This window comes from Myxocyprinus asiaticus, chromosome 8 (genome assembly GCF_019703515.2).
Source record: "Myxocyprinus asiaticus isolate MX2 ecotype Aquarium Trade chromosome 8, UBuf_Myxa_2, whole genome shotgun sequence".
In the NCBI taxonomy this organism is placed as follows: Eukaryota; Metazoa; Chordata; class Actinopteri; order Cypriniformes; family Catostomidae; genus Myxocyprinus; species Myxocyprinus asiaticus.
In genome coordinates, this window is record NC_059351.1 from 18,492,505 (window position 1) to 18,553,452 (window position 60,948).

At 37.7% G+C, this 60,948-nt stretch overlaps 3 protein-coding genes across 5 annotated transcripts; 2 read left to right on the top strand and 1 right to left on the bottom strand.

The window, feature by feature from the left end:
* The first annotated feature begins 1,967 nt into the window (after positions 1-1,967).
* On the top strand, positions 1,968-16,520 carry mrpl39 (mitochondrial ribosomal protein L39). Of its 2 annotated transcripts, none has more exons than XM_051705366.1 (10): positions 1,968-2,140; positions 2,773-2,979; positions 6,590-6,729; positions 6,907-7,006; positions 7,119-7,186; positions 12,391-12,503; positions 12,579-12,638; positions 12,729-12,882; positions 15,127-15,174; positions 16,248-16,520. In XM_051705366.1, the coding sequence occupies exons 1-10, from the start codon at positions 2,104-2,106 to the stop codon at positions 16,314-16,316; spliced, it is 996 nt and encodes a 331-aa protein (XP_051561326.1). In that variant the 5' UTR covers positions 1,968-2,103; the 3' UTR covers positions 16,317-16,520. The 2 variants fall into 2 exon arrangements, with proteins under 2 accessions (XP_051561326.1, XP_051561327.1); XM_051705367.1 differs by having other exon boundaries at positions 1,981-2,093.
* A 4,843-nt stretch (positions 16,521-21,363) lies between these two features.
* jam2a (junctional adhesion molecule 2a) lies at positions 21,364-55,299 on the top strand. 2 transcript variants are annotated; one of them, XM_051705371.1, is made up of 10 exons: positions 21,364-21,595; positions 43,608-43,673; positions 44,083-44,193; positions 44,524-44,673; positions 50,035-50,219; positions 51,835-51,937; positions 52,215-52,322; positions 52,646-52,658; positions 53,407-53,440; positions 54,808-55,299. In XM_051705371.1, the coding sequence occupies exons 1-10, from the start codon at positions 21,559-21,561 to the stop codon at positions 54,856-54,858; spliced, it is 858 nt and encodes a 285-aa protein (XP_051561331.1). In that variant the 5' UTR covers positions 21,364-21,558; the 3' UTR covers positions 54,859-55,299. The 2 variants fall into 2 exon arrangements, with proteins under 2 accessions (XP_051561331.1, XP_051561332.1); XM_051705372.1 differs by having other exon boundaries at positions 54,820-55,299.
* Positions 55,300-55,352: 53 nt separating this feature from the next.
* atp5pf (ATP synthase peripheral stalk subunit F6) lies at positions 55,353-59,896 on the bottom strand. The gene is made up of 4 exons (XM_051705391.1): positions 59,736-59,896; positions 57,959-58,132; positions 57,619-57,743; positions 55,353-55,462 (listed from the first exon to the last, which is right to left on the bottom strand). Exons 1-4 carry the CDS (start codon positions 59,849-59,851, stop codon positions 55,431-55,433), a joined length of 447 nt encoding a protein of 148 aa, XP_051561351.1. The 5' UTR covers positions 59,852-59,896; the 3' UTR covers positions 55,353-55,430.
* Positions 59,897-60,948: the final 1,052 nt, after the last annotated feature.

Consider the following 60,948-nt stretch of genomic DNA (forward strand, 5'->3'; position numbering starts at 1 on the left):
GAAGTGGTCTCTCAAGTAGGGATTTAAATTCTCAGTGGAGAAATCAAAGACAGTCCTCTTCACTAACAAGAGAGTGGATAATGAATTCAAATTGATATTATATAATAAGGTATTAGAAAGGGTCTTTACAATAAGATTCCTAGGAATGTGGTTGGATAGTAGCCTCACCTGGAGAGGACATATTACGAAGATGGAAGATAAATGTAAGAAGGTTTTAAATGTAATGAGATGTACAGTATGTAAGCACAGGAGTGGGGGGCAGACAGAATGACATTAAAAACCAAATATACAGCAATAATAAGATCCGTGCTGGACTACGGAAGTATAGCATACAGAGCAACGGCAAAAACCCATTTAGGTAGGTGAAATGCCTCTCCAAATTTGAAGACAACAGCAGATAGCAGTGTATTTTGCAAATCTTAAAAATCAGGATGTGTCACATCCCATGGGAACATGGGAAAAAGAGATGTAATAGTTTTGGATGGGTTGTAGGTGACATAGTAAGAGAAATGGGTTTATACAAATACATGTATGCACCAAGAGTGATTTTGCCACCAATTCCTCTGTGTGTTCTGCCTCAACCATTGGTGGATTTAACATTACTGGAGGCCAGACAAAAAGAGGGTCAGAATGAGCAAAGTGGCAAGAGTAAGGGAGTATTTAGGACTAAATTACTGTAATAATAATCATATATTTACAGACGCATCACAAAATCCAGATAGCGGATAGGTAGGGATTGCATTTACAATTCCAAAGTTAAAATTTTAAAAGAAGAAAAGGTTATCTAATCAGGTATCAGTATATACAGATGAAATTATGGCAATTCTATTGGCCGTACAATGGATTAATGAATCGAATTTACAACATGCAGTTACTGTATATGTTCAGAATCGATTTCAGCTCTCATAAGTCTGGATGCTCAGCAGTCAGAATCAAGGCAAGATATAGTTCTGGATGTTCTTCAAAATTTATATATATTACAAATGGTAAGATTGAAGGTACAGTTTATTTGGATTCCAGCCCATGTGGGAGTGCAAGAGAATGAGGAAGCTGATAGGTTGGCGAAACAAGCGATGGAAGGGGATACAGTGGAAATCAAGATATCACATAGTAGGTCAGAAATCAAATCAATAATAAAAAAGGAGATGTTTTGGAAATGGCAACAATATTGGGATAATGACAGTAAAGGAAGACATTTATACTCAATATAATCTATAGTGGGAAGGGGAAGGTATAGTGCAAGAGGCAGGAGAGAAGAGAACATCATATCAAGACTAAGACTGAGGCATACAGGACTTAATAAAACAATGCAGTTAATATCCAAACACCCAACAGGGCTGTGTGAATGGTGTGGAATCGGTGAAACAGTGGAGCATGTGATTATTAACTGTACGAAGCATACTGAGGAAAGAGAAATGTTAATGGAGGAGTTGAGGAGGAGAGGGGAGCAAGTAATAACATTAAAGAGTTTCTTAAATCCAGAAAGGACGGTCTCAATAGTGATTAGGTTCCTGGAGAACACAGGTCTAATTAGTAGATTTAAGTTATGAGAGTATAAGAGCATACTTAGCAATAAAGCTGATTCTGATTCTGATAATAGATAAACAGAGTGGTGTATATTTAGGAAATATAGTAAAGTTATATGGGTATATATGAAGGTATGTTTGTGTGTGTGTATAGATAGATAGATAGATAGATAGATATGGGGTATATACATATTATTATTATCGTTTCCACATCTCCCTCCTTCGGACTGATGAGCAAGATGGGGAGGCCAGAGGAGCTGAACACGCAGAGCTGGCTGAAGCCCTGGCTCCGATAGGTCTGGGAGAGTGGGAGGTGGTTGAGAAGAGATTAGAGTTTCTGGTCCATGCTAACAGCAGGTGGCGGTAATGCAATGTTAAGTTGCGATGGGCCAATAAAAAGAAGAAGAAACCCGTTCATTACACGGAATGCTATTACCGCTGCACGCGCTGTAACCGGAAACTGTGAAATCGTGGCGCTGACCTGTTAGCAGGTTCATGGTTTTTTCGGTTACTATTTCGTTCTCCGTAGTTCATATTTAACAGATAACATCACCGCGGGATCTGTGTGTAAGTCATCATGTCGTGTCGGATAGTGTGTCAGATGATTCAGCGGCGTAAGTTTATTTGACTGTCATAAATAATCAAACTACTGACCTTCAGACGCTCACAACACAATATTGTCTTCAGAATAAGACAATAGGCAATATAAAGTACATGCATAAATCAAATAAATACTTAGTACAGCTACATATTTAATTGAGTGTTGATTGTTTTTTTTATTTTATTTATTTATTTTGTTTATTCTAAGAGTCTTTAATACTGCCGTTGGACTGCCTTTGCTCAGTAACATCATAAAGTTGCGTTTTCTTCTAGTAAATTTACATGTATGTGTATGGAATTTAGACACAATTATAATTTATTTTTTTTAATTATTATTATTTTTTTTAACCAGATACATTTGCAAATTATTGTAAGAAATGTTAAGATATGCAGGTTAAAACACTAACCAATAAGTACCATGAAAATGCCACATTGCTTATTTTGTAAGTGAATGGAGAATGTTTATTGGCAAAGTTACACATGCAGCAAGGAATGCTTTTTCATTCATTCATTCATTTTTAAGCATATTGTTATTAATCGATAATATTTAAGGTGATGCACAGAATGCCCTGCTCACATATGGTTAAAGCTGTGAACTGTCATCATTTAATACACAGATGTTAACTGACTGTCTGTTGTGTTGCAGGTCTGATGTCCAGCGCAGCAGCTGCTCGTCTCTCGTCTGCAGAACTGCACAGTTATCGCAGTGCTCTGTTCTCTAAAGAGCAGTCACGTCAGCGATCACTGTATCCACGCACAGAAAAGATCGAGGTGTCACTGCAGGGGCCCGGACTACAGGGGACGCTCCTCGTCATGAACAGAGGCGTGTCTTCTCCCTACAGCTGTGCACGCCGTGAGTGACCATCAGTACACACTAATGGCACTTTTCCACTGCACGTTACGGTTCGCCTCGACTCTGCTCGCTTTACTTTTCTGAGCTTGCTTTTCCACTGCAGTTTAGTGCCACCTCAACATGGGTGGGATAATAGGCTGATCGTCATAGTTGTGCCGCCTCTACTGCCGTGACATAATCTTAAACGCGACACAAACATTACTGACCATAAACAATAACACGACCGCTAGCTTAACTACTAGCTCATTGTGCTGCATAAAGCAGTTGTTGTATGGTGATTTTACACAAATGTAACAGTTAAATTGGCTTGGTTGTTTTAGAAGCAAGCTTTCCAGTAACTGGTCAACTAAATAAAGTGAAGCTTTCAAGCAGAATATAGAGTTAACGTAACAAAATGTACCATCCTCCATCGTGGACTCCAACAATGCTGTGGCCGAGTCCAGGGCACTCTCCCTCCCATTGCTCGCCGGTCTATTGCCATAGATAGCGTCCATTTGATCGAACAACTTCCACTTTCTTCTGTTTGAACCACTCCTGCTGTTGTGGTCCTTGATGGTTCTGTAGTCACTTAAGTTTAAGTATACACTGTTGGTAGGTCTGGTGGTAGCTGTGTGCGGCCAACAGCTGTGACACTTCCTGAAAGACTTTTTCATTTTGCGTCATTTCGTTTGTCGCTAACGAGAGGAACGTCTGCACCTCGTTTATTGACCACGGCATGGTTTTGCGCACAACCATTTCTTTTTACAATTTGAAAGTCGTGTGAACAAATGATATTGCTATCGCTGTTGCTAACATTAAAACTAGTGGGTTGATGTCCCATGTCGCAAATCCAGTGATGCTGATAGTGGCGATTTCTCTCTGACCAATCAGTGATCTGCAGGGTTTTGACGAAGTACCAGGTACTATTCACAGTGGAAAACCCCCAAAAAGCGAGCAGAGTCGAGCTGTACTGTGCAGTGGAAAAGCCCCATAACATACATTACACATACAGAGCTGTGAAAAAGTATTTGCCCCCTTAATGATTTCTTGTATTTTTCATACTAAATTGTTTTAGATCTTCAAACGAGATATAATAAAACAAATGCAACCTGAGTAAACACAAAATACAGTTTTCAAATATATATACACTGGTGGCCAAAAGTTTGAAATAATGTACAGATTTTGCTCTTATGGAAAGAAATTGGTACTTTAATTCAGCAAAGTGGCATTCAACTGATCGCAAAGTATAGTCAGGACATTACTGATGTAAAAAATCACTATTTAAAAAAGTCATTTTTATTCAAATCTAGACAGGCTCCATTTCCAGCAGCCATCACTCCAACACCTTATCCTTGAGTAATCATGCTAAATGGCTAATTTGGTACTAGCAAATCACTTGCCATTATATCAAACACTGCCGAAAGCTATTTGGTTTGTTAAATGAAGCTTAACATTGTCTTTGTGTTTGGTTTTGATTTGCCACTGTATGCAATAGACTGGCATGTCTTAAGGTCAATATTAGGTCAAAAATGGCAAAAAAAGAAACTGCTTTCTCTAGAAACTTGTCAATCAATCATTGTTTTGAGGAATGAAGGCTATACAATGCTTGAAATTGCCAAAAAACTGAAGATTTCATACAAAGGTGTACACTACGGTCTTCAAGACAACGGACAACTGGCTCTAACAAGGACAGAAAGAGATGTGGAAGGCCAGATGTACAACTAAACAAGAGGATAAGTACATCAGAGTTTCTAGTTGGAGAAATAGACGCCTCACATGTCCTCAGCTGACAGCTTCATTGAATTCTACACACTCAACACCAGTTTCATGTACAACAGTAAAGAGAAGACTCAGGGGTGCAGGCCTTATGGGAAGAATTGCATGAAAAAGCCACTTTTGAAACAGAAAAACAAAAAGAAAAGGTTTGTGGGCAAAGAAACACAGACACTGGACAACAGATAATTGGAAAAGAGTGTTATGGATCTTGACCCCATTGAGCTGTTGTGGGATCAGCTAGACTGTAAGATGCGTGAGAAGTGCCCGATAAGATAGCCACATCTATGGCAAGTGCTACAGGAAGCGTGGGGTGAAATGTCACGAGTATCTGGACAAACTGACAGCTAGAATGCCAAGGATTTGCAAAGCTGTCATTGCTGCACGTGGAGGGTTTTTTGATAAGAACTCTTTGAAGTAGATTAATAATGTGAAAAATTACTATTACTATTTGAAAAAAATGTTCAGAACTTCTTAATGTCCTGACTATACATTGTGATCAGTTGAAGGCCCCTTTGGTGAATAAAAGTACCAGTTTCTTTCCATAAGATCAAAATCTGTACATCATTACAAACTTTTGGCCACCAGTGTGTATAATATATAATCTTTTTCTTTTTTTCAGCTTAGGCTGGTTTTAGTTGGTCTTTTCAGCAGGGTGTACAGCAGGGGTCTGCAACATTTTTGACATGAAGTGACATTTTTAATTTTCCTTGTTAATCCCTGTGCCAAACCTCCTCCAAAAAGAAGAGACATAGATGGACAGACAAACAAACAACAACTTTTTATAAGGTTAATAAAATGTCTATCTCATGTGAGTGATTGATTTTATACATGCAGTATATTTCAAAATTACTGTTCATTTCATTTAGTAAAATTTTGTAATGTGGAAAACAATGACTGAGTGCACCTTGAATTTTGTTGATTTGAGTGTCATCGTCTTGAGTGTGTGGAAAGTTAAGGACCGTGTATGCCATCTTGATAATATCAGCGGTAACTATTTATTTACACCAGGCCCTGGAAAAGATGGTGTCTAGATGGCAGCATATGTTGCTTAAAAAAATGTGTATGTATCTGTGAGGGCACAATTAATGCATAAAGATGTGCAAGACTGACACACCCCGAAACCATGACAGCCTTTGGCTTTTGGACCTGACGCTGATAAAGCTTGGATGGTCCCTTTCTTCTTTGGCCCTGATAACACAGCTGCCTTTTTTCTAAAAACTATATGAAATGTGGACTCGTCGAACCACAAACCTCAACGGCAGTTCTGGACAGTGTTGATATATGGCTTCTGCTTTGCATAGTAAAGCCTTAACTTGAATCTTTGGATGCAGTGGTGAATGGTGTTGACTGACAAAGGTTTACTGAAGTATTCCAGAGCGCATGTCATGATATTCATTACAGACAAATGATGGTTTCTAAGACAGTGACGTCTGAGGAATCAGATCACGCACTTTCAGAAGTGGTTTTCGGTCTTGTCCTTGACACACCAAGATCTGATCTGATTCATTGAATCTGCTATCTATATTGTTCATTGTAGAGGGTGAAATGCCCAAAATCCTTCCAGTTTGTCTTTTGGGAACATTGTTCTCGAAGTGCTGGATTATTTGCTGATACATCTGCTGGCAAATTGCAGAGCCTCAACCCATCCTTGCTCTTGAAGGTCTAGGCTTTTATTGGTGGCTCCTTATATACTGTAACACAATTGCCTCACCTGTTTCACATCACTTTATTTCAACTCATCGGATTGACAAAGAAACTTCTCAGGTAAAGAAGTGTTAGAAGTGAATGAAACACTCCTTTATTTGACAATGCATTTCAGCAGTTAATATGCTGTTTTCTTTTGTGTTTCTGTCAGATCTGTCAGAGTGGCACGTGAAGAGTTCTGCTATTGCTCTTGTTGATGGTGAGCTGTGGCACATGCACCGACCCTTGACCCGCTCCTGTGACCTCACATTCCTCACCTTCAAAGATAAAGACCCTCAGATAGCCAATCAGGTGATTGTGTGTGCTGATAGGTATTCATGTGTTTGTTTGTAATTTTGTAAATTTTTTTTTTTTTTTTTTTTTTTATCTGAAAAAGATACCACCTCAATTTAAACCATTCAGAATGCTTAATGTGTAATTTATAATTGGTGTAAAAATTAAAAAGGATCTTTTGTTTTTGTGTGTCAGGCATATTGGCGTTCCTGTGCGGCTCTTCTCGGTCAGGTGCTCGATGGAGCGTTTAAAGACGAGTACAGTGTAGAAATCCTGAAGATTCCAGAAATACCAGGTAACGTGCACCCATGAAAATTCCTGTTCACTAAGCAGAATCTGAACACAGGACAGTATTACATGTGTTCTCTAAGAGATGTTCAAATACAGTCTTTCCTGTGTGTTTTCAGTGACTGCTGGTGCGTTTTGTTGTGATTTGGTTCTGGACCCTCGATTAGACTCCTGGACTCCCACAGAGGTCAGAACTCAGCTGGTTAGATATTTAGAGTCTTTGTATAAAGTTAGTTAGATATCCATGAGCAGAACTGTATGTGCTACTTTGTTTTCTGAGTTGTGTCTGTGAAAACAAAAATCATATCGGCATATAGAGCTTTAATGGTTTTACGGTTTCATGATATACCTCGGTTTTAAAACAAATGGGTTTCATACCGTTGACATCTACAGTTGCAATCGAAATTATTCAACCCCCCCAAGACAGTAAGGATTTACAAAGGTAAGCTTTTCTAGTGACCCAGAATTTTTAAACTTTACATCTATTTCAGTTGAGTGACACATTCAAAGTCATAGTGTGAATATATAACCTAATATTTCTAAATAGCAGGATTTTTTTTAAATACAGCCATGTCATAATTATTCAACCCCTGTTGCATGTAGCCGTTTCTTAAATATGTAAGGCTACATAAGTAATTCTTTTAAAACAAAATGAAGTCATCAATCTGCAATGGCACTTGAGTTTTAAAATGTAAGTTTAGCGTTGTAAGCAAAAATGTATTTCTATTCAAAGAATGCAATTAAAAATACGCTGTTTCAAAAGCTAATAGAGGAGATTATTTCATTACACAAGAAAGGTCATAGCTAAAAGTACATTTCCAAGGCACTTCAATTTCCAGTAGACAAAGTTGGCAGCACTATTTATACATTTTTCAAATATGGTACAACAGCAACCTTCTTGGGGTGTGGAAGAAAGCAAAATTTCACCAAGGGAAATGTTGACTCCAGTTGACTGAATATTCAAGAAGTAATTATGAAAGACCTGTGGAGTCCTGGAAGAAGGTTTTATAGATGTATGACACTAAACTGAAAATGAGTTTTAGACCCATGGGTCAGCAGTATGTCTGGAGTAAGATGACAAGGTGATGAGAAGAACGACACTATCCCCACAGTCAAACATGGAGATCGGTCAGTCCTGTTATGGGGGTGTTTTGTGGCTGCAGGAAACGGCTATCCTGACTATGTGACTGACACCATGGATTCTTTCAGGTATCAGGCCATTTTGGCATGAAAAATGTGATGCCTTCGGTGTGTAAATTGAAGCTCGGTGATCACTGGACTTTCAAGACAATAACACCAAGGATACATCCAAGTTGTCCAAAATCTGGTTCAGGGATAGGTCGTGGAATGTCCTTAAATGGCCCTTTTTTTTTTTTTTTTTTTTTGGAATGCCCAATTCCCAATGTGCTTTTAAGTCCTCGTGGTCACGTAGTGATTCGCCTCAGTCCGGGTGGCGGAGGACGAATCCCAGTTGCCTCCACGTCTGAGACCGTCAACCCATGCATCTTATCACTTGGCTTGTTGAGTGCGTTGCCACGGAGACATAGCGTGTGTGGAGGCTTCACGGTATCCACAGCGGCAACCACGCTAAACTCACCACGCGCCCCACCTAGAACGCCCCACGTTATAGCAACCACGAGGAGGTTACCCCTTGTGACTCTACCCTCCCTAGCAACCGGCTCAATTTGGTTGCTTGGAGGACCTGGCTGGAGTCACTCAGCACGCCCTGGGATGCGAACTAGCGAGCTAGCGAACTGCAGGGGTGGTAGCCAGCACATTTTCCACTGAGCTACCCAGGCCCCCTTAAATGGCCCTTTCAGTCCATCATTAAAATCTCATTCCAGACCTTTGTTGGGATTTCAAGGAAGCAGTGGCAGCACAGAAACCAAAGAATGTCAATGAGCTGGAAGCTTTTGCTCAAGAGAAATGTGTAAACATTCTAATAGAGAGGTGTTCGAAGCCTGAAAACACTTACCTGAAACATTTATTTGCTGTTATTAAGGATAAAGGATGCGCCACAAATGATTGACTTTGGGGGTTGAATATTTTTGACATGACATTTGTGGAGAGAAGTAGTTATTTTTTATTTAAAAATTTGGGTAAACTGAAATCTTTGTTCTCAATCACTCAAATGTGTATTAAAAACTTACTTTGACTGTTTACTGAGGTTTTAGTTGATGTGTTTTAATTCACATCAATGTATTGCTGGTATGGGGGTTGAATAATTTTGATTGCGACTTTATTTCACGGTTTTGAGTGAATATAGAGTCAGAGGTTTTCTGCACTTTTCTAAATCTCAAGTCAGTTCAATTAAGAGAATCGGCTACATTTACACAGCATAATTTAAACTTAAATCTCTAAATTGTGACTTTTTACATTCAACCATCACAATATACGTGAAAAATTTTACAGTGCATTCAGAATGTATTCAGACCCCTTCATTTTTTTTCTTCACATTTTATGTTGCAGCCTTATGCTAAAATGCTTTAAATTATTATTTTTTTTTTCCACATCAATCTACACTCCATACCCCAAACTGACAAAGCGAAAACCAGATTTTTGATAACTTTGCAAATGTATTAAAAAGAAAAACTGAAATATCACATTGACATAAGTATTCAAACCCTTTGCTATGACACTTGAAATTTAGCTCAGGTGCGTCCCATTTCTCTGGATCATCTTTGAGATGTTTCTGCACTTTGATTAGAGTCCACCTGTGGCAAATTCAAGTGATTGGACATGATTTGGAAAGGCACACACTTTTCTATGTAAGGTCTCGCAGCTGAAAATGCCTATCAGAACAAAAACCAAGCCATGAGATCAAAGGAATTGCCTGCAGAGATCTGAGACAGGATTGTGTCGAGGCACAGATCTGGGGAAGGCTACAAACATTTTTTGGCTGCATTGAAGGTTCCCAAGAGCACAGCGGCCTCTATAATTCTTAAATGGAAGAAGTTTGGAACAACCAGGACTTTTCCTAAAGCTGGCCGCCCGGCCAAACTAAGCAATCGGGGGAGAAGGGCCTTTGTAAGAAAGGTGACCAAGAACCCGATGGTCACTCTGATTGAGCTCCAGAGATCATGTGTGGAGATGGGAGAAACTTGGACAACCATCACTGCAACACTTCACCGATCTGGGCTGTATGGCAGAGTGGCCAGACGGAAGCCTCTCCTCAGTGCAAGACCCATGAAAGCCCGCTTGGAATTTTCAAAAAAGCACCTAAAGGACTCTCACACTGTGAGAAACAAGATTGTCTGGTTTGATGAAATGAAGATTGAACTGTTTGGCTTCAATTCCAAGCATCATGCCTGGAGGAAACCAGGAACTGCTCATCACCTGCGCAATACCATCCCAACAGTGAAGCATGGTGGTGGTAGCATCACGATGTGGGGGTGTTTTTCAGCGGCAGGTATGGTGGGACTGGTCAGGGTTGAAGGAAAGCTGAATGCAGCAAAATACAGAGAGACCCTTAATGAAAACCTGGTTGAGCGCTCGAACTGGGCCGAAGGTTCACCTTCCAACAGGACAATGACCCTAAGCACACAGCCAAGACAACGCAAGAGTGGCTTAGGGACAACTGTGTGAATGTCCTTGAGTGGCCAAGCCTGAGCTGGAGAGACCTGAATGGCTGTCCAGTGTCCACTGATGGTCCCAACCTGACCGAGCTTGAGAGGATATGCAGAGAAGAATGGCAGAAAATCCCCAAATCCAGGTGTGTAAAGCTTGTTGCATCATACCCAAAAATACTTGAGGCTGTAATCGCTGCCAAAGGTGCTTTAAGTAGTGATTTAAGGGTCTGAATTCGTATGTCAAAGTGATTTATTTCAGTTTTTTCTTTTTAATAAATGTTCAAAGTTATCAAAAATCTAGTTATGCATTGTCATTATGGGGTATAGAGTGTAGATTGATGAAAAAATAACAATAATAAAGCATTTTAGCATAAGGCTGCAACATAAAATGTGAAAAAAAATGAAGGGGACTGAATACTTTATGAATGCACTGTACAGTAAAGGGGTCATGACATGAGGAATAAAAGTTTCCTTGATATTTTGACATGTAAGAGTTCATTGTACTATAAAAACATACTGTAATTTTCAGAACTCAAAACTGCCTCACTTCGAAGAGCATTTGTTGAAACCAAGCTGCCAAAATGACCCGTTCTCTACTTCCCCCACATTGTGATGTTACACTGTGGTAGACATTTGCATCTGACTGCCTCCACAACAACATAACCATACCTGTAAACTAGTCGCCTTTCGGCGAAGCTTGCCGTTTTTAATCCAAAATAGGTCATTTATGCTATTTGTGCAGATCTGATTAGGTTTTTTTGGGGGAGGAGGGGGATTGGGGGTTTGCAGGACGTGTACACACCACCACCTCTGTATTTAACAGATGCGGTGCGTTTTCTAACTGTATTTGTCGATTTATATACTCCACAGAATTTGTTAAAACAGAACATAACTTTAAAATGTTGTGAAATAGCCACAATGTTTGGCTATTCATAACGCACACACTTGCTTTATGATGTCTTTGTATATCTCTTATGTTCTTTACTGTCAGTTGTTGATCATAAACAAAAAAAGACATTAAAATCAATCACATACTGTATATACCGTAGAACCGGCAAAGAAACTGCAGCCACTCTGTTGTCTGTGACTTCACATCTCTAAAACTGTCCCTTTCCTTGCAACCTTTCCTTCGAGTCCTGTCAGCTGCTCCTTGACTCCGTAAAAAAATCTTCATATTGTCGGCGGACTATTTGTCGAACCCGGTGTGAATGGCGGCATGAGAACCCATTGTTCCTATCCCATTTGCACCGAAATCTTCGGTCTTGGTGTGAATAGGCCTTTAAGTGCTCATATGCAATATTAAAAGAGGGGGCTGTCTGTTTGTTCATGCATTTATTTGCTAAAGTGCTGCGCAACATTAGGTCTACAGTGAAGTTCTAAATAGGGTTTACAAAGTGCTTTAAGCACACAGGAAATGGGCAGCATTGGAAAAAACACCAATAAATAAACCACAAATTATGTATTTATTTTACTTATTCAGTAGGCTTTTTTTTTTTTTTTAATCAAACTAAATTACAAAAATAACCAATTACTGCATCATATGCATAGCTGAACTGTTAACGTGCATTAATCATTAATTTTTTTTTTTTATGAAATTCAGTTTCATAACTGAATTCATGAAGTTCATTCACAAATCTGAGTGCTCACTTTCATGTCAGTCTCTTCCTGCATAAGTGTGCACTATGTTGGCCAGAATTAGCTGAAAAGTGGATCACACTTTACACCAATAGTCAGACGTCTGGCTCTGTGTGATTACATTGTAAGTGTGGTTGTATTTTGTTGTGTGTAAGTGAATGTTGTTCGTTCTGTGTATGTGCTGCAGGAGAATCTGCGCAGTTTGACACGTGACGCTTTACAGCTCATCCAGAAAGACTTGCCGTGGGAACCGTTGGAGGTTTCAGCGTCTGTAGCGCTGGAGATCTTCTCTCACAGCAGGTACTGCAGAAACCATCTCACATTTCTGATGAGAATTTGTGTGTTTATGTCTCTCTCATCATTGTGTGTGTGCAGGTTTAAACAGGAGGAAGTGGAAGAAAGAGCTGCTTGCAGCGGAACAGTGTTGTTGTACAGGTGAACACGCATCTGAACTTATCATGTACAGACCTACACACCACTGATCCAAACACGCCCTTTACATCGTCCTCTCTCTGTGTTTGTCAGGTGTGGAGATCATGTGATGTTGAGTGAGGCTCCTCTGATTGGCCGGACAGGTCTGTGCTCGCAATATGAGGTCACAGCTGTCCATACGTTAGGAGAGCAAGAGCAGGGCATCCAGCGCAGAGCTCAGGGCCTGTCACTTCCTGTCAACCTCACTGTATGTACATGCCATGTTTGCAGTGGATATAAAGCCATTTTTGTGCAGTGACACTGGGCCAATTAAATTATTGCTCTTAATTACTGTAATAGCAAATGTAGAACTGTGGACAGTACAATCTGTCGTATTTTTGGTTTTAAGATTAATAATATTCCTAGCTGCTAGTGTAGTATATTGTGGTTACTATCAGGGTTCCCACGGATCCTTCAAAAAAATCTTAAAATGTCTTAAATTCAGTTTTCTGAAATTTAAGATCAAAAATCTTAAATCTTAAATTATACAACAAAAGTCTTAATTTTTATTTAAAGAGGTCTTAAATTTGGGGGCAGAAAGACAGGAATCATGATATGACCTAATGTGATTACCAAACTTCAAAAGAATATGATTTAATTAAATGCATGCGCTGCATCCTTCAGATTGAAAACATGGCACTTTTGTATTTTCTCCAAGCACACGGGCTTGTGAGTGTTTGCTGCTGTTGCAGAGCAGTTCACAAATTTATGACAAGCGATCACTAATGATCAACTGTTGATGATGTAGTGTTGATGAAATATGACAGTGTTAATGTTTAATTGTTTATATTGTAATATGTTGTAGATTATTGTAGGATTTCACCTTTTATATCCCTTAATTTTTTTAATGAGCAGCTGGAAGCAGTGAAGTGCAAACATTCCAAAATAAGAGTCCCCGGTGTATTTCAAAGTTAATGTGTCTTTTAAAATCTCCCCCCCCCCCATATAAAGTGCATCTGGAGTTTAATTCAATATGGACTCTTGTAGCCTCTGTCTGGCCCTCCCCATCACAGGAAGGAAATGCTTCGAGCATTTAATATAGGCTACCAATTTTTTAAAAATATTGTCAGACTAACTGCCTTTCAACACATTATCGAATCAGCACAATCCAATATCGGTCAACCTCTAATTTGTATTTATTTATATAATGATACATAAACCAATTTGAATGTGATATATACAGTATGTGGAAAACATGTCTTGACTGAGTATTTTTAGCTTGCATATAGCCTATTAGGGTTGCGCGATATAACGGTACTAATGAAATACTGTGATACCAAAACAATTTAAATGGTACGATATCATGTTGTTAATTTCGGTACCAGATTAAAGTATGCTGCCATTAGCATAATGTAATGTTAGAGTTTTGAGATGAAATCAAAGACCATTTGAAAATAATAATAAAAAAGCCTCTATATGGCCAAGTGTTATCATTAAACAGCAGAAGGATGTCATTTAATGAAATAATATAGTCACATGCGCTGCGCGCCACAGTATAAGAGGCACCTCTCTGCCCTATCATCTCCTTCACACACACACAAAAACGCAACACACACTACTAATGCTTGATTTTCATGCAGTGTGTCCAATAGTATCCATCTGCAGAGCCACAGATCAGTGTGTTGAGTCTATACACAGCTGTGAACTCTCAAATGAACTTTCTCTATTGCAGCTCAGAGATTTCAGCTCGTGAGTTGCGTGAAGCTTGATATAACAAACAAACCCGTCACATACAGGAAGAACTTCAAATATCTTTCAAAATAAAAGTCTCGCTGAAATGAAAACTCTATTCAACTGATTGCGTGAAATTGAAGACATGACAGAAAAATATTACTACTGTATAAAAGTGTAATATTCAAAGCAGTCACAATAATATTCATAATAACAATAATATAATATTAAATGGTTATATTATTAGTATTATTATCTGTAAGCAATATCACATGAGCAAGTGTACAGAATATCATTATGTTGTGATTCAGCCATGGCAGCCTTTTGCCTCAGGTAATCAGATTGTTTTCATTAATACTGTAAAGGTCTGTTGTGCATTTTTGTTTTTTACCAAAAAAATTATATATTTTTTTGTTGCCTAAGTATCGAGTTAGTATAGATACCGAGGTACCAGGCCTGGTCTCGTACTGAAGCCAAAATTTTGGTATCGGAGCAACCCTATAGCCTACCCTGTTTTACTGATAAGTAAAGTTAAGGCCATGTTGAATGTGTGCCCCTGACTGTTTAAGAGTCTGTGATACATGATTTATTTTGAGATTGTGTTGGTTTGTTTTGGTATGGGGATATGGTATTAATTTTGTTCAGTTCTTGAAAAAGGTCTTAAGTCTTAAATTTGATTTTTATAAACTCTGCAGTAACCCCGAGTATGCATTCTCTTGATTCCAAGTATGTTTCCAAAACTGTACAAGTCTGTGTGTGTTTTATTTGTTTCTTTTTTTAGGCTCATCATACAGTGTGGAGAAAACTACGCAAAAGAGCAGAGAAACTAGTAAGAAATATTGCAGTTTAACAGGCTAAAGGAATGACCAGGTTTAATACCAATTAAAGGGATAATTTACTCACTCTCATGTTGTCCCAAATCCAGACATTCTATTTGATGCGCAACACAAAATGAAACCGTTAAATGAATATCCAGAGCCGTTTGTTTTTGTTTTTTTTCTCAATACAATGGCAGTGACAGATATTTCCTCACTTTAAAGCCAAAAAAAAAAAAAAGACCCGAAAGTATCGTACACTATATTGCCAGAAGTTTGTGGACACCATATGTGCTTGATGAACATTTGATTTAAAAACCTTAGACATCCGTTTCCCCCTTTGCTGTAATAACAGCTTCCACTCTTTTGGGAAGGCTTTCCACTATACTGTATGTAGTAACATGGCTGCAGGGATATGCTCTCATTTAGACACAAGGCTATCAGTGAGGTCAGGAACTGATGTTGGTTGATGGGGCCTGACTTACAGTTGCTGTTCCAGTTCACCCCAAAAGTGATCAGTGGGGTTCAAGTCTGGGCTTTGTGAAGGCCAGTCAATTTCTTCCACACCAGACACAGTAAACCATTTCTTTATGAACCTCACTTTGTTCACAGGGGCATTGTCATGCTGGAACAGAAAAGGGCTATCCCCAAACAGTTGCCACAAATTTGGAAGCACACAAAGCCCAAGCCATTACATAAAGAAATATTAAAATTAGTCTTTACTGGATTTAATGGAGTAACCAAATTAGTTAATTAGAAGGGGGTGTCCACAAACTTTTGGCCATATAGTGTAAGCAGTCCATGCGACTCGTGTGCAAAATTTAAAGTCTTCTGATGGCATACGACCCAAAACTGAAGTCATTTATCAGTGAAAATTTTGACATCTGTGCATCCTAGCGCTATGAGAAAAGATTGTGCACATTGGTTTGCATGTGCACGAGAACTTGCGTTTTTTAGGGAAAATATTCTAAATTCTTTAATAGACAATAATGGTTTGCAATTAAGTATTTTTAAGTTGTGTATGTAAGACTATCAAATCTTGTGCTGCCTCTATTTTATTATATTTATATATTTTCTCTTGTCGCAGGTAGAGATTCCCTCAATCAAGACAGTGACTCTCACATCTGAAGCCACACCCCCTCCACCTAAGCAGTAATCTATTCCCACAGCTTTCAGTATCTGTATTATATTGTTGAATAAATGTGTTTGCAACATGTGGAAAATACATCTTTAGTATTTTGGTCAGTGTGGTGATGCTCTTTTTTTTTTTTATTGTCCAGGTCTATTAAACTATTCAAAAATACATAAAAATGCAATTCACACAAATTCAGTTACTTGAATAAATATATTATATTTTCAATTTCAGAGTTTTAAGTCATTTTGGTATTTTTTTTTATTTTTTTTTTAGGGGCATTATAGTTACACTATGTAACTTTTGGCCCTCTAGCTGTTGAAGCATAGCACTGCAAGTTACTTGCAGAAGAGCACTGTTTTGTTTGTGTGCTGGGCTTAGGCTGTGCTCTTCTGCACTGATGAATGTGATGGTTTGAGGAGAACCGGTGTAACCATGGTTACAGGTAATGAACTTGTCAGAGCGAATGTCACTACTACAAAACTCGCCCCCTCCCCTCAAAAAATAAATAACGAAAGGAAGAAAAAGCTGGATATCTGAAAAATATGTCTTATTAGCAGGTAAGTAGCATTTCTTCCTCTCTTGTTTTGACATATTGAAAACAATTGTTTCAAAATAAATAACGTTACTAAAGTTAGGCAATGCTGACATTAGATAACGATTGCTAGTTATATCAGATAGTCAAACGGCGCAAACTTTTATAACTTGGCTAGCAGGCAAATAGACTAAGGTAACTGGTTTAGAGATTGGCATTATTACCAGCATAAAGTAAAAAAAAAATAATAATAATTCCCATTGTCCTTACTCAAATTTGGAACGATCCATGGTTAATGCTGCTTATTTATTGTGGCTACAACCTGTCAGCTTCAAACTACCACTGCACATATACATGTGCTGTAGTAGCTCCGGACCTTCTCTTTATTTACAAACATGACGTAATGCACAGATGACTGACAGTAGTATGCAATTTTCTACCAAATCCGTCCCGACAGCTCCAAAATAATTCTAGGCTTGCCATAGTGAATCGTGGTAAGGCAAAAACATGGCTTGGAGGACAGATTGTTGATGTACTTGATCATTAATGAAATTTTTTTCATTTTTAACAAAAAAAATCTTACATTGTGTAGCTTATGTAAAAAATGTCATGTGATGTAACTGTCCAGAGATAGTAAAAAAATATGAAAATCTCATTAAAAGCTGAAGTTTTTGAAAAAATAAATGTTGCGTAAGTAGTGCAGAATAATCTTTTATTAATATTTCTAAAAAAAAAAAAAAAAAAAGCAATGAAACAATTGTTTTAAAATAGAATTAATTCTTGGAAAAACTTTATCCACCAAATCAATGTCATGTGGTGTAACCAACGTTTAGGTAGACATTTTATGTTGACATAAAAACCAAAATAGAGAGGACTCCTTTACACCACAAAATATTTAGTCATAATTTTTTAAAATTTATTTTTATTTTATTTTTTGTAGAAAATGCAAAAAATTATTTAATTTGAAACAAAATTGGACACAGTTTTCATTTGTATCACCTCTGGCAACCTAATTTGTCAATGACCCGTTTTTGTGCACATCTTAAGTGACAGAGGACCACAACAGGCACATGAAATGAAACAATAATTAAAAAGTTCCCATTTATTTCATCCATGAAAATTGGACATATTTAACATTTAATAATATCCACTTAAAAAAAAAAAAAAAAAAAAAAAGCACTTAATTGAACTCATTTAATTTTTTTTTTTAACTTAATTAAAATGTACTATTTCCAAAAGTCGCTTTTAATAATATTAGGCAGAATTTCCAAATGACACCTAATGGACAATTTAAAGCCTGAGTTTTTTTTTTTCTTAATCATGGAAGACAAAATAAATGTTTTAATTATTGGTTTATTTAATCATTTAAAATTAAATTGGTACATTTAACTATTGATATTATTATTGATTTAAATTTTTCATTGTAAATACTCTGGTCCTCCATACTCCAAAGGCGTTACTGTCAAGAAAATGTTTAAATTGCCAGATGTTAAAGCCAACATGAAACAGCAATCGAAACCCAATATCTTCTATAATGTGATATATTTTTGAGTGCAACAAGATATTGAAAGAGAAAATCTCGGCGGGACTTGATTTTATTCATGGGGAATTGATTGGAACTTTAACAGTTGGTGTTTCAAAGCAGAATGGAGCTGAATGTGAGTTTACTAAAACAAAGCTTAAATTGCTATTTGGCTTTTGCTTAACATTGTCCAATAGCCTGTGTGGCCTTGATATCATCCTAAAAGGAAAGTTGTTTCAGAGGTGGAGCAAGTCACTACTTTTTGATGAAAGGCTACAAAGACAAACATTTAATGTACGCGGATGTATTGGTCAAAATAGTAAGACCAGGAATGTGTATTAAAGTTTGGTTTATTTTGTATTTAACGTGTTGAGTATTTTTTATATTTGTACAACAGTCAGTCTGATCACACGTAGCCATGATTTTTGAACAAATATTTGGTGTGATATGAGAGCATGTTTCTACATCTGCTGGAGTTTAAACCCTCAGAGGACTCATGCTTGAGTCTGAAGCCTTCTGCATGTGTTAGCTTGTTTTACTCTGACTTGTCAGAGCTCAGTGTGTGTGTGAGAGAAAAATAAGTGGTCAGCACTTTGCCAGGGCGAAGACAAAAGCTCTGTTGTAAATGTGACTGTCAGGACTGTAGCAGCTGCAGCGTCTTGTCGCATGCAGACAGGTGCACAGTGTGTGTGTGTGTGTGTGTGTTTAAATGCCACAGGACTCTTGATTATTTCAATCCATCACAATTTAACACTCGATTACAAGCAACAAGGCAGAACTTTTCATAGCAGACAACCTCAATGTGAGATGTGTACAGTAATGCATGTATTCAGTCACACGTGATGTTGCTGTTGATTTCTGGCACTGCAGCCAGGCACTGGCATGATGGAGGATACATGATACTTTACTGCCCCTGGGGCAAAACACTGCAGAGCAGCTGTTCTGCCCGGCAACGTTTGTGTGTGTGTGTGTGTGTGTGTGTGTGTGTGTGTGTGTGTGTGTGTGTGTGTGACACACCCAGACCCTTTAAAGACAAATGCATACACACACACACACACTCTCTCTTTGCTTGAACTCAGGCCAAGAGATGTTTGAATAGATGCTTGTGTGACCCTGTGAACTATGACAAGCATGTTATTATAGGAATGTTGTGAAATCCAGGCTTTACAGTGGTCAGCTGTGCTCTCCAAAACAAACACTGGAACTCTATTAGATCTATTCAGTATGAAAAAACAAAACAAAACACTACCCTTCTCATATTAATGTTTCCTACCAGTGTCTTGACTTTACAATTACAGAAAATTATGGTATTAGGTAGTTTTGGATATGTTCTGTTGCGATACCATGATATTATTTAAGATTGAGTGTGGTAATCATTCAATACAATTGGTTTATATATTGAATTTTGCTGATGCGATAACTAAAGTAGTAAAAAAGCCGATAACCGATTAATCGGCTGATGCTTATTGAATTAGTTTTTTTTTTCCTAAGAAAATTTTCATAGTCTTTCCTTACTGAGACGGGCACACAAATAGAGGCTTAAAGTGTCCAAATTGAATAAAATCCCAAATGCACTTAATTGTGCAACCAAAATCGAAATAGTTACCACAGTAAATTAAGATTCAGTGCATAAAATGGGACTTTTATCTATAAAGAAGTCTGAAACACGCCAGGACTACTATTTTGAAATGTATGTGCTCCAAGCTGCTCACACAACAGTTAAGCCAGGGAAACAAAACGTGCACTCTTCCGATAATCTATAAACATAGTCATATAACAAATTTAAGCAGTAATTCATCAATAGTAGATCATGTGGGGAAAAAAGCTATCTGCATTAATTTCAGCTGACTTTTGGAACTATCGGTTATCAACACCGATATATCGGTGGACCTCTATATCAAAGCACCATGGTATTACTCTTTAATAACATTACTGTACCATGGTACTGTTACAGTACTTTTTTGTAAGGGTGTTTTTGTTACTGTAGTAATTTTTGAGGAAACTATGGTTACAATAATAGATTATATTAACCTTCTTTGGCAAAATTGCATTTGAAAATGTTGAGTCTTTTCTCTTGATATTTTATTTTTTCACCAAAGTGCTTCAGTGGTGTCATTTAGTCCAACACAAATAAGACTTTCCAACAAGGTCATCGCTAACTACAGTGGCTGTTGTTTTTCCTTTTATATCCATGACTGACCGGACTAATTACCTATAAATTCATTCTTAATTAGAACCTATCATTAGAGGCAGTGTTTGTGTCTGGTCCTTCAAAATAGCCCTTTGTTTGGACAAACAAAGCCAAACCCAGGTATAACTTAAGATGATTCACCCTATACATTTTCTGATCCAAGAGTTGGCGTAAATCGTGCAAACCACTCAAAGCCGTGTGTCACATTGATTTTTACCATGATTATGGGGTGTTTGTTAAATCACCGCACTGCCTCATGTTGCTTATTGCTTTTATAAAATGGCAGCAACAGCAACATGATAAAATACACCGAAGTTCATTAAACTAGTCACATTGACATTAATAGGTTAACAGGGATTATAAACAACTCTTTCGCCAAGTTATTTAGTTCATAAAATGACTTAACATGGATTATCAAATCAAATTTTAAATTTTACTAATGTTTTACTGAAAATAAGTAACAATAAACAGTTCTTCCGCCACGTAATGTAGTTCATCAGGCCGCGAGCGGTTGCTAAGCAACTAAACAACAAGGCGCATTCACATAAATCTCAACTGATGTGAAGCGGTCACAGGTGTGCAGGCTCAACCAATCACATTTCAGAGCCGGAACTATACGTTTTATTGTTTATTTCTTTTGATTGAAAATGCGACCGAAATGTTGTCAGATTTCTCGTACTGCATCCTACAGATTTTAGAGCACTTATTAAATATGAATTCATACTATTAATTATATACGCCTGTTTGTTTGTATGATTAACGTTGTAATGAGTGTTATGTAATTAGCGCTGTTCCCGCCCTCTACACTCCAGCAGTCACACGCGCGCGCTTAGTTCAGTTCAGAGACAGACTAAGCAGTGTTGGACGGCTGACAGAGGTGCACACGCTCTTTTTCCGACACATTCTAAAAAGCATTATATTGTGACAATAGACCTATACTGGGGATATAACTCTTCTATAAGTGTTTGTATCGTTCTTTCTTGGATTCTTCTGGAGAGTTCAGCAGTTTCTGGAGAACATGTTTGTGTCCGTGGCTGTTCTGATATTAATACAGAGTAAGTGCTTTGTTCCATCTGATCTTCTTAAAGTCTTATTATCTTCTTTAGAGAATAAGATTAGACTACTCTCAGTAAGTGCTTGTGTGTGTGTTTAGAGCGTGCGTGCTGTCTGCAGCTATCATATATGATTTACTTTGTTACAATTAGTATATATTGATACCATCTCTGCACTATAGTATCGCTACAGTACTTTTTTGGTAAGGGTTAAAGTAATAACCTTATGGAAAAGCTCTAAAGATGAGTGTTTAATGAATATAAATTTGTTCGATTTGAATGGCATTAATGATATTAAATATAACTTTCTCTAAAAACATTGATATATTTCCAGAGTGTGAAACGAAACCCTCTTGATGGACTGCAGTTGTGTTTATAAACATATGTTTGACCAGATTTTCACTTATTTGGAACGTATTATCCAATATTTGTGATAGTTCTAAACAAAATATTTTTTAAAGGTAGGTACCTAGTTCTTTTATGAAATTTAGTTTCGAGCTTTAGTTCATTTCATGTCTCTCTTGTACTAGTTAGTTAGGATTGGGATTCCCACTGCCATATAAAACCTAGAAATATCAGGGAATTCCAAAATGTTAATCTTAAAGGAAAGGTCCACCTGAAAATTCTGTCATCATTTTCTCACCCTCATGCCATCCCAGATGTGTCTTTCTTTCCTCTGCAAAACACAAATAAAGATTTTTAGAAGATTTTCTCAGCTCTGTAGGTCCTCACAATTCAAAAACTTTGAAGCTCCGAAAAAAAAACCATACAGGCAGCATAAAAGCAATCCACATGACCCCAGTGGTTTAATCCATGTCTTCTGAAGCGATCCAAGCATATTTGGGTGAGAAACGGACCAAAATAGAACTCCTTTTTCCACTGTAAATTTTGACATCAGCAGTCTCCTTGGCGATCATGATTTTAAGCTCGATTACACTTTCTAGCACCATCTAGTGCTCTGCGTTTACATCAAGCACTAGAAAGTGTAATCGAGCTTGAAATCATGTTGTGCCTTGAGACTGCAATGGGAAGATGTACAGTTAATTTTTTTTAAATATTTTGGTCTGTTCTCATCCAAAACTGATTGGAACGCTTTAGAAAACATAGATTAAACCTCTGGAGTCTTATGGGTTATTTTTATACTGCCTTTATATGCTTTCTAGAGCTTCAAAGTTTTTGTCACCATTCACTTGCATTGTATGGACCTACAGAGCTGAGATATTCTTCTTAAAATCTTCATTTGTGTTCCACAGAAGAAAGTCAGTCATACACATCTGAGATGGTATGAGGGTGAGTAAATGATGAGAGAATTTTCATTTTTTGGGGGGTAAACTATCCCTTTAAATGTCATGGAAATTTCTAGAATGAAATTGACCTTTTCTAGTTATGTTTGCTCTAAAATATTTCATTAGCTGGATATGTTTTTTCTTATTTTTTGTGAGTGATTTTTATAGTATCTTGAATTACGAAAAGTAATTTCATTGGTCAAAAGGTGTGGGAAACCCGAAGATAAATTATTTGAAAGAGGAGACCCATGTATGTTTTTGGTAGTGGATACTGGATTTAACTCGGTCAAAAGCGCTTGAGTTGTGCAATAATGCTCAACATGAGTGGTATTTATTTGGTTCTGGTCCGTGATTGTTTAGTGGTGTATTCCAGTCATGAACGGGATGTTTGTGAGGGTTTAGATGTATGAGGAACACCTCTGGTGTTTAAGTGCATCTGTTGATTCTGGCATGAGTGTGAAAGTCTAGTTTACTGTGATTCTGCATCTCAGCGTGCACACGTCACTAATATGATGATGTGTGTCAGCGAAAGTGAGACAGAAAGGGGGTTGAACTCAGTTGTGTGTGTGTGTGTTTGAGGGTGGGGTTATCTGTGCCAGCTGTTGCAGGGTAGTTAAACGCACACACACACACACACACACACACACAGAGGGCCTTTGTTGTGTGTTTCTCGCTCTCCAAACTTGCAAACACTCGACCAATCAACACAACGATCAATCAAACTTCAGGTTTTTTTTTTTGTGCCTTAATTCACAGCCATTATTATTTATTGTTATATATTGTAAGTGGATTTATTTGTATGGTGATACTTCGCATTCGATAAATAACATGGGCATGAACTTTTTTTTTTTTTCAGCATTGAGCTTTTATATTAAAAGGGAAAGTATGCATTATAGGTACCGTTATGTTTTTCACAATTTTAAATCACCTTTTTACAGTTAACTTCAAATCAACATGAAGTCAAAATATAATTTAGGACACATTCCTGAGCTTATTTAGCATGATTCTTTAGAGCACTTTATTTTAAAAGAATGAAATGTTTGTCTTTGCAAGCTTTCATCAGCTTTTCTTTTCAGCTGACGTCATTAAGCCCTCTTCCACCTGTCATATTAAAGAGACCATCAATTCCTCATGAATAAGATCAAGCCCCAACTACATTTTATTCTCGTTTTCACTCTTCAAGTAAAATGGGCTGCAAATGCAGTTTTTTTTTATTGACGTCAACATTTATATGATGTATAGGGGAAAGTGTATTTTAGGCGCTGTAACTCGACACCATTTCAAGGTTTTCCAAAATTTTTTATCACCTTTGAGCTTCTTTACAGCCCTTTTTCAATAGTCCTGCAGTGTGACAAAGTATTTATAAAAGTAAAAATACTCCATGTAGTTTCTAAAGTAATATGAACTCAAAAATGGCATGCAAAATTATTATAATACCATTTGAAAATGTTTCAAATAGTTTTAGATGAAGTTTGGACACATCATAAACAAACCAGTAAACACAAGCATCTAGATTTGTCTACTGCGTGTGTTGATTTGTATGAAAATACTTATATAGGGATGCACCAATATGAAAAGTTGTGGCTGATACCAATTGTTTTGATAAACTATTGCTGATACCAATATTTTGCAACTTATGACATCATATCACTGTTTTGGCAAATCTTAGCCTTTTTTTAAATTTTTTTTTAATTTAATTTTTTTACTATGAACTGCACAGATGCAGAGGCTACAATAGTCCAAAATGAATAAAATCCCAGATGCAGTTTATTGCTCAACCAATAACCAGAAAAAATTAAGATTTGGTGCATAACTTGGGATTTTTAACTATAAAGGATACACCTGGGACTCTTATTTTGAAATGACAGGGACTTGTCTCTGTTTTACAATGCTCTATAATTATGTATTTACCAAATAAACATTTTTATAGCCTATATATTCACTAGATTAAGGATTTATTATTTGCAAGATATGAAGTTGGTGACATGATGTACAGTGGCATGCAAAAGTTTGGGTACCCCTGGTCAAAATTTCTGTTGCTGTGAATAGTTAAACGAGTAGAAGATGAACTGATCTCCAAAAGGCGTAAAGTTAAAGATGAAACATTCTTTTCAACATTTGAAGCAATATTAGTGTATTATTTTTATTTTGTAAAATGTTAGAGTGAAAAAAGGGAAAGGAGCACCATGCAAAAATTTAGGCACCCCAAGAGATTTGAGATCACAGATAACTTTTACCAAGGTCTCAGACATTAATTAGCTTGTTTGGGCTATGGCTTGTTCACAATCATCATTTTGAAAGGCCAGGTGATGCAAATTTCAAAACTTTATACATACTCTGACTCCTCAAATCTTGTCCCAACAATCAGCAGCCATGGGCTCCTCTAAGTAGCTGCCTAGCACTCTGAAAATTAAAATAATTGATGCCCACAAAGCAGGAGAAGGCTATAAGAAGATAGCAAAGCGTTTTCAGGTAGCCGTTTCCTCAGTTCATAATGTAATTAAGAAATGGCAGTTAACAGGAATGGTGGTGTTTAAGTTGAGGTCTGGAAGACCAAGAAAACTTTCAGAGAGAACTCGTAGGATTGCTAGAAAGGCAAATCAAAACCCCTGTTTTGCTGCAAAAGACCTTAAGGAAGATTTAGCAGACTCTGGATTAGTGGTGCACTGTTCTACTGTGCAGCGACACCTGCACAAATATGACCTTCATGGAAGAGTCATGAGAAGAAAACCTTTCCTACATCCTCACCACAAATTTAAGCGTTAGAAGTTTGCAAATGAACATCTAAACTAGCCTGATTCATTTTGGAAACAAGTCCTTTGGACTGATGAAGTTAAAATATAACTTATTGGCTGCAATGAGCAAAGGTATGTTTGGAGAAAAAAGGGTGCAGAATTTCATGAAAAGTACACCTCTCCAACTGTTAAGCACAGGGGTGGATTGATCATGCTTTGGGCTTATGTTGATGCCAGTGGCACAGGGGAACATTTCACTGGTAGAGGAAAGAATGGATTAAATACCAGGAAATTCTGGAAGCAAACATCACACCATCTGTAAAAAAGCTGAAGAGGACTGGTTCTACAACAGGATAATGATCCTAAACACACCTCAAAATCCACAACGGACTACCTCAAGAGGGGCAAGCTGAAGGCTTTGCCATGGCCCTCACAGTCCCCCGACCTAAACATCATCGAATATCTGTGGCTAGACCTCAAAAGAGCGGTGCATGCAAGACGGCCCAAGAATCTCACAGAACTAGAAGCCTTTTGCAAGGAAGAATGGGCGTAAATCCCCCAAACAAAAACTGAAAGACACTTAGCTGCCTACAAAAAGCTTTTACAAGCTGTGATACTTGCCAGGGGGTGTTACTAAGTACTGACCATGCAAGGTGCCCAAACTTTTGCTTTTGACCCTTTTCCTTTTTTGTTATTTTGAAACCGTAAAAGATGAATATAAAGTAAAGTTGCTTAAAATATTAAAGAAATGTGTCATCTTTAAGTTTAAGCCTTTTGGAAATCATGCCATCTTTTGCTCGCTTAGCTATTCACAGCAACAGAAATTTTGATCAGAGGTGCCCAAACTTTTGCATGCCACTGTATGTGCAGATGGGGCATGGTTTCATGTAGTCGCATTTTTCTTTGCATGCTCTTGCTTCAATTTAGAACACGATTATCTAATCAATATCAAAATTAAAAATATGCATTGAAGTAAAAACATGGATGAGTATGGTCATTGATGAAAGATTTAGATACAGCAAATCCCCACATGATTGTTTTTAAATCACCTCAAGAGGCTGGAGTTACACCTTGTTCTAACCAGATGTGGTAATATTCCAGCTACAAGCAATCTGTGTGTTCACACTAGAAACATGCTAAATTTACATAATTATAAATAAACCATCAGTTTTTCATGTCTGCATTTTCATGCTTATGACTTATATGTTGATGGTTTTAAATTCATTAATAATTGGCTGATAAATATCAGTACCCAGTATATCGGTGCATCCCTCCTTGCATATAAATATATCTCCACGTATACTTATTTTCCCTTCGTTGTCATTGGTAATGATGAATCCGCTCATGCATGTGGAAAAGTGTTTTAAGAGCTTTCAAATGCTGTAAGTCAAATATTATTGTGTATATGCTGACTCAAGCTTTCAAGTGTCATATAGTGACGTGTGTGTGTCTGTGCGTGTGGTTCACTCAGGGACTTGCACTAAATATGTTGTGAGGATATCAGGTTCCTCCTTATCTTACTCTGTCAGTTCCAGCAAGTGTTGTCGTAGACTCCGTCATGAAAGCCGTCAGTGCTTGACTCACACAATGACTCTTTTCTCTTTCCCTAAAGCTTTCCTTCTTTTTCTCAAAGCCTGATATCTCCACTGCTTTCAGAAGGAGGGAGAGGTGATAAAGATGTGGGGAGTAAGGTTGTGATCAGTACACAGAGGGAGGCGATAAGTTGCAGAGCAAAATGTGTTTGTCACAGCCAGGTCTGAGATCAGAAAAATGGTCAAATGTTCCAAACCTGTATGACTTTCTTTCTTTTGGGGAACGTTCACGCCGATCCTTTCCACACAATGACAAGTCGAAAACAGAAAAACTATCACTATAAATTAGGGATGCACCAATATGAAATTTTTTGGCCAATACAGATTTTAGCAAAAAACTATACAGTATATTCTTTTCAGATTAACAATTTTTATTGATTCTCATAAATGAACACAGAAAAACAAAACATATATACACAGAATCAACCTTAACCCCCACTATTACCCCTCCCAATCCCCAACCATACTCTGGCCCCAACAACATCCCAGTGGTTGCAAATTATATAGACACACAGACACCAAAACAAATAATCACCCATCCATAAATGATATATACCCTCCCGATTTCTCCATGAACCCATTATATTTCCCCATTCTTCTAAACGACCCCTCCTCAAAGGCCGCCACCCTTCCCATCTCCGAGCACCACTCCTGAAAGGAAGGTGCTCCAGCCGACCTCCAGCCCCTTAGAATGATCTGTCTGGTGATCATTACACTGGTTAAGACCTAACTCTTCATGTGTCTATTTTCAATGTCAATGACCACCCCATCACCCAAACTACAGAGTCTGGGGCAAAATGATACCCAAGTGCCTAATATATCGCACACCAGACTCTGAACCTTCAGCCAAAACTCCTGAATCTCAACACCCCCCCAAAAGACATGGGTTATGTCTCCATCCTCTGATTGGCATCGCCAGCAGTTGGGTGTATCTTTAAGACCAAGCCTATACAATCTAGAGGGGGTCCAATAGAACTAATGTAAAATCTTGAATTGCATAAGGAGCACCCTTGCGTCTCTAGATACAGTCTATCCCACTCTCCCTCCTCCAATTCCAAGATTAAATCTTTCTCTCATAATCTCTTGAGCAGTCGAGGTTCCATCCCCCAGACCCAGAATTAACAGGGAGTAATACACTGATGCCTCATGACCTTTTCCGCAGTAATCACCTCTCCCAGAGTATCTGCCACTTTAGGTGGGTGAATGCTATTCCCAAAAATAGTACAGCGCAAGTGACACAGCTGTAGATACCTAAAAAAACTGAGATCTGGGGATCCCAAAAATGTTGAACCAAATTTTCAAAAGATCTCAACAAACTACTGTCATATAGGTCACAGAGTGTAGTAACCCCCCTCACAATCCACTCTGACCAGCAGAAAGGGGACTTATTGATACATAGTTTAGGGTTCAGCCATAAGCTCGAGGCAACATTTAGATTAATAGCCGAATTAAGCACTCTGGACACTTTTGTCCATACCGATTGCAAATGCGAGATAATGGGGTGTAGTTTATCTTTTCCAGATAGATTGATAGAAAGGCTTTGCAATGGCAAAATAGGGGCAATAACTTCCTGTTCAATACAAAGCCAGGGAGGGGCTCTTTCAGGTGGAAGCGACTAATGAGCCAAATGTCTGAGATCGAACGCATAATAATAAAACAGAATCTTGTGTAGGCCTAGCCCACCTTTGTCAGTCGGCCTATGCAGTTTACTGAAATGTAATCTGGGGTGCTTACCATTCCAAATGAAAGACTTTGCTATGTTCTCAAATTGCTTGAAATAAGAGAGGGGGACATCTATAGGGAGTGACTGTAGCAGGTACAGTGCATCTGGAAAGTATTCACAGTGCTTCACTTTTTCCACATGTTGTTATGTTACAGCCTTATTCCAAAATGGATTAAATTCATTAATTTCCTCAAAATTCTACAAACAATACCCCATAATGACAACGTGAAAGAATTTTGTTTGAAATCTTTGCAAATTTATTAAAAATAAAATAACGAAAAAAATCACATGCACATAAGTATTCACAGCCTTTGCCATGACACTCAAAATTGAGCTGTTTCCACTGATCATCCTTGAGATGTTTCTACAACTTGATTGGAGTCCACCTGTGGTAAATTCAGTTCATTGGACATGATTTGGAAAGGCACACACCTATCTAAGGTTCCACAGTTAACAGTGCATGTCAGAGCACAAACTAAGCCATGAAGTCCAAGGAATTGTCTGTAGACCTCCGAGACAGGATTGCATCGAGGCACAGATCTGGGGAAGTGTACAGAAAAATTTCTGCAGCATTGAAGGTCCCAATGAGCACAATGGCCTCCATCATCCGTAAATGGAAGAAGTTTGGAACCACCAGGACTCTTCCTAGAGCTGGCTGCCTGGCCAAACTGAGCAATCGGGGGAGAAGGGCCTTAGTCAGGGAGGTGACCAAGAACCCGATGGTCACTCTGACAGAGCTCCAGCGTTTCTCTTCTCTCCACAGAGAACCTTCCAGAAGAACAACCATCTCTGCAGCACTCCACCAATCAGGCCTGTATGGTATGAGTGGCCAGACGGAAGCCACTCCTCAGTAAAAGGCACATGACAGCCCACCTGGAGTTTGCCAAAAGGCACCTGAAGGACTCTCAGACCATGAGAAACAAAGATTGAACTCTTTGGCCTGAATGGCAAGCGTCATGTCTGGAGGAAACCAGGCACCGCTCATCACCTGGCCAATACCATCCCTACAGTGAAGCATGGTGGTGGCAGCATCATGCTGTGGGGATGTTTTTCAGCGGCAGGAACTGGGAGACTAGTCAGGATCGAGGGAAAGATGAATGCAACAATGTACAAAGACATCCTTGATGAAAACCTGCTCCAGAGCGCTCTGGACCTCAGACTGGGGCGAAGGTTCATCTTCAAACAGGACAACGACCCTAAGCACACAACCAAGATAACAAAGGAGTGGCTACGGGACAACTCTGTGAATGTCCTTGAGTGGCCCAGCCAGAGCCCAGACTTGAACCCGATTGAACATCTCTGGAGAGATCTGAAAATGGCTGCGCACCGACGCTCCCCATCCAACCTGATGGAGCTTGAGAGGTCCTGCAAAGAAGAATGGGAGAAATTGCCCAAAAATAGGTGTGCCAAGCTTGTAGCATCATACTCAAAAAGACTTGAGGCTGTAATTGGTGCCAAAGGTGCTTCAACAAAGTAATGAGCAAAGGCTGTGAATACTTATGTACATGTGATTTTTTTTTTTTTTTTGATTTTTAATTTGTAAAGATTTCAAACAAACTTCTTTCACGTTGTCATTATGGGGTATTGTTTGTAGAATTTTGAGGAAAATAATGAATTTTTTTTTGGAATAAGGCTGTAACATAAGAAAATGTGGAAAAAGTGAAGCGCTGTGAATACTTTCCGGATGCACTGTAGTTTAATTTTGGAATACAGTTCATTTTAATAACATTAACCTTCCCAATCATAGATAAATGTAATGAAGCCCACCTGCCCACATCGCTCAAACCTTTTTATTAAAGGGTCAAAATTAAATAAATCAGACAAACTTGCTGGGAATAAAATACCCAAATACTTAATGCCCTGTTTGGGCCACTGGAAGGCGCCTGGCTGGAAAGCCGTTACTGGACAGTACACTGTCAGAGCCAAAGCTTCGGATTTAGACCAATTGACTTTGTATCCTGAGAATTTACAAAAGGAATTAATAATTCTTTGTAGGCAAGGCAAAGATTTAGTGGGGTCAGACACGAATAGTAAAATATCATCTGCGTAAAGCAGAAGCTTATGCACCATACCTCCCGCTGTCACCCCTGGAAAATCATCCTCCTTTCTTATCGTGGCTGCTAATGGTTCCAGGGCAAGACAGAACAATAATGGGGAAAGAGGGCAAATATGCCGGGTGCTCCTATCCAGAGTAAAATAATCTGAAATTAATCCATTTGTTTGTACCGCCACTAACAGATGTCTATAAAGTAATCTAATCCATCCAATAAAAGTATTCCCGAACCCGTACATTTTCAAAATCGTAAAAAGATAATCCCACTCCACCATATCAAACACTTTTTTGGCATCAAGTATGATGGCAGTGACCGGAGTCTGATCATTCGCCACTGACCACATGATATTGATGAAATGCCTAATGTTATCAGAAGAGCTGCGGCCCCGAATAAACCCCACCTGATCTATATGTGTAAGAGATGTCTTAACTTTATTTAATCGGTTAGCCAAAATTTTTGACAATACTTTAACGTCTAGCTGGATCAGGGAAATTGGACGGTAACACATACACTCGCTTGGATCTTTGTCCTTTTAAAAAATCAGATTGATCCGGGTTTGTGTCATGGTTGGCTGTGACTTTCCATCCTTTAATGATTCCGTATAAACTTCTAGCAAAAGTGGAGCCAGTTCTGTAGCATAAGATCTAAATTCAGCGGCAAAGCCATCTGTCCCCGGAGCCTTGCCTGTAGGCAGAGCCTTAATTACCTCGTCAAGCTCCTCCAAGGTTATCTTAGAATCAAGGGAATTTTTTTTGCTCTGTTGTCAATTTAGGGAGTCCTAGAGGTTCCACAAAGTTTCTAATATCTTCATCAGTAGACGAAGACGTGGAACTATAAAGCTCAAGATAGAATTCTTTAAAAGCATTATTAATATCAATGGCTGAGGTAAATATTTCACCACCAGCAGATTTCATTGAGGGAATAGTAGAAAAAGACTCTTTCTGCTTTATATATCTAGCCAAAAGTTTTCCTGCTTTGTCCCCCAACTCAAAATATGACTGTCTTGCCCTGAATAACCAAAACTCCACTTTCTGCGACAAAATAGTATTAAATCTGTATTTAAATCTGTATTTCAGTCAGGTCAATTCTCTGAGGCCATCAGACGACATTCGGCTCTTCACCTCTGCTTCTGCACTTTTAATATTCCCTTCCAACTCCACGAGTTCTCGTGTTCTGGATTTTTGAATGAATGAGGCATACTGTATGATCCGGCCCCTAAGAACTGCCTTAAGTGCCTCCCAAGCCACACCCACAGAGGATACTGAGGACCAGTTGGTCTTCATATAAACATTGAATTCAGCCTTTAACATTTGCTGGAATTCAGGATTTTGCAAAAGGGATACATTAAAGAGCCAACTATATGATTTCTTTTTCTCTATATGTGGCAACACCTCTAAACTCACCAGGGCGTGATCTGAGACTAAGATGTTTCCAATTGAGCAATCAACAATAGATGAAATGAGGGACTTGGAGAGATATATATATATATATATATATATATATATATATATATATATACCCTGTGTGTGTGTGTGTATGTGTGTATATATATATATAAAAACATTTATTCTAGATTCAATCTTATGTATTGATGAAAAAAAATTAATTCTCCCCACTAGATGGGTTTAAAAGTCACCAAATATCTGCAAGACCAAGATTTTTACACATCCTGTGAAGTGTCAGTGTTGCTCTATGGGGCTTGCACACTTTTGCTTCACTATGATCAAGGACTGAGTCCATCAAAAGATTAAAGTCTCCTTCCAATATTATATCATGAGGGGTGCCAGCGGCTTGTAACATCCCTTCAAGATCTATTAAAAAAGCCCTGATCATCAGCATTATGTGCGTAAATATTAGCTAAATTCAACCTTTGCCCATGAATTTCTGCTAAAACTATAATGACTCTTCTAATTTATCTTTAATCTGTTTGAGACATTTGAATTGTAGATGCTTACTTATCAGTGTAATGACTCCCCTTCTCTTACTTGAGTCAGCACTAAAGAAAACAAGTCCACCCTATATCTTCCTAAATTTTTCAGCTTCCTGCGGAGAAAGATGAGTTTCTTGAAGAAACACTATTTCATATTTCTTACGCTTAAGAAAAGAAATTTCATTCTTTTTATGGGGTGCCCCAACCCATTCACATTCCACGTGGAGAAAGATAACCCACTCATATTAACATCTGACATTTTGATATATTAGAAAAAATAAATTGTGTCAAAAACAAGATTATAAAGACCATATTCCCCATTAGTGCAACAATCAAACCCCGAACGTCCCCCCCCGAACCGAACAAACAGAAAAAAGAAAAATGTGAGCATTAACCCCACGCACGACAGCGCCAATCGGCGCCCCCGCGACAACTTTGCCATCAAATTTTATATATATATATATATATGTATGTATAAGCCTTTCAGTTTCCTCGGACAGACAAACGGGTGTTCAGTGAGCTGGCTGTTCATGAGTGCAGCAGATGACTTAATCCTTCCAATGTCCTCCAAATAATACTCCACAAAACAAACTCCAGCCAATAGGAGGCATAAGCACAAAGAATGAGCAGATTCTTCCACAAATGTCTGAAGGAGTGTTATTCCACAAAACAAACTCCAGCCGCTAGGCAGGGATGTGCGAGACTAGTCGACTAAACGGTTCTGAATCTGCTAGTTGACACTGGAATTACTAGTCGGTTAATATTCCCCCCATTAAACTGATAATAATTTTTACACATTTACGTTTGGCTTTATATTTTTACAGAGGCTGCACTTAAATTACTGTCATATTAATGTTACATATTTTAAATAGAATGAATAATACAAATATTATTTTAAAAAAGAGGATTTCTGGAGCAGATACATAGTTTAATTTCACCTCAGGCTGCGCGTGCGTCTTCCCTCTCTCTCGCGGTGCGCACAGGAAAATGTCCTCTCGCTAGACAAGTAAACTCAGCAAAGTAGTTATGAAATCACTTCGGTGGTGCGGGAATCGGCTTTCCAAATGTTTGAAAGTCCCTATGGATGTTTTCACATTTGAGTCTTCTTTACATCTGTACATCTGTGCAGTTTCCGTTGAGCAGGCTTTTTCAAGCCCAGGACAGGCGCCTCAGGTGAGTCAAGTCCCGTCTTTCACCAGACCATGTCGACTCATCAACAAATTATGCTTTTGAGTTAGTAGACTAAAAAATAACTGTTTTAGACTAGGTATGCAATTTTTTTAATCTGCTGATTAAGAAGGCTATTTTCAACGAGGTGCCGACTGCTTAACTTGTTAAACTATCTTTTATTCTGTGTGCACGTCATGTTTAGAATACATTAGGTTTATTGTAGGCTACATCACAGGCCTATTTTTACTCTCCTATAGCTACTTTTTATTTATTTATTTATTTATTTATTTATTTTTACATCTTAACTGTTAATGGTTAACGTTCTTTACCGAACAGCTGTCATATTAGATCAATGGTTAATGCACGACTGCACGTCGTGAAATACGCGCAAGTTGTCAGCACATTTTTTTTTCTCTCTCATAGATTTGGCTTAGTCTACCTGTTAATTATTTTCAACAATGTCCTGACTGTTTTAATATGTTAAGTAACTTTTACTTGGTGATTTCCATTTAGAACAGGCTTTTAATGGTTGTTCCATTGATCCTTCACTATTCATTCAGTTGTTTTCAATAAATATGTCTATTAAATATTCGCAAATGTTGATTCAGTGAATGCGTGTAATGTTCTATATTTAATGTACAATGATCATAATTCAATGTGAGTATGTTGCAGATAAATGCCCCATTTCAGTGGAATTTAGCATCGGATTTGGAATAGATTAAGTATTTTAAATGGGTCAAGCATTAAAAATTGTTTTCTCTTTAGACTAGTCGACTAGTCGGTTATAAAACTTCTGTTTAAACGACAGTCAAATTAGTTGTAGCGCACATCCCTACCGCTAGGCGGAACCAACACACAAAGAAACAAAAATGGTGCCCAGCTTCCTCAGACAGTCAAGAGTATGTACAGCGAGACAGCCCACTCGAGGGCCACACCAAATGGTTTTCTCACCCCACTGTTTCTATGAAGGATAGTGTTTGCTTGGGACATGTAAATACTTTGCGGCCATCGTTGGTATCTATTCTCAGTTTGGCCAGGAACATCAGTGCAAAAGCGATCTTCCGTTGATGTAAGAGTTTCTTGCATTCCTTGAATCGATCGCGTTTCTCTCCTCGAATTCGCAAAGTCCAGGAACAAGACAATGTTGTGATTCTTCCAAGAAAGTTTACCTTTGCTCCTTACCTCGCATAACAAGATCTTTATCGGACTCTGTGAACTCACTCGATTTCCAGCTTATGGTCTGTTATGTCGAGCAAACTCGGGAAGAGCTCGTCTAGGAATTTCACCATATCTCTGCCTTCATGCCCAGGAATTCCAACAATTTGGACGTTATTTCGCCAGTTACGATTCTCAAGGTCATCCAGTTTTTCCAAAATGCATTCCAAGTCTGTCTTGGTCACTAGTGGATTAGCAGCTAATTCCCTTTCCGATGACTCCAGATAATCGATACGTTCCTCGGCGTCCGACAATCTTGTAACCAACTCGGAGAATTTCGTTTCCATCGCCGTAATCGATCGACTTATTACAGCAAGATCCTCTAAGTCTGCAACAACTTTCATCAACATCACAGACATGCTCGCCAGTTGCCCCTGGATTTCTCCCGCCGCATCGTCCAAACCGAGACTCTGCAGGCCTGTCGGAGGTTTCAGCTTGAGCACGTAAGTGTCTTTTAATGTCTCCAGAGCCCGAGGATTTTGAATTCTTTGCCATTTTGACTTCAAAGAACAGATATATAGCAGGGTGTATCGAATCTCACCGATATATATATATATATATATATATATATATATATATATATATAGAACATAAAAATAATTAAAAACTAGCAAAGTGCGCAGAGCTCGTCGTTTACACGTCCGCTTCTCGCATGGCTTCACATGACTATCCACAGAATACCAATTCTGATATTTTGCCACTTATTTATTCTGTCTTCAGATCACTGCTTTGCTCAGGAATTATGCTTTAAAAATGGACAAAGAGGTACAAAAGCTGTTTTTATTGTTCTAACAATAAATAATTCCCATAGACCTTATTCACAGTAGCGTCATCTTTGATTTTTTTCGTGAATGACAACGAGGCTCTGAGGGATACAGCATGAACAGTATGAGTTTTTTGTCTACTGAATGTTCTTGGAAAGATTTTCCATGTTTTGTCCATGGAACAATCCAAAGACTCTTTAAACTGCAGCACAGCCCATTGAAGAGACTGTACGTCTATCCCTCTCAGCCTTGTTGTCATTCCTGTCAAATATCAAAGATGGTGCTGTTGTGAATAAGGTCCATTGAACATGGATTGGATCTGTTAAACAAATGACAGGGCAAAATTTTAAAGAGGACCAATTTTGTTTTTGCAGTTTAAAAAAAACAGAACTTTTTACATGTATATAATAGAACATCACAAATTCATATTATGCATATGTTGGGCAATTCCACAGAAATGTCAACCACATCACGAAAAAATTAAGAGTTATAACCAAAGGAACAAAACCCCTTTTAAATTCTATCGGGGTGTAATGAATAATGGAAATTGCCATCCAGACCGGTAGAGGGCGCTGCTTGCTCACACAGCGCTGACAAAGTGAGTCAAAGCATTTTGGATGGTTTTCCTGATCATGTACACAGTATGTAAGTGCCACTTTCACAACTGTCACGTCTGTTACATCTGGTTTGTCTTCATTAATGTGAGAACAAGAAAAAATACAATTTAAATATTACATTCTTAGGAGTGCCAACCCTTGGATTGTGCATTTGAATACACAGAGTTTTAACAATGTGTTTTGATAATCCAATATTTTATTTATAATTCATTATCATATCGCCATTTTCATGCTAATAACTGATATGCCGATAATTTGGTCAGTAATTGACCTATAAATATCAGCGGCCGATACATCAGTGCATCCCTACTATAACGCATCTTAAAAGCTCCGTAACGGTACTTAGTACGACTTGTGTACTATACTCAAAATCAAAGTCACTTTGACTTTCACTCATAGTTATACGTCAACTTTGAGTGGGCTCCTGAAACAGTAAACATGTCACATTTTTGATGCCTTGACAAACACCAACCTTCTTCCTGAAACCCTCATGTCTGTGTTGGAGTGTGTTGTTTGGTGAATGTTATTCTTGAGTGTTCTGCTCTTAATAACTCTGTTTTTCTAATGATACATGAGCGGCAACAGGAAGTCAAACAATGACTGTCAGACGAGTGAGGAAGTGCTGCACCTGTTTCCTGTTCCTGCTGGAAAATCATAATACACGCACACACATACAAACATGGGACAACAGAAGCTCATGACGACCATTGTGTTACTTTTCTATCTATCAAGTAGTAAGAATGAGTTCTGCTATGTTTAGAACACCATATTCTGCCTGCTCATTCTACTGGGAATCCGAAAACAATTCCTGGAGCGCTTGGAGCATTGTGTGTTATTTCTAAAACATTACTGTTTCATTACGGAACATTATAGACTCAACATTTGAGAAACAGACTCATGCAGTTTCATGGACTTAAAGGGATGGCTCACACAAAAATGACAATTCTGTCATGTACTCGCCCTGTACTCATGCCATCCAACATGTGTACCACTTTCTTATGCAAATAGTGTCATACAGAAGTACCACATATAATACAATATAGGACATCCTAAGGTAATTAATATAGACCATATATAACAAACAATAGTAAATATTTACGAACAAGCGTTTGGTGCGGTGGTGGATTCTGTCTGTTGAGTGTTGATTTCACGCTATGTTGTTACCTAGTTGGTGAGACACAATGCTGGAAAGTACAGTTGTGCTCAAAAGTTTGCATACCCTTGGAGAATTGGTAATATATGTACCATTTTTAAAGAAAACATGAGTGAGCAGGAAAAACACATTTCTTTTATTTCTAATGGGATTCATATTCAACTGTAGGTTATAACAGAATGGCACAATCATAAAACAAAACATGGCATCAAAGAAAAAAATGAAATGACCCCTGTTCAAAAGTCTGCATACCCTTAGTCCTTAATACTGTGTATTGCCCCCTTTAGCATCAATGACATCGTGCAGTCTTTTGTAATAGTTGTCTATGAGGCCCCAAATTCTTGCAGGTGGTATAGCTGCCCATTCGTCTTGGCAAAATGCCTCCAGGTCATGCAAAGTCTTTGGTCGTCTTGCATAAACCACACGTTTAAGATCTCCCTAGAGTGGCTCGATGATATTAAGGTCAGGAGACTGTGATGGCCACTCCAGAACCTTCAACTTTTTCTGCTGTAACCACTGGAGGGTCAACTTGGCCTTGTGCTTAGGGTCATTGTCGTGCTGGAAAGTCCAAGAGCATCCCATGCGCAGCTTTCGTGCAGAAGAATGCAAATTGTCTGCCAGTGTTTTCTGATAACATGCTGCATTCATCTTGCCATCAATTTTCACAAGATTCCCTGTGCCTTTAGAGCTGACACACCCCCAAAACATCAGTGAGCCACCACCATGCTTCACAGTGGGGATGGTATTCTTTTCACTATAGGACATGTTAAACCTCTCTAAACATAGTGCTTATGGTTGTGACCATAAAGCTCCATTTTGGTCTCGTCACTCCAAATGACAGTGTGCCAGAAGCTGTGAGGCTTCTCAAGGTGTTGTCGGGCATATTGTAACTGGGCTCTTTTGTGGCATTGGCACAGTAAAGGCTTCTTTCTGGCATCTCGACCATGCAGCTCATTTTTGTTCAAGTATCGTTGTATTGTGCTCCTTGAAACAAGCACACCGTCTTTTTCCAGAGCAGCCTGTATTTCTCCTGAGGTTACCTGTGGGTTTTTCTTTGTATCAATTCTTCTGGCAGTTGTGGCTGAAATCTTTCCTGGTCTACCTGATCTTGGCTTGGTATCAAGAGATCCCTGAATTTTCCACTTCTTAATAAGTGATTGAACAGTACTGACTGGCATTTTCAAGGCTTTGGATATCTTTTTATATCCTTTTCCATCTTTATAAAGTTCCATTACCTTGTTACGCAGGTCTTTTGACAGTTCTTTTCTGCTCCCCATGGCTCAGTATCTAGCCTGCTCAGTGCATCCAAACTCATTGACTATTTATACACAGACACTAATTGCAATTTAAACAAGTGTGGGAAATTAACCTTTAATTGCCATTTAAACCTGTGTGTGTCACCTTGTGTGTCTGTAACAAGGCCAAACATTCAAGGGTATGTAAACTTTTGATCAGGGCCATTTGGGTGATTTCTGTTATCATTATGATTTTAAAAGGAGCCAAACAACTATGTGATAATAAATGGCTTCATATAACAGTCATATTTTCAAAATCAGTGCTAAAATTTCACAATTTCTGCCAGGGTATGCAAACTTTTGAGCACAACTGTAAATAAAGTCCATCTTTTGCTCTCCGTGGCAACAAGCTTATAGCTAACTAGCTAACCACATAGCTACTTTCATACCTTGTCAGCGTGTAAACAGTATTCACCAAACTGTTTTGTTCAGGATTCACAGTTTGGTACCCCCTTCAACCGAACAATTCCAGTCATTGCATTTTTAAAATGTAATATTTAAAAGTCTGGTTTTCCAGACATTAAAATAGGATACGTAATAAAAGTAGATTTAATAAATAGTGTGTTTGCCCTGTGTAAATAATAATATAGGAACTGTATCTAAAATAAATAAGGGGTGATAAATAAATACTAATACAACAGGCTGGAAAAATAGACATTTATTATAATATATTATATATACAGTTGCAATCTAAATTATTCAACCCCCCCAAGACAGTAAGGATTTACAAAGGTAAGCTTTTCTGATGACCCAGAATTTTTAAACTTTACATCTATATCAGTTGATTGACACATTCAAAGTCATAGTGTGAATATATAACCTATTATTTCTAAATAGCAGGATTTTTAAAAAAACAGCCATGTCATAATTATTCAACCCCTATTGCATGTAGCTGTTTCTTAAATATGTAAGGCTACACAAGTAATTGTTTTAAATCTAAATTAAGTCATCAATCTGCAAGGGCACTTATTTAAGTTTATCGTTGTAAGCAAAAATGTATTTCTATGCAAAAATGCAATTAAAAATAAGCTGTCTCAAAAGCTAATAGAGGAGATTATTTCATTACACAAGAAAGGTCATGGCTAAAAGTACATTTCCAAGGCACTTCAATTTCCAATAGACAAAGTTGGCAGAACCATTCATACATTTTTTAAATATGGTACAACAGCAACCTTCTTGGGGTGTGGAGGTGGTGCTAGTTGACCAGCAAGTTCCCCAAATAGTCAGTGGTGCCTCTGCACATGGGGGATGAATTGTACAGACTTATGGCAGTAGACACAAATGACCTGTAGCGCTCCCTGTTGATCCAAGGTAGGATCAGCCTACTGCTGAAGGTGCACCTCATTTCAACAAGCATGCCATATAGGGGGTGAGATACTGTGCATTCATAAAGTATTCAGACCCCTTCATGTTATTCACATTTTGTTATATTGCAGCCTTGTGCTAAAATGCTTTAAACTATTTATTTTCACATCAATATACACTCCATACCCCATAATGACAAAGCAAATAAACAGATTTTTGATAACTTTGCAAATTTATTAAAAATAATAAAACTGTAATATCACATTGACATAAGTATTCGGACCCTTAACTCAGTACTTAGTTGAAGCATCTTTGGCAGTGATAACAGCCTCAAGTCTTTTTGGGTATGATGTGACAAGCTTTGCACACCTGGATTTGGGGATTTTCTGCCATTACTCTCTGCAGATCCTCTCAAGCTCTGTCAGGTTGGATGGGGACCATCTGTGGACAGCCATTTTCAGGTCTCTCCAGAGATGTTCGCTTGGGTTCAAGTCCGGGCTCTGGCTGGGCCACTCAAGGACATGGTGAACCTTCTGCCCAGTCTGAGGTCCTGAGCGCTCTGGACCAGGTTTTCATTAAGGATATCTGTGTATTCTAGCCAGGTCTCCTAAGCAACCAAATTTGCCCGGTTGCTAGGGAGGCAGAGTCACATGGGGTAACCTCCTTGTGGTCGCAATTAGTGGTTCTCGCTCTTAATGGGGTGCATGGTAAGTTGTGCGTGGATCGTGGAGAGTAGCATGAGCCACCACATGTGGAGTCTCTGCGGTGATAAGATGCACAGATTGACGGTCTCAGAAGCGGAGGCAATTGGGACTTGTCCTCCGTCACCCGAATTGAGGTGAGTAACCGCGCCACCACAAGGACCTACTAAGTAGTGGGAATTGGGCATACCAAATTGGGAGAAAAGGGGATAAAATAAGAAAAAGGATATCTCTGTATTTTGCTGCGTTCAGCTTTCCTTCAACCCTGACTAGTCCCCCAGTCCCTGCCGCTGAAAATGAACCCCACAGCATGATGCTACCACCACCATACTTCACCGTTGGGATGGTATTGTGCAGGTGATGAGCGGTGCCTGGTTTCCTCCAGACATGACGCTTGGAATTGAGGTCAAACAGTTCAATCTTCGTTTCATCAGACCAGAGAATTTTGTTTCTCACAGTCTGAGAGTCCTTTAGGTGCTTTTTTTGCAAATTATAAGAGGGCTGTCATGTGTCTTGCACTGAGGAGAGGCTTCCGTCTGGCTGCTCTACCATAAAGCCCAGAACCGGTGGAGTGTTGCAGTGATGATTGTCCTTCTACAAGTTTCTCCCATCTCCACCCATGATCTCTGGAGCTCAACCAGAGTGACCACCGGGTTCTTGGTCACCTCCCTTACCAAGACCCTTCTCCCCTTATTGCTCAGTTTAGCTGGTCAGTCAGCTATAGGAAGAGTCCTGGTTGTTCCAGACTTCTTCCATTTAAGAATTATGGTGCTCTTGGGAACCTTCAATGCAGCCAAAAAATTTGTTTAACCTTCCCCAGATCTATTCCTCGACACAGTCCTGTCTCTGAGCACTGCAGACAGTTCATTTGACCTCATGGCTTGGTTTTTGCTATGGTATTCATTTTCAGCTGTGAGAATTTATATAGAAAAGTGTGTGCCTTTCCAAATAATGTTCAATCAATTGAATTTGCCACAGATGGACTCCAATCAAAGAAGAAAGAGAAATGGGATGCACCTGAGCTAAATTTAAAGTGTTATAGCAAAGTGTCTGAATACTTATGTGATGATTCCAGTTTTTCTTTTTAATAAATTTGCAAAGTTATAAAAAATCTGTTTTTGCTTTGTCATTATGGGGTATTGGAGTGTAGATTAATGTGAAAAAAAATAACATTATTTAAATAATTTTAGCATAAGGCTGCAACATAACAAAATGTGGAAAAAATGAAGGGGTCTGAATACTTCATGAATGCACTGTATGTAGTCCATGATGGTCAGAAATGTAAACGTTATTCTAAATTTAGACATTATTCAAATTTAGACTTGTTTGTGCAGAACACAAAGATTTTTAGAAGATTATCTCAGCTCTGTTGGGTCTCACAATGCAAGTGAATGTTGACCTGCATGCCAAAAAGGACATAAAGGCAGCATAAAAGAAATCCATTTGACTCCAGCAGTTTGATCCATGTCTTCTGAAGAGATATGATAGGTGTGAGTGAGAAACATATGAATATTTAAGTCCTTATTTTGTTTTTACCACAAATCTCCACTTTTGACCAGCCCCAACCAGAAGGTTGCTGAATGTGAATGTCAGTTCCATACCAGAATGTGGAAGTCAAAGTGTAGATTAAAACAGTAAAAAAAAGGACATAAATATTGATCTGTTTCTCACCCACACCTATCATATCGCTTCAGAAGACATGGATTTAACCACTGGAGTTGTATGGATTACTTTTATGTTGCCTTTAATTGATTTTTGGACCTTCTGAGTTCAGGTCACCATTCACTTGACATTGTAAGGACCTACAGAGCTGAGATATTCTTCAAAAAAATCTTCATTTGTGTTCTGCAGAAGAAAGAAAGCCACACATATCAGGGATGGCATGATGGTGAGTAAATGATGAAAGAATTTCAATTTTTGGTTAACCTTTCACTTAATGACAATGTTAGTGTCTAGATGTTTAAAATTTAGGCTGTCGATTTAAAGAATTAATTCAGTGTGAATAAGTATATATGTGTGTAAAAATAAAACCTTAAGGAATATTCCTACCATCGGAGAAATTCAAGCTTAAAGAACCGCCTGTTTTCAAGGGGGCAGTAAGCGAAACTCCAGCTGTATAAACTTAATTTAAGATTTAAGTTTGTAAATCTCTTTTGACATGCATTGATATTTCATTACAATGAGGATTGTAATGTTTGAATGCTGATTTACCTTTGGTCTTCTTTCTTTCATATATTTGCATACCGAATTGTGGTCTTTTTCTTTCTGACATATTTTTAACTATGTAGTCGACTGTACACTGCGAAAACAGTGTTGCACTGTTTGTCCATTCTCGTACACGGCCGACAGTAACTTAACTCAAACTTTAACACTATTTTTGTGCTGCTTTACAAACAATGCTCTTTTCTTTGTGAAAATGCAGAACATGTAATTTGATCATGAATTGATCACCGTTCGTCATTGTTTGTGTTTCAGGCGTCTGTGTGGCCCCCGTCACTGTGACCAGCAGCAGCCCCAGAGTGCAAGTGCTGGAATATTCAGGTTAGTTTGTGCATTCACTGGCGCAGGAGTGTCTGTACAATGTACAGCGAGTGATTGCTTTCAGTGTACAGTCAATAAAGTCATATGCACAATTACAGTTGTAAAAATGCTAACTTTATTTTAGAATACTGAAAGCACACTTGTTAACCCAGCCACAATGAATGAGTGCAAACAATGGGATTTTTTTTTATCTCTCATTTGCATAAAGTTGAAAATGTCACAACTTTTTGACGCTCTCAGTGCTTGCTGTCACTTGTCACTCAGCTCTCATGAGAATTAATTAAAAACACCTATTCTACTCTGCTCGCATACCAACACTGACAAACGGCTCCATTCAGACATCTGTGAATTACGTGTTTTCAGTATTTGATTCTCATTCAGTATAACTTGTTTTCTCTCTCCTGCTCAGATGCCAAACTCTCCTGTGAGTTTAAAACAGAGAGAGAGAAGAATCCACGCATTGAATGGAAGAAGAAAGATAAAGATGTGTCCTTTGTTTATTTTGAGGGCCATTTCAAAGGTAACTGACATTTGTTAACTATGACGTGTCCTGTGAGAAGAGCCGTACACACTCTGAGCCAGCAGAATTATGCAAAATTATGTAAAATTTTAATGTTTCTCATTCTCAAAATTGTACAAAAGTTTGTGGAAATATGCAGATTTTTCCTCCACGTTGGACCTCGTTCAAGAAATATGAGCAGAGCGCAATTCATGCAAATCATTCGTAAAACCATTGTTTATATTTTTTTTTCTTAAAGACAACTTGAACAGAGTTCAACAGATTTGAGAGCGCTACACTGTCACTTTTATTGCTTTAAAATGTGTCGATCAGCATCTTTTGTGTTTTTAGGACCCTTTCGTAGTCGTGCGGAGATTGACGGAGCGACAGTTCTACTTCACAGGGTGACTCAGGCTGATGCGGGCGAGTACCGCTGTGAGGTCAGCGCACCGCTCGATACTGTCACACTCGGAGAGACAAACATCACACTTGAAGTGCTGGGTAAATTCACAGACAAAATTCTGTTTGTTGTAGGGCTAAAAAAATTTTTATTTTTCAGCATTTTGATGATATCTGATATACACTCAGTGACCACTTTTTTAGGTGCACCTGTACACCTACTTATTCATGCTATTTTCTAATCAGCCAATCATGTGGCAGCAGTGCAATGCATAAAATCATACATTCTGGAGCTTCCATTAATGTTCACATCAACCATCAGAATGGGGAAAAATGTGATCTCAGTGATTTGGTCCGTGGCATGATTGTTGGTGCCAGACGGGCTGGTTTGAGTATTTCTCCTGGGATTTTCAAGCACAACAGTCTCTTGAGTTTACTCAGAGTGGTGCAACAAACAAACAAAAAATACAAAAAAGTCAGAAGTTTACATACACCTTAGCCAAATACATTTAAATATATTTAAATGTTTTTCACAGTTCCTGACGTTTAATCGTAGAAAACATTCCCTGTCTTAAGTCAGTTAGGATCACTACTTTATTGTGAATGTGAAATGTAAGAATAATAGTAGAGAGAATGATTTATTTCAGCTTTTATTTCTTTCATCACATTCCCAGTGGGTCAGAAATTTACATACGCTTTGTTAGTATTTGGTAGCATTGTCTTTAAATTGTTTAACTTGGGTCAAACATTTTGGGTAGCCTTTCACAAGCTTCTCACAAAAGCTGCTGGGATTTTGGCCCATTCCTCCAGACAGAACTGGCGTAACTGAGTCAGGTTTGTAGGCCTCCTTGCTCGCGCATGCTTTTTCAGTTCTGCCCACAAATTTTCATCCAGACTGAGGTCAGGGCTTTGTGATGGCCACTCCAATACCTTGACTTTGTTGTCCTTAAGCCATTTTTCCACAACTTTGGAGGTATGCTTAGGGTCACTGTCCATTTGGAAGACCCATTTGTGACTGAGGCTTGCAAGCCTCACCCTTTTTCCTCCAAACATAACAATGGCCATTATGGCCAAACAGTAAAATTTTTGTTTCATTTGACCAGAGGACATTTCTTCAGAAAGTAAGATCTTTGTCCCCATGTGCACTTGCAAACTGTAGTCTGACTTTTTTATGGTGGTTTTGGAGCAGTAGCTTCTTCCTTGCTGAGCAGCCTTTCAGGTTATGTCAATATAGGACCCGTTTTACTGTGGATATAGATACTTGTCTACCTGTTTCCTCCAGCATCTTCACAAGGATCCTTTGCTATTGTTGTTGGATTGATTTGCACTTTTCGCACCAAACTATGTTCATCTTTAGGAGACAGAATGTGTCTCTTTCCTGAGAGATATGATGGCTACGTGGTCCATGGTGTTTATACTTGTGTACTATTGTTTGTGCAGATGAATGTGGTGCCTTCAGGCATTTGGAAATTGCTCTAAAGGATGAACCAGACTTGTGGAGGTCCACAGTTTTTGTTTTTGAGGTCTTGGCTGAAGTGTATGTAAACTTCTGACCAACTGGAATTGTGATATTCTCAATTAAAAGTGAAACAATCTGTCTGTAAACAATTGTTGGAAAAATTACTCGTGTCATGCGCAAAGTAGATGTCCTAAACGACGTGCCAAAACTATAGTTTGCTCATATTAAATCTGTGGAGTGGTTAAAAAATGAGTTTTAATGACTTCAGCCTAAGTGTATGTAAACTTCTGACTTCAACTGTAAGTAATAAATGGCTGCATTCACCTACCAGTAAATATAATTTTTTACTAGGGCTGTGGAAAAAAAAAAAAAAAGATTGTGTAGCATATCGCGATTCTTGATCCAAACGATTTTAAAATTGTCTCCCTGATGAAAAATAGATCTTTTTTTTATTAAAAAAAAGAAAAATTAAATGTTTACCTGAATGCTATAATGATTCATAAATAAATATAGAAAGCTATATTTGTGCAGAGTTCCACACTAACAGGTTTTCTCTCTGAGAATGTGTCTCTTTAATTCTTTACATTTTGTCCTTTAATGCACCACTGCTACAGCCATCATCAAGCACCGTTTGTTCACTGTTGGACCTCAAATGTTCCTGTTATTGTGCATTATCCAAATGTTTATTTGAGAGGTGTTGTGGAGAGTATTTGTCAGAAGTCACACTACAGATTCTGTCTGACACTGCTAACATCCTGGGTATTCGTGCGCAGTGGCAGGAAATTTTGCATATTTACCCGCCGCAGTCTACAAGAAATGCCGCTAGACACAAAGACACGTGCTTGAAGAAACGCACCTGATTATATTCTGAAGAACAGACGAAAGAAATTCCAGCGATGAGCGTGTCTGATTTGCTTTTTTGTTCAGAAATTAATTTGCGCTTTGGCACCCACGCACGCAGCGTGGCCGTGTCTCACGGAACATGTGCAGATGGTGAATTGTTGCTTTTTTTCCCCGTCAATCATCTGGGAGCAGTATGTAAAAACAGTATTGTCTATGAGAACGCAGTGAATCTCAGACTGTCTCAAGATGCATATGCAAATAACATGCAACGACACTGGGACTACAGGTGAATTGTCGTGTGTCATAATTCATTACGGCCCCAGAAATTGTTCTTGAACAAGTTTACTCTTTAGCCTCCATTTTTCTGTTGCAAAATTATCATTATGATAATAGTAATAGCCTATGGTAATATGTTATATTTTATATTCTAAAATGACCAAATTAGTTTAATAAGTTAAAATTATATATTGTATATATTTATTTGTTGAATACAAATGGACATAATGCAGCATTATACATGGGTTCCTTTGCACGAACTAGTCGCCTAGCTCAGACAGTGCACTGACTGGTCAATTGGTAGTTTTGCACATTCCTACCTTTTACCTGCACATTATATATTACAGAGTTAAACAATTGTCGTTTCAGAGACAACTGTTCTTCGATAGATATTTATATCTGAGAAAAAGGAGTTAGTTTATTTTTTAATCTTTTTAAGAAGTTTTTATATCAAAACATAAAATCAAAATACTTGCAGAATCGCAATCAGTGTTGGATAACGTTACTTTTAAAAGTAACTTGTTGAAATATTGCGTTACTCAAAGTAACTTAATTAAAAATTTATTTATTTTTTTTATGGAAAATAAAGCAATACGTTACTTTTGCGTTACTTTTTTCTCACAGCCACTTTCTCTTCTGCTATGCTATACATTCCATACAAATAAGCCATGCATTGCATACAAGCGACATTACAGGTCATGCTAGATACTGTACAACACTCATGTCAAAAAAACATAGTAAACAAACAGATATTTAGAAAGGAGGTCTTCATGTCATATTTATAATAAAGAATCACTAACATGAATATGCATGATTTGTTTTTCCATCAACATGGCAGCCAATATGAATAATGAAGAATAACCACTGTCTTACCTAAAGCAGCAAAGTCCAACACTTAACCCTGCATCATATGTCATCATGTGCTGTGCCCATCGACAATGCCAGAGTCAACTTGAGATGTTCTTCAGAAGTCAGGATAAAATTCAGTGGGGAATGCCAGCCTAACGTGTTCAAGGAATAAGTCTGATGAATAAATGAATATTTTTCACTTAAGTAATCTCAGTGCAAGCTTGTTTTGAGCTGATCCATGGTGCGTACAGACGGCACAACTTCAAATGCGCATGTTGAGACAACTTGAATGGAATCGTTTTTAATGTTACCAAAATGTGGGGCCTTGGTAGCTCAGTGAGTATTGACCCTGACTACCACCCCTGGAGTTGTGAGTTCGAATCCAGGGTGTGCTGAGTGACTCCAACCAGGTCTCCTAAGCAACCAAATTGGCCCGGTTGCTAGTGAGGGTAGAGTCACATGGGGTAACCTCATCGTGGTCCCGATTAGTGGTTCTTGCTCTCAATGGGGCGCGTGGTAAATGGTGTGTTGATCATGGAGAGTAGCATGAGCTGCCATGTGCTGGGAGTCTCTGCGGTGTCATGCACAACGAGCCATGTGATAAGATGCGCAGATTGACTGTCTGCGGAAGCGGAGACAACTGAGACTTGTCCTCCGCCACCCAGATTGAGGTGAGTAACTGCGCCACCATGAGGACCTACTAAGTAGTGGGAATTGGGCATTCCAAATTGGGGAGAAAAGAGGAGAAAAATTAGAAAAATACAAGAAGAAAAAAGAAAATGCTACCAAAATGTCATACAAATTATTTGTTTCATGATTCAAACTACTTGTTTATTATAAAACAAAAATGTAGAATATTTTTAGAAACTAAGACATTTTCTCTGCGAACACAAACCATGTAGAACTTTGCTTGGAGTCATTGATCCAGATTCAGCTTTTCTCATCCCATTCTCCCAGTTACAGGGAGCTCTAACATGGAGCAGTTCGGCTGCATAAGTCCATGAATTGAGCGAGTATTTCACCCTGTGTATTATGTCAGTGGAAGACTAGTCTTATAATCCCTCTGCCTAGACGTGTTTAAAGATTTTTTTTAACGCAATGTGTATTAACACTTGAATCAATAGCGTTTCACTCAACCGAATGATGACCTCATTTTATGCTAAAACGCGAAATGCGCAAGCGAGTTGATTGACAGGCGATGTCTGTATCTAAAAGGTGATTGACACTCTTACCTGCATGGTGGGACTTCCTTTCTACATTCTTTGACTGTTGGGTGCTAGAGCTTCTTGGTTGGGTGTTCCGATTTCTCCCATTCATTTAAATAGAAGTGTCTCATCTCTGCTAAATAGTCTCTGGCCTCACACTTTATAGAACTACAATGCCAATCATGCACTACGTCTCCTCCCTGAAGTTTTGCACACTTTTACTCCTGATTTCTCGCAATACAGGGACAGTTTAAAAAAAAGCAACGTGTTAGTTTATTTAAAAAGTAACTCTAATATTATGGTCTAAAATAAAAAAATATTGTGTTACTTGTTACTCGAAAAAGTAGTCTGATTACGTAACACGTGTTACTTTTATCGCGTTACCCCCAACACTGATCGCAATACATATCGAATTGGCTAGGAAATGTTGTAAAATCGAATCGGGAGGTCTGTGGCAATTCCCAGCCCTAATCTTTGCATTTACATTTTAAAACCTGTAAAATAACACTGAGACTTTCATGAACTTTGAGTGACATCACAAGTCATTCAGTGTTTTGAATTGATTCATTTAAACTGACTGTTTGAACTGATTCATTGACATGAATTGAACTTCCCAACTCTATGAATTTGAAAATGTCTTCATGCTCATGTCTTTCAAGGATTGCCAAATCAGTCTTTATGCATGCTTATTAGGAAACTTAATTGTCAAATAAAAAGTGCATTAAATAATTTTTTAATCCATACGTTGTCAGCATTGGTTTGCTGTGGTTTGTTGTGAATATCTATGTTTTGTGTGTGTGATCTGTGTATTAAATGTTGCTTATTTCGCAGTGCCACCACACACGCCGTCATGTGACATCCCGAGCTCCGCCCTGACTGGATCCCAGGTGGAGTTACGCTGTAGTGACCAGCACAGCATCCCCCCTGCTGTCTATACGTGGTATAAAGACAAGAAACCCTTGCTGATACGCCACGCCAATGACACATTCACCATCAATAAATTCACCGGCATGCTGGTGAGAATGAGAAACACCATTGCTTTGTATTTTCTTTTAACTAGGGCTGCCAAATTAACATGCATTTTATGAGCTTAAATATGTTAATTGTAGATAAACCATCTGTTTTTCATATTGGCATTTTCATACTTATGGCCGATAGGCTGATGGTTTTAATTTGGTCAATTTGCCAATTTGGTCCTCCACCATACGGAATTGCAAAAATAAACATGGATGGGTCGCTCAAAATAAAAAGAGGAAGTTTTATACCACCACAGAGACAGTGTTTACGGTTTGATTCTTACAGTTGTCTCTCTGTATGCTGTATAAAGCTGCAATATGAAAAAGTATTTTAACACATCGGCTTTAACACTGTTAAACTTATTTAACTTAATTAACATATTTAACTAATTTAACATTAAAGGAATATTCTGTGTTCAATACAAGTTAAGCTCAGCATTTGTGGCATAATGTTGATTATCACAAAGAATACATTTCTTCTCTTCCCTCTTTTAAAAAAAGCAAACAGTCTTGGTTCCTGTGTGGCACTTACAATGGAAGTGAATTAGGCCAATCCGTAAACATTAAAATACTCAATGTTTCAAAAGTATAGCCACAAGAGGTAAACAATATGTGTGTTAACATGATTTTGGTGTGATAAAATAGCTTTCTAACCTTTTCTGTGAAATTATAGCCAATTTTACAACTTTGCCATAACGACCTGATGCTGTAAACCTTGAAACCTTAAAATGATGGATTTAAACAACTTTACAGGCACAAATAATTCACAAGTTTTTACAGAATAATTAATGTAAGTAAGTTTTCAAATAAAATAATGAGCTTCATATTTCTGCTTTTAAACCCTCCAAATATTGGCCCCATTCACTTCCATTGTAAGTGCCTCACTGCAACCTCAATTTTTTTTCTTTTTTCTTTTTAAAGATAAGGAGGGACAAGTCAAAAATAATTTTTGTAAAGCTTTTCTTTTATTATTTCATTAAGTGCTCTCAGTCATTATTTTTGTATGTTGCACTGGAAATCTGTCAAATATTGAGTAAAATAGACTGTTTTTTTTAATTAGATTTTAAAAAACAAAACAATTATGTATATTTATAATCAAAATTTCTCTCGCCATTTTGGATACAATTATTATTTTTATTTTTTTACCGAGCTCATCACAGTGCGTTCTGGGATTGCTGGGAGCGCGTCTGTGATGCCTTGTAATGCGCCCTCCGTAGACAGCTCAGTGGAACAGACCGATGGCTCAAAATAAATGTTATATAATTAAAATAAAAATATGTTTATAGTTTTCCAGAAAATGTCTTTCACTGGATTACGTAGAGTTGTCTCTGCATATAAAGCTGGAATGGGTGAAAGCATTTTAACACCAAAAAAAGCTACTGTTGAAAGACATTTAAAGATATTGTTTTCATTAATCGAATTCAGTCATATTTTATAGATTTGATTGTCACATCTTTCAGCGCTGTGACTGTCACACTGACAAACTGATGTTGACATGCAGACACGAGTGTTTCTAAATAACCCTGACCGCCAGTCACACACACACACACTCAAACACACATCATGCCTGAAGGATGTTCTTTAACCAGTCCTCTCTCTGTTGTGTATGGATCAGATCTTTCAGAAGGTCAGCAAGACTGATGCGGGTCAGTATCACTGTGAGGCCAACAACAAAGTGGGACCCCCAAAGAGCTGCGAGGCCAAACACATGCAGATTGGTGTGTAGCGTGTGTGTGTGTATGCTTTCTAAGGTTCATTGACACCAAAAAGTATTTGTTCACTTCAGTCATACATTGCATTCGATAACACAAAATGAAAGCAAGTGTGATCTCCATGTTTCAAATGCTGCTGGAGCTTCTCCCAACAAACCTAACAAACTTCTTGTTGTCAAATATTTTGCTTGTGAAGATTGTTTGGGCTATCTTTCTTTCAAATATCAAATGCAATGACATTTAGATATTTTTATTCACACTTTCTCTCTGTCTCTTCTGTCAGATGATCTGAATCTTCCCGCGGTGATCACTGGTGTTGTTCTCGTGTGCCTGATCGGGTTATTGTGTGCTTTTGGAGTGTGTTACGCTCACCGGCAGGGATACTTCAGCCGTAAGTTCAGCAGCTTGTGTGTTTGCGATTTCTGTAAGGGGCCGTTCACACTCACAGTGACTTGCAGCTGCAAAGTGACCTGAGATCATTAGTTTTCAATGAGAGTTGACGATTTGAGGCAACATGAGCAACAGCAACCGTTAGCAATGTGCGTTAGTGATGTGATTTAGAAAATGTTGAAAAAAAGTTTGCATCAATGCAATGAAGTTGCTGTATGTGTGAACACCCCCTCAATAATATGTGGAGTATGGTACATTGTGCATATAAATGAGGATATTTTTGACCATGTTTCTTTTTCACTTCTGTTTTTTGTTCCTTCACAGGACACAGAGGAAGGTGAGACTATTAACACAGACTGTGTGTGCGTGTGTGTGTTTGAGTGACACTAATGGTCAAAGAGACAAACAATTGCTAGAGAAATCACCCAACACAACACATTGAAAAGGCTGCTGTCAGCATTCTTATCAGTCACTGTTGGTTTGCTGGTGCTATTGAGCTTGTTTTGTTTGGTCTGATTAATTTTAATTTTGTCTTAATCGTGACTCAAGTATTCAAAATATGGTTACTGTATGAGACTAGTTCACTACTCAACATCTCTCATCCATTATTGGTGTGACTTGGCGAGTCGTTTACTAACAGTCTGTAATTCTGCATGGTGCACAGTGTTTCGTTGACACCGACTGTTTGACCTATGACCTCACCGGTCCATGATTGCAGGTCGTTCTGGATCCCGCAGTGTCACGGTGTGGCACACATTAGCAGCCAGAACCTCAACAGAACTGAGGACAAGTGAGTCCAAAACCAGCAGCGTTTGCAACAGGACTTTACAATATCGAATAACGAGCTGGTTATATGAACCTCAGAGCACACTGGTAGTTTACTAATCAATAGTCAGTGGGAGAGATTGTTCATCAAGGTTGCAGGAAGAAAATAGTAACAACAGTAACTTTTCAGTTAAAAGGCAATTACAGAAAATGTGTGTGCGAAAGTGAGAGTATGTGTAATATGATTGCATATTTTTCTCTTAATTCTTGTTTTTCAGTATTTCAGTACTTGATTCATGTTTAATGTGTTCTCCTTTCAGTCAACATTCAGGATACAGTCACACCCCACAGGAAGTGAGTAACATTAGTCATGCCTTTCTTTATAATAAACTGAGATGAATTGTAAAATTTAACTGGATTTCTATTTATTTTTATAGTTCATAAGATTTACCATTTAGAAGAAATGTCTGGGTCACTTATGATTCACCCTGAAATCAAAATGGAAAAAATTAGAAATCATATTCTGTGCAATTGAAGCCATTTTAGGACCATTACAAATTTTTTTTTTTTTTTTTTAAATATATACAATTATTTTCATGCTAATTAAGCACATTTCCACCCAAATTCTCTCTAATACAGAAAATTACCCAGTCCAGTCACAATGATGTTATCACTACGACAAATACTATCATGATGTATTCTTACAATTGTTCTTGACAAATGTGTAGTTTTTCTACGATGATTAACATTTTCACATTACAGTTCTGAGAATTTGGGGTGAAAATATACTTACGAAAATGTCAATACAACAACCACAAATATATATATATATAAAATGTGACCCAGACCTGTTCTTTTTAGGGCTGTCAATCGATTATAATTTATAATTGAATTAATTACATATGCCTATTAATTAAATTAATTGTAATTTATCACATATTTGCTGAGAAAGGCCCTCAAATAACTATTCAGTATATAATGTTTAGATAATTAATTGCACTGGATTAACCGGTTAAATCGACAGCCTTATTTTTCTTTTTTTGTAAGATTCACCTTAAAGGAATATTCCAGGTTCAACACAAGTTAAGCTCAATCAACAACATTTGTAGCATAATGTTGATTACCACAAAAATTTATTTTGATTCATCCCTCCCTTTCTTTAAAAAAAAAAAAAATCAAAAATCTGTCTTGCATTGAGGGACTTATAATTGAAGTGAATGGGGGCCAATTTTTTTTACGTTAAAATATTCACTTTTTCAAAAGTATTGCAACAAGACGTGTGTAAACATGATTTTAGTGTGATTAAAATCACTTACAAACCTTTTCTGTGTAAAGTTATAGCCAATTTTACAGTTTTGTTGCCATGATGATGTAATATCAACAAACCCTTTACTGCTCAAATAATACATGAGTTTTAACATAAGAATTAACGCAAGTGCTTTATTAAAATGGTAAGCTTCACATTTCTGCCTTTAAACCCTCAAAATTGGCCCCATTCACTTCCATTGTAAGTGCCTCACTATAACCTCAAATTTATGCTTTTTTTTTTTTTTTTTAAAGAAAATGAGGGATGTCAGAATTAACTTTTGTGGTATTCAACATTATGCTGTCGATTCAGCTTAACTTGTGTTGAACCCAGAATATCCCTTTAACTGCTATAAAATTAAACTACCTGATAAAGACATAAATGAACCAAAACTGCCATTCTAAAGGAATGTTAGTTCTCTTTCCAGCCTCAGGATTTCAAACACAAGCAGTCTTTCATGCTGTGATGGCGAATGAGATTCATGTCTGTGACGCTGGAACCAAAGGAACTTTGTCAATCAGCACCACAGCAACTGTAATTGGATGGAAATACAAAATGTTTTCACTCTTGCAATAATTCTCCAAATGAAAACTAAACGGACTGCTTTGAGAGTTTGATTCTATACTGCCCTCATGTAAACAATTACACAGATGTAACCAGTGCGCCCCCTGCTGGCCAAGGGTGAGAATTACCATGTGCGCCCCTAGTGGCCTATATGGTTCGTCATCGCTGAAGAGAACCAAACTGTTTCACGGCCTGTGCAACCTTGTGCCTTAACGAGACAGAGAATCTGTAATCATTGTCAGACATGTCTGTGCCTTTTTTTATTTTTATTATTTGTACTGAATATCATGTCTGTTTTCAACTTGCTGTATATTTTCATTAATAAATAAACTTTTACGTTTGATGCACTGTTGTAAACATACAATGAAGTAAATTCACACCAACACAGCACACAAGGACTTTTAAACCAAGGTCTTTTATTAAATATCTACTTCACAATCTCTCCATCAGGGTTTTGTTCTGACATCCTGATATTCATTTAGTCGTCACCTCCTCAAGTTTGGGTTCTGTTGAAGACAAACAAACTCATGAGAAACATGTAGATCAGTTATTAATCGTTGCTTAAACACAAATCACTAGTTTAGCCATCCAGACTAGCCTAGAACGCATGCAAACCATGTAACATTCACAAAGTTCAGTTGCAAGAAACACTGTAGTGTTCATCTGTAGTAAAAAATCATCTGTCAAAGATCGTCTTGTGCGAAAAATTGTTTAATAAACGAGCTAAAAGCTTAATCAGCACAACAGCCAATGTCTAGATATTGTACAAGTTAAGTTTAGATCAGAAAGAGAATCAACGATGTGCCTGATTTTTCAACAGAGGATTAGTTCACCCCAAAATTATTCTCTCACCATTTACTCACCCTCATGCCATCCCAGATGCAGAACACAAATTTAAATTAACAATATTTCAGTTCTGTAGGTCCATTCAATGCTCCATAATGCACAAAGGCAGCATAAAAGTAATCCATAAGACTCCAGTGGTTTAATCTATGTTTTCAGAAGTGATATGATAGGTGTTGGTGAGAAACAGATAAATATTTAAGTCCTTTTTTACTATAAATCTTCACCTTTGACCAGCTCTAAACAGTAGGTGGTTGAATATGAAAGTGTATATTTATAGTAAAAAAAATAATAATTTTCTTTTTTTTCTTTTTAACATATTTATCTGTTTCTCAACCACACCTATCATATCGTTTCTGAAACATTGATTTAACCACTGGAGTCGTATGGTTTACTTTTATGCTGCCTTTGTGCATTATGGAGCATCAAATTTCAGGTCACCCTTCACCTGCATTGTATGGACATACAGAGCTGAAATATTCTTCTAAAAATCTCCATTTGTGTTCAACAGAAGAAAGTCATACACATCTGAGAGGGCAAGGAGGAGAGTAAATGATGAGAATTTTCATTTTTAGGTGAACTATCCTTTTAAAATTTTAAACCAGACATAAAATGTGAGAGTCCTGACTGGTTTATTAATGTGGTCTTTCATTCTTGTAAGAATTTATTATTATACATCAGTTAATTTACTGATAAATTTAAAAAATATAAATAAAAATAACAAATAGGTTGACGATATTCCTTTAGTATTTTCATAACATTCTGCAGTAAAGTTGAATACTTGATTAGTTAACACAATCAATATGAACTAACAAACAATACTTGGATTAATGCTGAGAAAGTTCATTTCACCATATTTTGATACAAGGGTTGTCAATTAATCATAATTAATCACAAACATTTTCTGTAAGGCCCCCAAATCAAGATAAGTCATATTAATAATGCATACTACTTCAAATTTTTATAAATATATTAAGTAGGGCCTATATATAATATGGATTGAAATTCACTGAAATAATTGCTTTATTGAAGCAAATGAATAAAGCATTAATAAGACAATACAAAAAGTGGCGTAAGAACACAATATAATGTTTGATTTCTTCTCATATCATCAAACAAGCCTTCAATTGAGAGCATTCTGTTTTTTGAGTTCGTCAATGTGTCTAGTTTTCACAGGACGCGCTCGTGTTCCGTCTGCGCTATTTTTAAATTGTCACTATGTACATGTGCGTGCCTCAGACGGACGCGTTTGGAGCATCTCACTGGTATTCACTGGCATTTTTAGGATGCTGTGTCAAGTTAAAAGTAGTATAAACTTTGAAAATCGCATCTCAAGATTCCTGTATTTTATTGTGCTCCCTCAGTGAGCGGTTTTCATTCTGTGGCTGCGTTGCTTGTGAGGTTTGTTGAGGCACGCGCCACCTATTGACGCGGCTTGTTAAAACAGATGTACTTCAAGCTTGAATTGCTCATATGGAAGGAAAATCCGTACCTTTAATAAGAGAATATATGTACGCGTCAAGGAGCATGACTAATTGCGTAATTTTTTTTTTAAACACTATTTTTTATATAATTAAAATCGCACTAAATTAAGGCATTAAATCAACAGCCCTAGTAACATTAATAATGTAACAATACATTATGAACTGATGGTGTGTTCACGTCATGTCAGAATTATCGTTACTGCGCTTATGCCTTCGTAGAACTTTTAAGTACATGCTGTAAATGTACTTTTTTCTATGAAAGCTCTGACTTGACAGTTGTGACTTCCATGTAAAAAGAACCAACACGTCTTTATAGTCTGATAACAAACACCCACCTGGGAATTTGAACTGTGGGAACTGGGTCAGATCTCCACCTCCATATAATCGCTGTAGTTTGGTCATCTCCTCCATCAGGTTCTTCTGATAGGCCGGTCCAGCATCAACCACACCACCAACTGACCTATCAGAGGAAGAGAACAACAGAACACAGAATTACCTGACTAAACATAAATAACACACTCAACACAAGACTGTTTTCCACAACAAAAAGTTTGTATCGAGTGACTGACATTGCACACATATCATGAGCAGCTAATGAAAATATGTTTTCCGAACAATAAAACTGAACAATGATATTTAGTTTGAATATATGGCTTTATAACAAAGGTTACAGACTTGCTCTTGGTGTTGTACTCTCTGATCTTGTCCAAGAAGAGTTTCTGTACAGGATCCAGGTCTTTGGCCTTGTTAAAGACGACAGCGGACAGTCCGATGTTCCTGCGAAGGGTGATGGTCACTGCTGAACGAAAGAGAGACGACAGCTGGAAGAGCCGACGAAGAGCCATGATGCTACAGACAAGAAATAAATTATATTAGCTGATGGAAAAGTATTTTGTGTGCACAACTCTGTGCGTGAGAATCAGTTAACTCTGCTAAAGCTATGCTTTACTCATTTTGACCACACCAAACATTTCGGTTGTAATTGAGAATTAGAAAACAATATCCTTAGTGGTAGAACCATGGCATTTTTGGTACTGTAAGGGTACTTTTTTTCATCATGTCTCCAACTTCATATCTTGTGCATGATAAAAAAAAAAAATATATATATATATATTTTTTTTTTTAAATCTCAGGTAAAATATATGCACACAAAATTAGTGATAGACCGATGTTGTTTTTAAATGACCAATACGATACTGATTAATTTAGTTTTAGATTTAGTTTTAGCTTTGGACAACTTAATCATTTATCACCAACCTCTGGTAAACTGCTTTACAAAACTAATAATGTGCACAGTCTACAAATAAGTAATTTGACTAGTTTTAGTTGCAATATAGGCCTACACTTGGTCAAAGCCCCTCAGTTAATTAATATTTGAAATGTAAAGTCATGTGTGTCCAACTTTATGAGTAAACCCAATATTAAAGGATAGATAAAGCCAAGCATCATGTGGAACAGTGTAAATATTGGTTAAATATTATCATTTAAACCAATAAGCGGTTTATCTCTACACAATATGCTTAATCTGGTGAATATACAGGCTATAAAGCGCTTAATTTGGTAAATACCTCATTTCAAAATAAGAGTCACCAATGTGATTCAGGATTGTTAACAGTTAAAAGTCCTGCATTTTTAATGAATAAATCTTAATTTTTGCTGGTTATCATTAAGAGTTTGGTTGAACAATAAACTGCATCTAGTATTTATTTTGGACTCTTGTAGCATCTATGTCTGTGCCCGTCATAGTAAGGCAAATCTGTAACATTCTCTAAATAGATTTTTAAAACTATTGTCCAATTAATCGGTTAACGGCCTTTTCCCCCACCTTAGTTGCCATTATTGGTAGAATCCACTATCAGTCGTCATCTACTCTATAAAAGACGAAACTGGACTTTTTATCAAATTATTATTTACAAAATCATGATTATTTCGTAGCTAAAAACGATGTAAATACTGTTTAGACACTTTACTAAAGAAGGGTCATGGTACAGAATGACTGTAATTTTCATGTTCCATAGTATTTATTTGGTACTTCAAGGAATATCATGATATATATGAAAGTACCGCAGTATTTCCTACTGATGCCATCTCAGTTATTTATTGTAAAGCGTGTCAATATTAAAACAGCTCGCGATCACATGACCTATGCACTGAAATCTTTCAATTGCGTTATTAACTGTGCTGAAAGTAAAAACGAAATAAACATCAGTTCTTTACAGGTATGAGTGTTTCTACGGTGATATCAGTGAGTTAAACAGAGACTCGAGCTGATTATAATGCGCTCGCTGTCTGACCCTCACGAGACATAAACACAAACTAAACCGCTTCTGCTGCTCATCAAAACATCCGCATGCGTTTAAAATGACCACACGAGTTAACATATGGCTATATAATAGTCACTATTGCATTCTAATCAGCAATACGTTGAATAAAACAGTAAATCATCAGTCACCTTGTGCTTGACACTCGAGCCGCGGGTGCACGAACTGCTTCCAGATCACAGCGAGGGTTTATGGGTATGACCAGAGATACTTTATACTCTAGTAACAACCTCCTTGTTTTTAGCATTGGAGAGAGTGTACCAGTAAACTAGCGTGTGTGCGACAGTAAGTCACCGTTTGCGGATACAATACAAATGAATGGCGAGAGCCGTAAACTGACACCTATCTGTCGCAAAACTAAACAAGTCTTCTCTTACAAAACAGCATTTTATTCGTAGTAAACGAAACACATAGTTCATTTCAAAAGGATCGTTTAGTGTAAAACATGTTGAAGATGAGCGAAAAGGCGGTCAAACCATTAAGTGATTAACTTTTTCCTCACAAAAGCAGTTTATTCAGCACACCATTAAAACAGAACGGCCTCTGGTCTCATCGCCAGAGTACCGCCATAGACCTTGTTAAATAGTTTGTTAGAAGGGCTCTGGCATGACAATGAGGCTCTGATGACGTCAAGGCGTCAATTTTCTGCGTTTATTGTTATTACGGTTTTTTCTTTTTCTTCCAACAATCACGTCACAACATAATATAACGGATTCTATTTGTTTTTTTCCCCCTATCCATGTAATTTCTGCGATTTCTTATGTATTTTGGCATTCATAAAAAGAATATATACATTTGTTAATATTTGTAAGCTAATACAATGATTTGTTAAGAAAAAACTTCAAATGCTACAGTGCCATTTTTATTATATTTTGTACTGGTATGTATGTTAATATTCAAGGAAGAAATAAGATAAATCATTTATCAGGTATATACATATATATATATTTTTTATTAATTTCTGCATCTCTGGATTTGTATTTATGAATGCTAAATTCCTTTACACGAATAAATGCATTGACTCATAAACAACCAGACAAGACTTAATTAATACTCTTAATTGATTAATTAATTAATCAACTCTTACATGACTAATTAATTAACTCTTGACGTATATAATGTATTTGTGATTTATTTTAACCCTCAGAGACCCAGCATAGCAGAATTGCAACGTTTGTTTCCAGCAATTAAACAATACCTATTTTTATGTGTAACTTCACATAACAGTAGCTGACACTCTGAACTGGGGGGAAGAATGCTATTGACAATGATGTCCCTTTCAAGGCAAGTCAGTTCACTCGGTGGCCATCTTTAAAACGCTCTCAGGCAGCTATTTTCTACGAA

What these genes read in the sequence shown, in the direction of transcription:
- mrpl39 (XM_051705366.1), top strand. Translation starts at nt 2,104, where the DNA reads ATGTCGTGTCGGATAGTGTGTCAGATGATTCAGCGGC. An exon ending in GGAACAGTGTTGTTGTACAG is followed by an intron (nt 12,639 to 12,728) that starts GTGAACACGCAT and finishes TGTGTTTGTCAG; the next exon opens with GTGTGGAGATCATGTGATGT. An exon ending in GCAAAAGAGCAGAGAAACTA is followed by an intron (nt 15,175 to 16,247) that starts GTAAGAAATATT and finishes CTCTTGTCGCAG; the next exon opens with GTAGAGATTCCCTCAATCAA.
- jam2a (XM_051705371.1), top strand. Translation starts at nt 21,559, where the DNA reads ATGTTTGTGTCCGTGGCTGTTCTGATATTAATACAGA. An exon ending in GCAAGTGCTGGAATATTCAG is followed by an intron (nt 43,674 to 44,082) that starts GTTAGTTTGTGC and finishes TCTCCTGCTCAG; the next exon opens with ATGCCAAACTCTCCTGTGAG. An exon ending in CATCACACTTGAAGTGCTGG is followed by an intron (nt 44,674 to 50,034) that starts GTAAATTCACAG and finishes CTTATTTCGCAG; the next exon opens with TGCCACCACACACGCCGTCA.
- atp5pf (XM_051705391.1), bottom strand. Translation starts at nt 59,851, where the DNA reads ATGCTAAAAACAAGGAGGTTGTTACTAGAGTATAAAGTATCTCTGGTC. An exon ending in GAGTACAACACCAAGAGCAA is followed by an intron (nt 57,744 to 57,958) that starts GTCTGTAACCTT and finishes TTCCTCTGATAG; the next exon opens with GTCAGTTGGTGGTGTGGTTG. An exon ending in CCCACAGTTCAAATTCCCAG is followed by an intron (nt 55,463 to 57,618) that starts GTGGGTGTTTGT and finishes TGTCTTCAACAG; the next exon opens with AACCCAAACTTGAGGAGGTG.